Source organism: Colobus angolensis, unplaced genomic scaffold, assembly GCF_000951035.1.
Source record: "Colobus angolensis palliatus isolate OR3802 unplaced genomic scaffold, Cang.pa_1.0 Scaffold126, whole genome shotgun sequence".
NCBI classification, from domain to species: Eukaryota; Metazoa; Chordata; class Mammalia; order Primates; family Cercopithecidae; genus Colobus; species Colobus angolensis.
The window spans coordinates 1,592,896-1,649,110 of record NW_012113808.1 but is presented as its reverse complement, the minus strand read 5'-3'; the positions used below and the strand labels follow the sequence as shown (position 1 = coordinate 1,649,110).

Here is a 56,215-nt window from a genome sequence, read left to right as displayed (position 1 = left end):
TGGTGGGTGCCTGTAATCCCAGCTACTTGGGAGGCTGAGGCAGGAGAATCACTTGAACCTGGGAGGTGGAGGTTGCAGTGAGCCGATATCGTGCCATTGCACTCCACCCTGGGAGACAAGAGCGAAACTGTCTCCAAAAAACAAACAAAAAGATTTTGTGACCCTTTTTGTGTTTATGGTGCTCTCTCCTCCCACTGGAATGTAAGCTCCATGAAGGCAGGGGCCTCTGTGTTGGTGACTGTCCCCAGAAGTGCCTACCCCTAACAAGTCCTGGTAAACACTGGCTGGAAGCCGAAATGTGTTTCAGCAAGCCCCTTTTCCATTCCTGTCCCCATCGCTTTAGGTTCTATAGTCTTGATGACTTTGCTTTTTGTTTCCATCTCTTGCTCTGGACCAGCAGAGACCTCGTCTGTCTTATTTAGGGCAGTATCCACTGTGCCTGGAACACTGTCCACTCCTAACTCAAAAGGCATCATTTGTTGAAAGAATGCGCTATGGTGTGCAGGGGGTGGAGGTTCATAAGGTGTCCTCTGCTGCCCTCTGCTGGGAAGCCATGGGAAAGACTTCATCTCAAAGAAGGTGGACAGACTGAAAAGGGGAAGGGTGAAAATTTGGTTTGGGAGCCTGAAGAGCAGGTTGTTAATTACATATTTTTTGTTTTAACACTGTTAAAATCAGACAAAGCTACCTACACCTTCCCACTCTCCTGGGCCCTTCTTCATTCCATCCATGCCAGGACAACAATCCTGGATTTTTGTTTTTATTTTTTTCAGTAAGACAATTTTTAATTGATGCCTAATAGATGTACACACAGTTTCAGGGCATCATGGATTTTGAAGTATTCCATCCTGTTAACTCCATGAATACACTTATTCTCGCAGGTACTGGCTCCCTGTTTTGGGGTTGGACTCCCCTCTCCTGGTCTCTTGACGTTTTGCTTTGCTAGAGGGTGAGTGTGAACAGAGCCACTGCCAGCATTGGGCCTCACTCAGGCTGCATAAGGCCAGACTGCTGCTAAGGGCTGGGGCAACTCGGCGAAGGACAACTCTCCATCTTTTCCTAGTTCCTGGGCCTGGGGAGAGTATGAGAGGGGGACAGAGAAGTGAATCAGCCACAGCCTAACTGGGAAATGCTTGCCACAGAAAAATCCCGTGTCCGGTTACCTTTGGCTTCTTCAGGATCCAGAGCCTCCTCCCTCCAGACTGGTTACTGTTCCTTTAGGCAGATATCTTTTTCAATTTTTAATTTTTAGAGGCAGGGACTCACTGTATATTATCTAGGCTGGACTGCAGTGGCGTGACTATAGCTCACTGCAGCCTCAACTACCTCAGCTAAAGTGATCCTCTTGCTCCAGCCTCCCCAGTAATTGGAACCAGAAATTTTTAATGTGTATAGACTTCACATTCTCTTGCCTTGTACTGTCAGGTTGGTTTAACTAGGGCAGAATTTTCAGGCTCATATCTATTGGCCCAAGATCTTCCCAGTGACAAATCCTTGAGCTTTTGGGCCCTAAATCAGCTAGTGACACATGGGTTTGTTCCAAAAAATGAGTCTACTCATTTTGTAGAATAACATCCACACCTGACCTCTCTCTGGCCAGGTCAGTCTCCCATAACAATTACTTTTAAAATATTCTGCCCCAGAGATAGAACACAATTCATGTATCCTCATTTGTGGTTGAGAAAATATGGGCATCATTCCTTGATTAATTTTTACATACTATTATTATTCTGGCCACATGAGATAATGTGTTTGTGTCTCTCCCACTATTTGACAGCTCTTGATGGCAAAGACTGTCCTTGCTTATCCCCTTCGTGTTTAGCATAGTGCTTACTGATTTAGAAGAGCTCAATGAAAGTGTCTTAAATGAGTGACTCAGTCCACTTGCCCTGTACTATTCTTCTGTTCAAACTAGAAAACAGCTGCTTTTTTATTTGTTTATTCCTGTGCATGCCCCCAAAGGCCCACACCCCTGGGAGATGGTTCTGTTTTCTTGTTTGTGTGTATGTGTGTTTAAACAAACAGGGCCTTATTCTGTCACCCAACCTGAAGTGCAGTGGTGCAATCAACACTCACTGCAGACTTGAATTTCTGGGGTTGAGCGATCCTCTGCCTCAGCCTCCCAAGTAGCTGGGACTACAGGTGCATGCCACCATGCCAGCTTTTTTTTTTTTTTTCCAGACAAAGTTTTGCTCTATCACCCAGGCTGGAGTGCAATGGGTGCCATCTTGGATCACTGCAACCTTTGCCTCCCAGGTACAAGTGATTCTCCTGCCTCAGCCTCTTACTAGTAGCTGGGATTACAGGCATGCGCCACCATGCCCAGCTAATTTTTGTATTTTTAGTAGAGACACGGTTTTGTCATGTTTTCCAGGCTGGTCTTGAACTCCTGACCTAAGCGTTCCACCCACCTCAGACTCCCAAAGTGCTAGGATTACAGGTGTGAGCCACAGCACCCAGCCCAGCTAATTTTTTTATTCTTTTTTTTTTTTTTTTTTTTTTTTTGAGACGGAGTCTTGCTCTGTCGCCCGGGCTGGAGTGCAGTGGCCGGATCTCAGCTCACTGCAAGCTCCGCCTCCCGGGTTCACGCCATTCTCCTGCCTCAGCCTCCCCAGTAGCTGGGACTACAGGCGCCCACCACCTCGCCCGGCTAGTTTTTTGTATTTTTTAGTAGAGACGGGGTTTCACAGTGTTAGCCAGGATGGTCTCGATCTCCTTTTTTATTCTTTTTTTAAGAGACAGGGTCTCACTGTGTTTCCCAGGCTGGTCTGGAACTTCTGGCCCCAAGTGATCCTCTTTCCTTGTCTTCCCAAAGTGCTGGGATTACAGGCATGAGCTACTGCACCCCAGCACCACTGGAAGATGTGATCAGCATTCAGGCTGGGCCCTGGGGTCAGTAAACTAAATCCCATTGTCACATTCATCTATAAATGGGCTTTTGAATCCTCCTTGTTGAAGTTTTTCCTCATTCTGGATGTCTCTACCCTCAAAATGTCTTGGATACAAAAGGTTACATCCTCACCCTACTACTGTTGAGAGGGGAAGGTCCCTGTGCACTGTGGGAACACTGAGGCTCGAGAACCTGTATGCCAGGTGATGGGCTGGGGGATGGGCATCCAGAGGGGGACATGGAATATCCTGTGCTCAGCAAAGGAATGTGGGGGAGGGGAAGAGGGAAAGGGAAGAAGACAGGGAGGAAGAGGAGGGAGGAAGAGAAAGAATAGTTATTTGCAAAGGACAGAGTCAGAGGCCATGAAATGTGGAAAAGAAAATGAGGGGCAGACATATAAAAGATAGCAGAGAAGGGAAGGCACTGATTTCATAAAATAAATGATTATATCAGGGATAAACACAACAAAAGTGAAGGTAAATTTAATGCTTACTAAAGAGTCTGCAAAGATTTGAACTCACTAACATTTTAAGAGTGTTTGAGAATTATTTTTGGCTTATAGAAAAACAAGGAATAATGTTTGTTATACTGTGCTGTAAAAACACTTAAATTCCTATGTTAGATGGAGAAGCACAAGCTTCTCAAAATTTTTTCTGTTTTGTAGATATGGGGTCTCACTGTGTTGCCCAGGCTGGTCTCAAGCTCCTGGCCTCAAGTGGTCCTCCTGCCTTGGCCTCCTAAACTGCTGGGATTATAGCTGTGAGCCACTGTGCTCAGCCCTCAAAATCATTTGTTATTAAAAAAAACAAAACAGAAAAAACCCTGGTAAATGGGATCCATTATCTCACTTTATATAGAGATTTTCTATGATAAGAAAAACAATGCCCACTTTGTGACTGTCAGGATAACGCTGCTAAAGCCAACATCGTTCTGAACTGCAATAATGAAAGTATCTGACTGGGTGGCATTTGCTGGTGGAACCGGGGACATGGTGAACATCCAGTCACGAGCGGGCAGCTGCAGCTCTCCTGGAGTCCTTGGCATTCAGCATACACCAGTGCTCTTGAACCCTGCTTCCTCCTGTTCCTGCTTCTGACAACAGTGCTCACCCCAGATTCTGGAACCTTTTGAGGAGGGGGAGGAGAATAGCAGAGACCCATAGGGCCATGGTAATGACAGCAGCCAAAGGAGGTACAGGCTGCAGAATCCAGTCTGACGGTGGAGGGAAGATGGGAGGGGAGAGGAGGAAGACCCCTGTGGGGATCCCCTTGACTTTTCCCAGGATCGGGGGCAGGGTTGAGGAAGCTAAGGTGTTAGCATATGCTTGAGCCCCCTGCAGACCCCCCTGCCCTGTCATTCCCTCTTCATCATCCAGAGAGCCCCGGGGCGGGTTTCCCAGGCCTGGCCGACCTCCCTCGATATTCATTTCCAGCAACAGACCTCATCATGCTTTCATGAGCGTCCTGTCCTGTATCCTCCCCACCTCATCAGCCACCCACAAAGAAAGACTACCAGAGAGAAGAAAACAGAATGTATTTGACCGCATTTCAAAGGCAGTGACTGTAAACAAACTTGGTTGAAGAAATAAGTACCACATGACAAGATGCCTGAATTAAATCTTTTTTTTTTTTTTTGCCATATTTCACATTTGAGAACCCAGAATTCAGCTCCTGTTATACAAAATTTGTAAAACTTTATTGCCTTGGCGTAAAGTCAAAATCATGTCTTGGCGTAAAAAATCATGCCTTGGCGTAAAGTCAAAATCTTCACAGAAGGGTATGCTTCGTGTCACCAAATGGGGGTGCAGCTGTGTGCTATCTGTGCAGTTTTTGATAAAATTTTTCTGTGAAAGACTCTTAACTGGAAATTGGAAGGGAAAACAAGAAGAAACAATGTAATGTAGTGGTGGAAACAAAATTCTCACGATGAATAGCAGTCTTTCCAGATTCTTTGACACGGATTTCCTCATCGTGAATGGCGGTTCTCCTGAACTAAGAGGGAGTATGAATCTCCATTTGAGGAAGGGGAAGAAGAGCGTGGAGGGTGAGGGCCTCCCCCTGAGAGAGCCAGCTGTGTTCATGATTTTGGTTCCTTCTTCCTCCTCATTAAGTATCTGCCCAGGAGCCCAGGAGCCAGGGCTTAGCTTCCTGGCTATTTTCATCTCTTCTTAGTGAGGATCAGCACTGCCAGCCCACTGAGCCCAGTAGGGTCACCCCTACCCACTGAGAATTGCACCCCCACCCCCTTCCAGAGCTCCCTGCAGGAACCAGCTGCCTCTAGTGGGAGACACTGAGTAAAGGCAGAGGGGCCCCTCCTTTCTGGGGTGCCCTGTGCTAGTGTTGGGCAGCTCTAAGGTTGGAAACTGCTTTCCCTACTGAGCTGAAGGCTGCCTCCTGGGATATGCACCCAGTGGTCCCCATTCGGCCCTGGGAGCCACTCAGATCAAGTCTGGCTCTATCCCAAGGGTGACCAGGACAGCCCTGTGAGTGGCCTTTCCCCTCCTGGAACACTGCTTCACCAGCTCATCACCCCAGTCCTGTGGACTGCTCCTCCCTCACCTGGTTTCTATGCGGACCCACCATCCTTGCCCTCCTGGACCCCTAAACTGGCCCACGTGCTTTGTTGTAGAATGGTGGCCAGGACTGGATATGTGGTTTGATTGCTAAGGACCCAGCAGAGGCTCATTGTGTGGTAGACTCTGTATTTTATCGTGTGTGTGTGTATTATACACACACACATACAAGATATATACATAGTAAGTGGACACTGTGTGTATATATATATATATGCATACATATGTACATATACATACACTATGTATATACATACATATATGTATTATATATGTATTAAGTGGACACTGTACTTCTGATGTGGATAAGGTGATGAGCCTAAAAAGTCACACTATCCTATGGCATTATGTTTAGATGGAGCAAAGTGACTAAAAATTGCCTCAACAATCCTGAAACTCCAGATCTTCAATTTACCCTGAACACTGTACGCAATTGTTCTGGGCCCATCTTTATAATCTATTGAAATAACAGGGACTGCGTCCCCTGCTTCCATCCACTGTTCATCCCTTTTGTGTTCTACCCACTGGGAGGGAGTTCTCAAGGGGGAAGCTAGAAGTAGTTTTAAAAAGACAGGAAAGTCTAGAGAAAGAACCAACCAAAAAGTGAAAAATGCTCATCTGCCCAGTTAGGGTTTTTTCCCTACCACGACTCTTGCCAAAATTTGGCTGTTTCTTAGTGGAGGAAGGTGGACATGAGAATTGAGCTGGGAACAAGGAACCCTCACATGGATCGTCAGGCTGGAGGAGGACGTGGGCACCATACTTCCTTTGAGAAAACAGAAGCAAGTATAGGACACTGTGGAAGTGAAAGGAATAAACTTACTCGTGTTTAGGAGCTAGAGCCTTCCTTTTGGCTTGGGCATGACCTCTTGGATAGCTGGGAACACTGTCCCTGCTCATGTTTGGGGCGTGCTCCCCGATAAACACATGCATACCTGGCTCTCAGGGTGAGCTGCAGGTTGGCAAGTCCTGGTCAAACGCAGTGTGACTGCAGCCTCTCGAGGAGGCTCAGACTCTTGTGTTTGCAGAGATGTGCTAAGCCAGATGCATGTGATGGCTGCCAAGCAAGGTGGAGCATCTGGGGGCTGCTAGGTCCAGCAGCAATACCGACTGCCACCTCCCCCACACGGGGTCTCGGCCCCTGGCACAGCCTTCCTTTGGTGGAGAATCAGCCTGCTCTGTGCCCCCCATGGGCTTCAGTCATGGCACCCTCAAGGGCACACATCACGTTGGGGTAACGTGTGCCTAGTTCTTAGCACAACGCCTGGCCTGTAGCAGTTCAGAAGCAGTAGTGACTGAGAGCCAGGAAGCCCTGGAGCAGACGGAGTGAGGGTCAACCTGGCTGCACACTCTGTAGAGTCACCACACCTCTCAGAGCGTCACTTTCCCATCACAAAAGGGGGACCGATGGTTCTCAACTCCCAGGACAATGCTGAGCACTCAGCAAAGTAACCATACAGGGAGACATGACCTGCTGGAACAGAAACCCTCCTTGCGCACTAACCATCACCCTTTAGTCCAGCGAGGCTTGGTGAAGACGGCAGAAGAATGAATGAAAGACTAGCGAGATGCACCAAGAACAGAGGTGCGCTGCCCGGGGGGGACCCTTGGGGAGGGGAGGGCCGAGGCCGATTTCTCTGTTGGGCTCAGCCTCACCCTTCACTCCTTCACTCCTCACTGAACTTCCTTGGCCACAAAATGCCCCTCCCACCTGAGGGAGCCAGGAGGCTTGACATGCGAACGAAGCCGCACACACTCCTCCATTGCCTTCCTGGGTCTCTCACACAAGCCGAGGTTCTCCCCGCCCTTTCTGTTTTCATCTCCAAATACATGCACAAAAGGTCAAGCTTCCAAGCAACTAAGGAAAAAACCTGAAAAATGGTATCTGCTCATAGAGTAGCTCGTGAGATGGAGTGCACAATCAAACCTGCGGCGGGAGTCTCCTTGTTAAGACCTGAACGTGGGTATACACGGAAGGGTGCGGGTGCCCCACCCCCATGGAACATAGCTCACACACAGCCGCCACCAGCGCCAGCACCACCGTCCTACACTCAAGAGAGGCTGCCCGGCCACCACCAGACAGAGGTCAGAGCCAGGAGAATGTGCCTGGGCTGCTGGAGAACTGGGCTGTGGACTGGGCACCCCAGGGAGGGAGGGACACACAGATGGCTAAATGGCAGCGAGCTGCATGGCCAGACGGCTTGCTCACTCTCCGGTGCTATTTTATGGCAACAGCTCTGAGTGCTCTAAGTGTCATTTTGGTACCTGATACTCTTTAGTTCTTATTGGGAGAGAATGACATACCTGCAAAAAAGGCTGAGAAATACTCTCGAAGATGAGACACACAGAAGCCACAAAGAAAAAGGGATTAAGTGATGGAGTCAAAAGTGAGAAGCCTCAGTTATGTTCCTGATAAGGACGGAAGGTGTTTGGGTAGACAGCCAAGCCCGCATTGATTGACACAGGGCGGTAACAGGAGAGATTTCTTCACAGAACTGTTTTCCAAAGGGCTGCAGAGGCCACCGGTGAGGAGAGGGCGCTGGGGGCACTTTCCCTGGCCACTACCTTGTGCGCTTCTGGGGACTTCTTTCATTTGGTACTCCCACTACACAAGGCTAAGGCTTTCCACAGCCAAGGCTTGGCAAGCCCTTGCTTAAGGAAGAGAGATCAGAACCACAAAGCTGGCATGTGGGTGAAGACAGTGCCTCTGGCCTAGATCCCAGAGCACTCTGATGAGACCCATAGCTGACTCCACTCCCCACCCCATCCCACTCTCCCCATGCTGCGAGCTGGGGCCGTCTGGGTGAGGAAAGCGCTGTGGTTCTGGCTCAGGGTCTGGCGCAGCCAAGGACTCTCCCTGTCCAAATGCCCCCCAGGATGGTGGCTCCCTACCAGGCGAACTTTAGCTTTGGTTGTTGTTAAGCTCCAAAACACCGACCTCCATCTAGGATGAGAAAAGGACCCAGGTGGAGGGTGATGTCCCAGAGCTCATAATGCTTGTTTACAGTATTTGGATCAGCAGAGAGGATTGGATATGGAAAGGAGGAAAATCCCCTAGAAAGCTGTCAGGTAAGTCGGGGATAAAATACCCACCCCATCCTCGTGATGAATCGGGACAGGCAGTGCGCACAGCAGTTAGGACGCAGCCTCCTGCATCAGGCAAACTCGGGACTGCTTACCTAGGTGAGCCACTGCACCTCTCCGCCTGGGCGTGGTGAGAGTCCATGCCTAACCCACAGGGATCCCTATGAGGAGTAAGGCTCTGGGGCAGAGGGGCCACCCCAGGGGCCACGCCTGGAAGTGTGCCTGCTTGTTAGCCACCACTGTCACACCCTTCATTCCAACACAGCACCCTCGAGGGTGCAGGAGACAGATCTGGGAGGTACCACACCCAAGGTCACCTTTCTCCCTGATCAGTGTGTCGTTGACTTGTTCTCGCCCCAATCCCAGGCCAGTGGTGAAAAGTTTTTTTGCCATGAATGCAGACTGGAGGAGAATGTGGAGTGGGCTTGTGGAGTGCCAAGTCCCCATGACCCTCCTGGGCCTGCCCAGCTTCCTCTCAGCCTGATGCTTGGCGACCCCCCTCACTGTTGGGGGCTGAGCCTGGGTCCCTGGGGAGGATGGTGACACATGGGCCACACAGGAAGGATTCAGAACCTTCCAGGCTCTGTCCTGGGGGCCTGCGATCTTCTTGCCTCTTGCACGCAGCAGAGTTAACTCAATTTTGGTGACCAGGCCTGGACTGATTTAGTCAGTAAACTGGATGCATTTGCTCAGAATGACCCAGCCACCACGACTTTCCATATGACTTGCCTGACTTCTGAAAGATGACCTTAGTATAATGTCCCATGGACCACAGGAAGCCATTGTTCAAACTCGAGGCTCTTTTTTTTTTTTTTTTTTTTTTTTTTTTTTTGAGAGGGAGTCTTGCTCTGTCACCCAGGCTGGAGTGCAGTGGCACGATCTTGGCTCACTGCAATCTTCACCTCCCGGGTTCAAGCAATTCTCCTGCCTCAGCTTCCGGAATAGCTGGAATTACAGGCACGTACCAACACGCCTGGCTAATTTTTTGTTTTTTTAGTAGAGACAGAGTTTCACCATCTTGGCCAGGCTGGTCTCCATCCCCTGAGCTTGTGATCCGCCCGCCTTGGCCTCCCAAAGTGCTGGGATTACAGGTGTGAGCCACCGCACCCCACCTGTTTCCCGACCTGTTAAACAAATTCACGTATTAACAGAGAATCAACATCTAAATAGACTTTTATTTTTATTTTACTTGTTTGGACAGAAAAGAAAATTCATCGGCTTTCATTAGAGTCTCCTTAAGTGTTGGAAACACATTAAACTCAGAAATAGTGGACCTTGTAGAAAAGCATCACAAATTAAAAATATATTTCTCCATGTGGTAAAAGTGCTTTCAATCCAATTAAACGGCATGGCAAGGGTGTTTGGAAACACAATCTAAAATTTGGCCTGCAATCCGTGGCATCGAATTCCAACCACAGGGTCGGGGAGTCACCGTGATCTAGAGCACAGGAACCACGTGGGGCCCGGAGCATGCGAACAGCAACACTCGCAGTAACTGAGTGAGGACGAGGAACAGAGTCCCAAAGCCTGAGTAGAATAGATTCTGCATTTGTAAAAAATGAGGTGGTTACATAAACTGGGTTGAAAGGGGACCAGGTAATCCCAGAAATTCCTTGTTTCTGGTCTGTGGGGACAGTCAGATCCGCCCACCACTCTGGCACCGAGGCTTCCCCAGAGATGCATAAACCTGGGCTGGGAAAGAGCCCAGATCTGCCTGGGGACACACGAGCCTCGCTGCCAGCGTTGGGCATGCAGCCTCTCCACTCCTGCGGTCAGCAACCGCCTCCGGCCCTCGTGTCAAATCACACCTGACCAGGGTTGTCACCACAGTCCCGTTTTGGGGATTTTCAAAGGCCTGCCCTGTTGTTCTGAGGGGCCACTCTGAGAAGGCAAACACTGCCAGGGTCACTCACTACACACGGAGGAAAGACAATGAGCAAATGGCCATCGCAGAGAATTCGGTTGTGTGTTTCAGCAATGCTACATATTTTTCAAGACAAGTAATTCTGCCAATGATGACATCTGCGACAAAGCTTAGGGCCCGCGGGCTCCCCATGGGCCTCATGGAGAGCAACCGCGTCTGTTCGGAAGCCAGCGGCCCTTCCCGGCGCTGCCACAGGCCAGAACACAGAACTGTGATCATGCAAGGAGCCGTGACTGAGGCCGGGGTTGGCGAGGGGGGTGGAGAGGAGGGGACATCTGCCTTTTACATTAGATCTGAAGCAACAGTAAGAAAATAACCTGAAGATATATTTAAAAATAAAAAATAGCATCACCCTTCACTCCAATTTTTTGGCGTTTCCCTTTCTCCCCTGCCCACCAGCTAAGCAGAGGGAATGAGCAGGAATGCCTCATTTTTCAGAATGGGCACCCACTTCCCATTTCACTACTGCACACCCAGGATGTATGTCTTCTTCTAAGAGACCGGCTCAAAGGTGCTCACATGAGGCCAAGGCTGGAAAACCCCCCGGCCTCCCCCAACACCCAAGCCACTGTAACCATGCAGGGCGTCTTTGCTTCCTTCAAGTCATGAACTTGAACCACGTCCCAGACGACTGCAGATCTTTAGGAAGCAGACACCTCTCTTAGAGCATGCTCCAGCTCGTTCTATCACAGGGCCTTCCTTCGCAGTCACAGTCCACGTTGCCTCCCAAGCTCCACGGATATCATGAGAGAATCTGCCCTTGAGAACTTGGGTGTAGGTGCTCACCAGGCTGGCGGCACTGTTTCCCAAGGGAGGACGTGCTCTTCTTGGAATGCAAATAAGGACAGCAACCGTCCTCTGACCAGGTCCGTCCTGTCCCTCCAGAGGCCCTGTGCATCCCTCCCAGGTAGCAAACCACACACCAGGCCATCTCCGGGTCTCTGATGGGCAAGTTGGAACAGCAGGCTCTCCTCCCCCTCTCACCCCTCCCCTGACCGAGTCCTGCACCCCCAGCATCAGTGGGTCGGAGAGGCGTCCTCCAAGCCCAGCAGCTCTCTGACGAGTCTCTCCCCAAACTGCGCCCGGCTGTACCTCTTCACGTGGTAGGCGTCTGACATTTTGTACAGGATGTAGGCATTGTTGATGGCGATGCTGATGGCGAACCAGAACACCTGCTGCCAGGTCTTGTTTGGTTTATGAGAAATGAAATACCTGAAGAAAGAGGGAATAAGAACAGCTGACCTGATGGTGCATGGCACCCGGAGATGCATCCCAAACGCCCCCCTCACCACGGCCCGTGCGACGCTGCAGGCTCGCCCCCGACAGAAGCAGGAGGGCTGTGGGGGCAGGAGTCAGGCTTGGGATGTTAGGTGAGCTCTAGCTGGGGGCTTTGTCACAATAAACTTCATTTAAGACCAAGGAAGTGAAAACAACAAGGTTGCTGGAGGAGAACCCGAAAGCCAGGTGCCAGGTGTGGGGGGTGCTGCACAGCCCCGGAGTGGACAGGCACCTGCCAGCCCCTCCAGCTTCCCTGCTTGCTGAATGCTCCTTGCAAGGCTATGTTCTGTGTGTCCCGTGCAGCTGCCACTCCCTCGAGGCCAAGCTCTTCCTCAGCTCCAGGCCCCTGCAGGGTGTACCCTGTTCCCGAGTGTACCTTTGCCATCCCTGCAGATGAAAGTACAGAGGTCACCCCTCCGGGAAGCCCACTTGGACCCTGAGGACACTGGCCTTCTTGGGAGCACCAGCCTCAAGCCTCACTCACTGCTCTGTCTTCTCCATTTGTGAGTTTGCCTCAGCAAAGTATGGGAGGATAAGGTATGGGAGGATCAGTATCCTCAATATCTCACTATGACTGAAATGCCCAGCACACAGCAGGCACCACAGACATCTACTCCACAAATGTCAGCTGTTTTAGAACAACCTCATAGAACACAGGAAGGTGCCGGTACATAGTAGGTGCTCAGTGAACTAAATGCCAATGTCTTTGTAACAACCTCACGGAATTTAGCAAGGTGCCGAGCACATAGTAGGCGTTCAACAAAGGTTTGTTTGATGAATCACTAAGGAGTGGGGCTACCTTTCACACACAGGCTGAGTTTTCCAGAGAGAACCAGGTCCTTGTTTTTCCCTCTTTATCATGAAAAAGGCCAGGAAGTATAGGTTACCCTCAGAGAGGGTTCAGTCAATATCCGATTTTGAGTTAGTCCAACCCTGTTCTAAGTGGTCAGGCTCAATCCTAGTGATTTAATGCTTTTAATGTTCAACAGCTATCATTTTTTGAGTTCCCATCATGGTGGCTCTAATGGTACCAGGTCGGGGGTGGCATCATGGGTGTCTGGACGTCTGCACATTGTGGATCTTCTCTAGGCTGTGTGTAAACTATGCATACTATGTGTATACTGAACATGAGACCACATCTGGTGATCTAAACAGGCATCCATATTGGAGAAAATTAAGGCACCCATGCTAGATGTGTGACTTGGGGTAGAAGTGCCTGAGCTGATGCCCAGTGTGTTAGGCGTGTGGGGGAGAACAGCAATTCAGGACAGAGGACTGGGGCAAGTGACGCCAATGGCTGGGGTCTGAGCTCACTGCTGAGGGACAGCTCGGTTCAGGTAAGCAAAGGGAAGGGTGCCTCTGGGCACAGGGAATGTGAACCTGGCACTGGGAGAGCGGAGGACGCAGAGCACCTGGGCAGAGGACTCCCACGTAAGGCCAGGTGTGCACAGGTGAGGCCGGAAGCCCAGACTGACGGCAGGATCTTACCTCCCAGGGTCTTCGTCCTGCAGTTCTTACACTGCAGAAACTAGTGATCATCTGCCAAGACATCTATGCCGAGATGGCACAACTATGAGAGTCCTTCTGTGATGGAGGCACCCGGCCACTTACTTGCTGTATTTGTCATCATATCTGCAGATGTAGCTCAGGTGAGCGGCAAACGCCTCCACGGCCAAGGGGCAAGGGATCTCCCCACTCTTCCTTTTGATGATGACTCCTGAAGGCGAGAGACAAGATAAGCCCCTTCCTCAGCACCTCCTCCTTATGCCAATTTATAAACGTGCCTATCTTCATTCAGCTTAGCTGTCCCCGACTTAATAATGAGCAGAAAAGGAGGATGACAAGGAGGAGAAGGGGAGGGAGAGTTGAAGAAGAACAATCAGCACCAACCATCAGGTGCTTCAGAGGGGTTGAGGAAAGCATCAGAGTCAGGTGAGTGCCACGATATGTGCCAGCCCAGACACAGCAGCCCAAGTCATGGGGGTTCGCAGGCCTGCAGGACCCTGGCAGGCCTGAAGGGGCTCTAAGCAGCACGGGGAAGGGTGTTGCACCAGACTGGGCCTTGAAAGAGTGAAAGCGGCGACAGGACTCACTCTTCCCTCCCTCCCCCTTCTGCCAGGCTGGGTGAGGGGTGCTGGGAAGAAGAGGTGGTAGATGAGGTCAGAGACCACCACGGAGCCCTTTCCACCTGCCTTCATCAAAGCCAAAGGGTGTCGGCAACTCGTCACCCCACACAGAGCACTAGACCTCACTCCTCCTAAGCTGTGGTTTTGCATCCTTTGACAAATCTCCCAATAAGTGTGTGAGATGATGGATATGCTAATTACCCTGATCTGATCACCATACATTATACGTATCAAAACATCACTATGTGCCCCATGAAAATGTACAATTATTGTTTGTCAATTTAAAAAAGAAAAGGAGGCCGGGCACAGTGGCTTACGCCTGTAATCCCAGCACTTTGGGAGGCTGAAGCGGGAGGATCACGTGAGGCCAGAAGATTAGCCTGGTCAACATGGCAAAACCCCATCTCTACTAAAAATACAAAAATTAGCTGGGCATGGTGGCAGGTGCCTGTAATTCCAGCTACTCAGGAGGCTGAGGCAGGAGAATCGCTTGAACCTGGGAGGCGGAAGTTGCCATTTGCTGAGATTGCTGCCACTGTACTCCAGCCTGGGTGACAAGAGTGGAACTCTGTCTCAAAATGAAATAAAAAATAAAAAAGCAAAAGGGTGGAATTATTATCATTATTTTTTGAGATACGAGGTCTTGCTCTGTCACTTAGGCTGAAGTGCAGTGTCATGATCATAGCTCACTGCAGCCTCAAATTCCTGGGCTCAAGGGATACTCCCACCTCAGCCACCCAAAGAGCTGGGACCACAGGTACGTGCCACCAAGCCCAGCTAATTAAAACAATTTTTTAAATAGAGACTCCCCATGTTGCCTAGGCTGGTCTCAAACTCCTGGCCTTATGTGATCTTCTGCCTGGGCCTCCCAAAATTCTGGGATTACATGTGCGAGCCTCCATGCTCAGCCAAAAGGAATCAGAGGCTCAGAAGCAGGAGGCGGCCGCCCTTTCCAACCCTCCCATCCCCCAGCTCCATCCTTTCATGCCTCCTCAAACTTTGGGGGCCCTACACCCTCAAACACCTTTTCCTCTACTAAGTACAACTGGGAATGTATCCCAGGGGCACCGGGAAGGTCATGGCAAGATGAACAAATCCCATTGGCAGGGCCTGAGAAGCACATGGAGACCCATGAGCCCTCCCTGCCCTGCTGCCAAGCCACTACGGGCCATTCTGGGTCCCAAGGCCTGCCGTATGCGCAACCACCGCAGACAACATGGAAGATGGAAAGGACGCATTCTTCCACACAGCCGCGGCCATGCAAGTGTGGCTGGAGTTGACCTACCGTTTCCTTGAACTGGACTTCCCTCACAGCAGCAAGAGACTATGAGCACAGTGCCATTTTTCTGTATGTCTTTTTTAAGGGATTAGCTCACAAGATTGTGAAATTTCAGCAATACTTAAATGGACAAGGTCAAAGTAAAACGGGCATGTCCTCTGCAGGTCCACCGGAGCATCGTCTGGGTCCAGTCTCCTCCCGCCCCCACAACTCTCACTGAGGGACTGTGGCTGAGGAGACCAGGGTCGCGCAGATCTGCTGATATACACTGGGCCGGGCTCTTTCCTTCTTTCCTCAGAAACAGCAGCATTTCACATGGAAAAAACACTGGCCAGCTTGTGGGAAACTGAGCTATCCAGGCCCGCCCTAGAGATGCAGGACCGGGGTAGCGGCCCCGGCAACGCATTTCCTAAAGCTCTCCAAGGGCCAGAAAACCACGGCGGCCCCCACACTGGAGCTTTCTCCTGGCAGGAGGACGATGGCCTCCTTCGCTTGCTTATGGAGCCTCTCCTCTGGAGAGATGTTCTGCTGTCGGGGGCCTGCAGGGGGGGCGTTCTCCAGGGCTCAGCGCACCAGGCTCGAGGGAGGGCGTGTGAGCCTGCAGTGCCTGAGGACTGCCGTCTCTCTCTCTCATGCCCCTCCTGAGGGTTCCTGTTCCGGCCCCTTATTTCAGCTGCATCTGCCTCCAAGACCGAGTGGGAGGAACCCCTTCTCACACACGGGGCCCCAGCACGGGGCCCGTGCAGGTCTCCCATCTCCAGCTACGTTTTGATTTGCCTGACCTCCAGTGACAACCTTCTCTGGGTCTCAGGAGCTCTGGCCCCTTTAGGGTTCCACGTGGATGTGAGCAGGTGACCATCCCTATAAAGAAACGGAAATGCCCTCAGTTCCTTTCCCGGGACTCCGGATGCCCCGCTCTGAGTCATTAGCGTCTCTGGTGAGTCAGTCAGGGCTGCGCTCTGAAGATTCTCGGGGCTTCCCACAGCCCCATCCACATAGCCACCGACCTTGCAGCTTTTCACCTCCTGATTTCAGCCCAATAAGAGCTGAGACTCCTGGACTGCCACTGTCCCAATCTGCCTCACCACGGAACACGGGAGACCATCTTTAACTCTTCATTTCTTTCCCATCCTTTTTCATCATTTTAAATTGAACATGGGGGTTTCAGCTTGAAACTGAGCTGTTTCCACACCAGATCTGCATCCTCTCCTTGAGCATTTCCCCAGTTTATAAACCAGATCACCCTCCCCTCCCTATGATATTTTGGATTCTCAGATAGTACCCCAGCTGAAAAAGGCAAGGCAGCTGTCCTGTGACACTTTCTGATTGCTAACATTGGCAACATTAGCAAGGGGGAATCTGATAGTGACTGTCTTGACTGAGTGAATCACGGAGAATGGCGTGTACATCATGCACGACTTCGTGGTGGACACCGTTTTCAATGCTGTATGGGTCTGCACACATGTCTGTCTTCTCCATGCCTGTCTCTGTGATGCTCAAGATCCACATGGCCCTGCCTTCCCATTCGAACAGCTGTTCTGTCTTAACACCTTCCTCGGCTGTTAGTGGTTTGACTGACATTCCTGCTACCCTTCTGCAAATTTAAGTGAATGAATCAAGACCTGAATCATTCACATACAGACATTCTGCATTCCCATTAGTCTTAGTGAATCTGAATCCTAAATGGGCAGGCTCCAGGAGGAAGATGACAGACCCAAGGCGGATTTCGGAAGAAAAGCAAAAGGGTTTGGCTCACAATGGGAATACCCCTTGACATGTGACAGCATTTAACATTTTTTATTTTATTGAGACAGTCTCACTCCGTTGCTCAGACTGAAGTGCAGTGTCATGATCTCGGCTCACTGCAACCTCTACCTCCTGGGCTCAAGTGATCCTCCTGCCTCAGTGCCCCACCAACACTCTCCCCTGCTCATCGAGTAGCTGAGACTACTACAGCTATGCCATGCCCAGCTAATTTTTTTGGGGGGGGTATTTTTTGTAGAGATGGGGTTCCGCCATGTTGCCCAGACTGGTCTCAAACTCCTGGACTCAAGTGATCCTCCCAACTTGGCCTCCGAAAATTCTGGGATTACAGGTGTGAGCCATTGTGCCCAGCCTGCATTTAACTTTTTAAAAAGCCTGTGCAGGCCGGGCACGGTGGCTCACGCATGTAATCCCAGCACTTTGGGAGGCTGAGGCCGGCGGATCATGAGGTCAGGAGATGGAGACCATCCTGGCTAACACGATGAAACCCCATCTCTACTAAAAATAAAAAAAATTAGCCGGGCATGGTGGTGGGCGCCTGTAGTCTTGGCTACTTGGGAGGTTGAGGCAGGAGAATGGCTCGAACCTGGAGGGTGGAGCTTGCAGTGAGCCGAGATCGCACCACTGCACTCCAGCCTGGGCGACAGAGGGAGACTCCATCTCAAAAAAATAACATAACATAACATAACATAACATAACATAATAAAATAATAAAATAAAATAAAATAAAATAAAGGAATAAAAAGCCTGTGTATATGCTCACACTCTGTGACAAAAAGGTTCATGTTTTCTTAGAATCTGGAGTAAAAAATAATAAACCAGTTCCTAAAATGTTCATATCTAGTTACATATTTCCTAAAATTGGAAATTCTGCTCAACTTCAACCAGAGTATATATGGTCATAACAGAACAGAATATAACATAGAGCTGAGAAGCAGTCTTTAGAATATATGATGTTTCAGTTTATCATCTGAGATATATATATACATATTTGAGACAGAGTCTTGCTCTGTCGGCCAGGCTGGAGCGCAGTGGCGCAATCTTGGATCACCGCAACCTCCGTCTCCCGGGTTCAAGCGATTCTCCTGCCTCAGCCTCCCGAGTAGCTGGGATTATAGGCATGAGTCACTGCACCTGGCCCTGAGTGAGATTTAAAATAAATAGGAAAAGGATGAATTATTCAGTAAATGGTTTACGCACAGAGGTGCAGATGCTGGGTCAATCCACCCTGGCCACCTAACAGAAACAACGAAATAGTAGAGGCCCACTTGAGGTCATGCGTCAAAATAAATTTGAAGTGGATTGTGGTAAAGAGCACAAAATTATACCATAAAACAGCCAGGTGAACTTATACTTATCTGGCCTTGGGACAGAGGAGAGACCTAAAGCCTGAGAGCAGAGAAGATATCAACAGATCCGCCTATGGAGAAATGGAAACTTTTTTTATGTTAAATAATACTAATCATACATAAAAACCAAAGGAAATGAAATACAGAAAACAATGTTCAATAGGCAGAAAACTTCCTTTCAAGTGAATGAGAACATGACAAATATCTCAAAAGGAAAACTGTAAGGAACATAAAGAAACCACTCGAAATTCACCAATCAACACATGGAGAAATGTGTAACCTCTCCAGCAATAAGAGTGATTGATATTTAAAATCTGGGGGCATCTTCACCCATCAGAATGACAAATACAGAATAAAAAAGTAGTGCTGGTGAAGCTGGAGGCGCACCCTGTGCCCACTGCGATGGTACAGAAGTACAGCCTGTACTTCACCAGAAACCTTGAACACATCACCAGAAACCTTGACATCGGTCCCACCCTTTGACCCAGAACTTCCGCTTTTGGATTTACCCTGAGGAAGTGATCAAAGATGTGCCCAAATGTTTATGTATGAAGACATCACTGTATCATTATTAATACTGTGAAAAAGTGGATCACTGATAGGGACACTGGCTGAAGAAATTATGGCACACCCGAAGGGAAGGAATACTAGGTACAGAAGATGATCTCTCTTCATGAGAAAAAGAACTCTAAGATGTGAACCCCAAAACAGATTTCCTGGGGAGGAGCAGCTATGAACTTTACCTTCCCCCAGGCAATTTCCCGCGCATTTCAGCTACATCCAGGTCTGTGCTCACCTGAAGCACCCACCTGAAGTGCTCACTGAGCAAGTGTGAACTTCCCCGGAGTGCTTTCCAGAGGTACCAGGGGAGGGGACAAGGGCCCTCAGAGGTGGGGAGGCAGGCTACAGTGATGCTGTGGTCATACTCTTTGGGATTTTTAAGGGACGCTAGGATTCTGAACTTTATGATGTAAAATAGAATACTTTGGATCCAGAAATTCTAAGTAAATTAAACACAACACTAAATTTCAACAGATTTAAAAATCAATTCCCCCATCAATATCCTCCTTACATGTTCCTTTGGTGTCTGCTTTAAGAGCTCCAACCCTTAAAATTAGGCTTTTAACATTTGTCATCTTAATCCTGGACAGGATTTTGAACGTCTCCAGCTGCATTCTTTTCTCTTCATTATCTCCTTTCACTGAGCCCACATGAATGTGATGTCCTGCCTTGAGACACCTTTTCAGAGGCCATCACTTAAAATAATTTGGTGGGGCTGGATATGGTGGCTCATGCCTGTAAACCCAGCACTTTGGGAGGCTGCGGCTAGAGGATCGCTTGGGGCCAGGAGTTTGAAACCAGCCTGGGCAACATAGTGAGACCCTGTCTCTACAAAAAATATAAAAAAAATTAGCCGGGCACAGTGGTATGCACCTGTAGTCCAAGATACTCAGGAGGCTGAAGTGGGAGGTTTGTTTGTGCTCAGGAATTCGAGGCAGAAATGCGCTATGATAGCACCACTGCACTCCAGCCTGGGCGACAGAGCAACACCCTGTCCCCAAAATAAATAAATAAACAAAATAATTTGGTGGGAAGCAGTTCCTGCCCCTGACTCTCAAACTTGTTCCCTGGAAATTCCCTTGCCCAGAACCAAGACCCTAATCACTGGAGTCTGGAAGTTCAACCCAAACTCTAGCCTTCAGCTTGCAAGGCCAATTCCAAGCCTTTCTTTTTCTTCCTCATCTCTGTTCTTCTTCCTCTACTTCCTCTTCCTCTTTCTTCTTCTTTCTTCCTTCTCCTTTATTTTGTTTTTCTTGGTAGATGGGGGTCTTTCTATGTTGCCCAGGCAGGCTTTGAACTCCTTGGCTCAAGTAATGTCCTGCCACAGCCCCTTGAGTAGCTGGGACTCCAGGTGGGTGCCACCATGCCTGGCTCAAAACTTTCTTCAACTGACCCTATACACAGCACTCAAGAGCACAGCTCCCTGCAGCCCTCTACACCCAAATCGAGTACTGACGCCCATCTGCTGGGGTCCCTCGATTGCAATCTCCACTGAGGCATGATGCAACTTAAGCTGGCGGGAGGTGAAGGATGGGAATAAACTAGCAACATACATTAAACATAGATGCACAAACTGCACCGCAGAAACATACACACCATACACACCACACACACCACACACACACACACCATACCCATAACATAGATATGCACGTGAATATACACACCAAACATACAGACTACACATACCACACCATGCAAACATATACACACCACACCATACAGACCACACACACACACCATACCCATAACATAGACATGCACGTGTATACACACACCACACATACAGACTACACACACACCATGCAAACATATACACACCACACCATGCAGACCACACACACACACACCCCATGCCCATAACATAGACAAACACGTGTATACACACACCAACATAGACCACACACAGCATGCAAACTTACACAGCACACACCACACAAACAATACACACACTACACCCACCATACCACACATACCATACCACACACGCACTCCACACCACATTACACCACACCAATATATACACACACACCACACCCACCATACTACAAATACATATCACATACACACTCCACACCACACACACAAATATAAGCACACACACGTCACAGAAACATACATATCACATACTCCACACTGCATACAACACACCAATATATACACACACCACACCCACCATACCACACATACCATACCACATACACACTCCACACCACGGTACACACCAATATATACACACACACCACACCCACATCACAAATGTGTATCACATACACACTCCACACCACACACAACATGCCAGGCAAGCTTACACTCCACACACACGTACATGTGAGAGCACAAATCTGCACACAAACACCTCGGCTCCTTGGCAGTGTTCCTTTACTAGTGAAGGGGAAAGAGGCCTTTGTTTTCTACCTCACTTGCTGTCATTTGTCTTGAGGAAAGCCTCCGTGAAAGGCAGGGGAGGCTGCCCCCAGGCACTACGCGGCCGGGAACATTTCTGCCAAGGCCCCTTTATCCTTTCAGTGTTCTTTTCAGTGGTTTAGTGACGATTTCACTGTACCTTACTTTAAGCATAGGCTCCTTGCTAAGTAAGTCCCTTTGTTATGAATGGATTTTAAATCCCGAGTAAAATCAATGAAGAAATCAGGGAACAGCAGGCGGACCAGACAGCGCACATGCTTAACTTCTAAGGAAGGCCTTGAAAGATAAGAATGGATTTTTTCCCTCCCATCAGAACAGATTTTTCACAGAATCCCGGACGATAAAGTGAAATGCCATTCAAATGCAGCCCATTATCACACCCCGTGTACAACCTGGGGGCTTCCAGGGGCTGCTTGAGCCGCCTGCAAACCCCGTCAGCCTGGCACCGTTCAACAGCTTACAACGAACGGGGAGCTCTTCCCTCGCTGCTTACCCGCTGCTTCCACACAGCCGCCACACTTAGGAGCGTGGCCCCAGATGCTGGTGAATAACCGAGGGTAGTCTGGTCCCAGAGCAGCACAGCCCACAGCGGACGCCACATCCACCGCAGTGCTGGGCTCGGCCAAGCTCAACCAATCCCAGCGCGCCCTGCTGTGCCAATGGCGGGCCGGCACTCACCCTGCTGCACCGGGGAGTAGGCGTTGGTCAGGAAGCGGAAATGTCCTTTGTTGTACCAGCAGATCAAGGACATGTTCCCCTTCATCTTGATTTGGTACTGGCCCCGGGCCGGGGGCGTGGCTGGGTTGGTCAGCATGGACAGTGGGAGGCCGGTGCAGTCACTCTTCCGCACGCTGAGCAAGCCGCAGCAGTAAATCCCTGGGGGGAGAGGGATGAGGGATCACACACTCACCATGGTCGGAGATGCCAGTGGCTCCTCCGTCTTGTGCACCCTCAAGGAAACGACGGGACTGCCCGGTCCTGAGGCTGATGCTTGGGAGTCAGACCCTCTAGAGACCCCTCTAGAAGAGACTGCTGGAGTTTTGAGGTCTCGTATCCCTCTGTTGTCTCTCCCTGTGGCAATCTCCCCAGGTCCCTCCCTAAGAACATACAGTATGCTAAGACTGCGTGTAGGATCACAGCACAAGCAATACTGGCAGCAGCAGCAGGAGATGTCACCTAGACCCTCACTCAGTGTCCAGCACAGCACTACGCACATGCACTCATCATCCCCTCTACTTCTAGAAACTTCTGCACTTCATAGGTTATGGCACACACATTAGAGAAGAACTGAGGCTTGACAAGGGCGAGGCCCCCAGACTCACAGCTGGGAGGGTAAAGACAGGCATGAAGCCCAGGACTGTCCAGCATCCTGGCCATGGTTACATCATCCTAATGGTGTCACCAAGACATGGCTGGCTGCAAGCCCAGTGCTGAGCCAGTCCACACCGCACCCCAGGAAGCTGTCAGATGGAGCCCTCATCTCCTTGGGGAGGTATATTCAATGTGTAGGAAAGAACCATCAAAGAACGTGAACTAAACCAAGTGACCTTCCATGAGTGGGTGGAGAGCTTCCTGAGAGAGAAGGAGCTTGCGCTTGGTCTCTAAGGCCTGGAAGATTGGCAGGCAGTGGCTGGTGGGCAGTAGACACCGGTATGAACAAACGTCCACCGTGGACTTGCTCACTTCCATCCTGGACTCGAGGCTTTTCAGGGCCTTCCACATCATGGGCCCGCCCCACCCCGCTGGGCCAGAAGGCCACAGGGGCCACAAGCACTCAGCTGCTCCCCAGCAGCCTGGAGGGGATGCAGAGACCCTGGGAGCCGTCTCAGCCTTTACTCTCTGCTCAGCTCCTGGAGGACCGACAGTGCCACCCGTCATCTGAACATCCCATATCCCATGCATCTGCTTTCCTCATCCCCGCATCCCACACTGCACCAGAAGAAGGACAGTTGAATGAATCTTTCCCTCTTCCCAACTCCTTTCCTGGTTGCAGGTGGGAAGGAAGATGCAACCGGAGGTGCTTTCGAGTCTCACTGCTGAAAAGAGGAGGGGTCTGCTGCTCGCAGCTCCATTCCTAGCAACTGCACATGACCACTCAAGCTACTCTCATCTTGAGATGTAAAAAGGAGAATCTGTTCTTAAAAACAGGGAGGAGGAGGACATGAACAAGGGTAAGGGTGTCCGAAATCACCCATCTGGGGCTCAATCTGCACCACCAGCCAAAGAGAAGCTGCATGTTCGTAAGAGGGAAAGAAGAACATCCCAGCAGCACCCAAGTTTCCATGACTCCATCCCTTTATATACACAGAAATTATTCTAGGAATGTCCTTTCTGGCTTTTATTTTACAACGGTCTGTGTGACCCTAGGAGGGACAACCAGACTCTCAGCTCCGATTTTTCTCCTCAACCTTGGCTGCCTGTGAGAATCTCCCACGGTGGGGGGACACTGGCCCAGACCAATGCGATTTGTGTCCTGAGGAGGCAGGGTGCAGCCACTAGTGACCCTCCCTGCGGATACGCTGGAGGACACTGCCCTGAGTCACGGTGGAGGAGGTACATGATGATGCCCTGGTGAAGAGCTCAGTCAGTTTAGATGCTTCTAAAAATAGGCAAGGAGATCTTTTTTATCTCTTACCTAACCTTCTCTTGAAAAAAATCCAAATTCCATATCTAAATATTTTCTTCCAGCCAGAAGATTCTTTTCCCATCCTCCTCCTAATTCTCTGAGCCAAGACGCATCCCCTTCTCAGAACCACAGGAACAGCACACCCAGCTCTTTGGGAATCATATTGATGGCCCGGGATAGTCTTCCGGCATCCCCACTCCACCTTGTCTGCACAGCATCCACCCCACTCGACACAGACACACACACACAGCTACACACACAGACACACACGCGGACACAGATATGCACACACATAGAGACACAGACACACACACAGATACAGACACACACAGACACATACACACAGGTACATATACACACACCCAGACACAAACACACACACAGACACAGACTCACACAGACACACACAGATATACACACACACAGACACAGACACAGGTACACACACAGACACACAGATGCACACACATACAGACACAGACACACAAAGATACAGACACACAGACACATACACACAGGTACACAGACACACACCAAGACACAGACACACACAGACACAAACACAGACTCACACACAGATACACAGACACACACACACACACACACAGATACACACAAATACACAGATGCACACAGACACAGACACAGACACAAACACAGATGCACACACGGACACACAGACACACACATAGGTACACACACAGACATAGACACAGACAGACACAGACACAAATGCACACAGACGCACACACAGCCACAGACACAAACACACAGATGCACACATGGACACACACAGATGCACACACAGACATGCAGATGCACACAGACACGACACACACAGACACACACACACCAACATACACATACAGACACACACGGATACACAGATGCATACACAGACATACACAAAGACAGACACAAACACACACACACACACAGACATACACACAGACACACATATATCCCCTCTACTTTCAGTCCAGGTTGATGGTGTGAGGCAGGGAACAGGCCCTGGAACACACATAAACATCACACTCGCAGTACCTGCACTCAGCCTTGCACAAGTGGGCAGGAGAGATGGCAGTCCTGGTTCTCACTCTGAACTCGAACAGAGAACCCACCATTCTTCCAAAGCAGCTGGGCACTGTGCTTCAGGGCCAATTTTCTCTCGCTTTACTTTCACAGCCCCACTTCACATTGTCTCATCTCTCTACCCTTGATTCTTCCAACAAATAACTGTTGAGCCCTGGGCTTTGCAGATGAGTAAGATGCAGCTGAGGCCAGCAAAAAGTGAAGTCCAGGCTTGTGGCCTCACTGCAGCTGCCAGGGATCCAGGATGTCAGCTGTCTACATCTCATTACTTAAGAGGGTCTAGTTTTAAGGCCAGATGTCTGACTGCTGCTGAGCAAAAGGTCTGTAATTCTAGTCTAGTGGCTGCTGCAGGGGAGCTGGCACTTTTTGTGTTTCTCCTGAGTGTACCAGATCTAAATCCCCAAAGGCAGGACAAAGTGAAGGCCAAGGCAGCTTGCCACGGGGCTCCCTGAACTGGTCCAGATCTTCTTTTTCTATAGCCCCTATTTCCTCCAGAGCCATGGAAGGGTTGCCTAGTCTTTGCCACACATGCACCAAGCACCTGAGCACCCAGAGTACCTAAGACTTTTCTGAGGCCCACTGTACTGTTCCCTGTCTTAACACAATTCTTGTCTGTCTCCTGGGAAGGGGCCACATTATAGAGGATGGGTGAGTTCCAGAGACTTCCTAGAGCCTTACTAGGAGCTGTGCCCAGGGGACACAGGCTTTTGACGGCTGCAGATTTCCAACAGGGGACATACAAAGAAATGCCCCAAAGACCGGGCAGAGCTTGGCGCAAGGTCTAGACACGTCCTCTAGACCTTAAGCCCGTGGTTCACACACCTTGCAGTCTCTAGTGCCCAGCGGAGTCCAGCACACAGGGTGGCTGAGATGCATCTGTTCCCTCAAGGAAGGGCCTCATCACCTGGCATCCTGTGGTCTGTGCTGGCCACCACGCATCTGTACCCCCACCTGAACCTCTTCCACCACTTTCCTGGGGGAGGCAGGGTCACGTCCCCACTAGCTCCCCACTTGACTTACCTTGCTTCTCAAACTCCTCAAACAGGGTCAGGCTGGTGATGCTGGGCCCGGTGAAGATGATGTAGTTCTTGCCTGCCGCATTCCGGCATAGGCTCCTGGCCACCATGCTGTGGAGCTGGGGCTTATTCTTCAGTGTGTCCAGGCCATCTGGGCCCCCGCCTTCCTTCAGGTGGACGTAAATCTTTAATAGAAACAGACAGAGGTTAGCGTGCTCACAGCAGTGTCAGGCTGGGAGCCTGAGTATTCAGCAAGCATGGGTCTCACGGGTCTCAGTCATCAGGCTGGGAGCCCGTGGAAAAGCCCCCATCATCTTTTCAGCTCACAGGAGCTCTAGGTCACCCCCAAGCACACCCCATGGCCTTGGCGACTGGTGACTCAGCACCAGATGCTTCAGTTTGGAAAGGTCAAGGCAGAGGAGGAAAAGAACAAGCAGCTGCGGGTAATGGGACTGTGCAAACACATTCCCCAGCTTTCAAACACAGGAATGACTTAAATTGACTATAAATAAAATTAAAGGCAATCTCACCTGTTAGGAATACATGTATCTGTGTATTTTCCATTTGAATACAGCTTTTTTTGTTTTTTTTTTTGAGATGGAGTCTCGCTCTGTCACCCAGGCTCGAGTGCAGTGGCCGGATCTCAGCTCACTGCAAGCTCCGCCTCCCGGGTTTACGCCATTCTCCTGCCTCAGCCTCCCGAGCAGCTGGGACTACAGGCACCCGCCACCTCGCCCGGCTAGTTTTTTTTGTATTTTTTAGTAGAGACAGGGTTTCACTGTGTTAGCCAGGATGGTCTTGATCTTGTGACCTCATGGTCCGCCAGTCTTGGCCTCCCAAAGTGCTGGGATTACAGGCATGAGCCACTGCGCCCAGCCCTGAATACAGCTTTTTAATTGACAAGGTATGTTCATAATGACTGTTTAATTTGTTCTTTACAGTGACTCCCATCAGTCAGGCAGAAGAGGTTGATTCCCCTCATGGTGCAGAGGAGACAGGACTGAGGGCTAATCATTTGCCCAAGAGTCCAGGGCCAACAAAGAGGATGTGTGGGAGCAATTTTTAAACGTTGTTTCATGCTGCTTCCATGAACATCATCAAAGGGGTAGAGGCAGGAAAGTTAATGGACTGAAGAAGAGCATGTTCAAAAAATCCTCCAGTACGGGTGCAAGAAATGTGACTTAGCGAGAATGTCTTAAACAAACAAACAAACACAACATAAAATGTGGTGTTGGATGACAGTAAGTCACTGCAAACCAGAACTGCTTGAGAACTTCGATGGATCTGAGCCCACCACAGATTATTTATACATTAACACACGCAGCTACACGTTGCCTATGGTTTCTATACAGATATCTACACTCAAATTTTTAAATGCTGTGTATTGTTTTTTTAATTGCTGCATCACAAATGACCACAAACTCAGTGGCTTCAACAGCGTCCATTTATGAGCTCATAGTTCTGTAGGCTGGAGGTCTGAGCAGGGCATGGCTGGCTTTTCTGCTCAGGGCAGCACAAGGCTGCAATCAAAATGTTGACTGGTGGGTTCTCATCTGGTGCTTGGGATCTGCATTCAGGTTGTTTCCTTATGGCTGCAGGACTGAGGTCCTGTGTCCCTGCTGGCCGTCAGCTAGGGACTGCTCTCAGCTCCTGGGGGCAATAGGTAGTCCTTGCCACATGACCTTTTCCATTGTCAAAGCCAGCAATGATTGGCCAGGCACGGTGGCTCACACCTGTAATCCCAGCACTTTGGGAGGATGAGGCGGGTGATCACCTGAGGTCAGGAGTTCGAAGCCAGCCTGACCAACATGGTGAAACCCTGTCTCTATTAAAAATGGAAAAAATTAGCCAAGTGTGGTGGCAGGCACCTGTAATCCCAGTTATGCGGAAGGCTGAGGCAGGAGAATCACTTGAACCCAGGAGGCAAAGGTTGCAGTGAGCCAAGATCGTGCCATTGCACTCCAGCCTAGGTGACAAGAGTGAAACACCATCTCAAAAAAAAAAAAAAAAGCAAGCCAGCAATGGCGACTCTTCCTGAAGCTGCATCCCTCTTGTGCTTTCTGTCAGGAAGAGCCTGGTTCCTTTTCAGGGCTTACTTAGCTAGGTTGGGCCCATGCAGGATAATTTCTTGTTAACAGATTTAGGACCATAATACATTTGCAAAATCCAAATTCCTTCTCATCAACACCCACATTAGTGTTTGAGCAAATAATGGCGAAGTGTGTGCACACCAGGGGCAGGAAGCCTGTGAGTATCTTAGAGTTCTAACACGCACTGGGGCACACTGCTTCCACACCAGGCACTTCTATGCATCTGAAGAACTACAATGTGATAGCTGAGAAATGGACTGCTTCCCCACCTTACTGAAACCAGCAGAGTGGAGATGACGTCAGTTTTATTCCCTGGGAAACAGACTGATTCAATGTACTTTCATGAAGACCAACAGTGAACAACATATTCCCCGTCCAAACACTCAGCGTCAGTGAGGATGTGGGGGAAATGAGCACTGTGGTGACTTGGTATAAATACGTGTAAACTTTCTGGAGGGAAATTTTGCCCATGAATCAAAGACCTTGAAGTATGGCTGTTATGGAAAACAGTATGGAAGTTCCTCAAAAAATTAAAAATAGAAAAACCATAGGATCCAGTAATCTTACTTCTGGGTACACACCCAAAGGAACTGAAATCAGGATCCTCTAAGAGATACCTGCACTCCCACGTTCACTGCTGCGTTATTCACAATTGCCAAGATATGGAAACACAAGTGTCCATCAGTGGATAAGTGGATAAAGGAAACGTAGCATATACACAAGATGAAATACTATTCAGCCTTTAAAAAGGAGGAAATCTTGCCATTTGCAACGACATGGACCTGGAGGACATTAAGCTAAGTGAAATAAGCCAAGCACAGGAAGAGAAATACCGTATGATCCCACTTACATGTGAACTTCAAGTTGAACGAATAGGAGAGAGTGGAATGGTGGTTACCAGGGGCTGGGGGATGGAAGTGGGAGTGGGGAGGTATTGGTCAAAGAATTCAAAATCTGTTAGATAGAAGGAATACGTTCAAGAGATCTATGGCATCACATGGTGACTACAGTTAATAACAACATATTCTTGGAAATTGCCAAAACAGTTGATTTTAAGTGTTCTCACCACAAAAAATGATAACTATCTGATGTGATGTATATGTTAATTGGCTCGATTTGGTCATTTCAGTGTCTACATATTTCAAAGTATATTGTACACAATAAAGATATACCATTTTTATTTGTTAATTTAAAAATAAATCTTGTAAAGACCTTAAAAATATTCATGCTATTTTACTCATGAGTTTCACTTTCAGGAATTCAGTCCAAGGTAACAATCAGAAATGTGTTAAAAGGATTTATATATAAAATACTGTGTCCATTTCAGGGTTTTTTATAATGGTAAAAAAATTAACAATGACCTAATTATCTCACATGAAGAGGAGACTGGTTAAAATTATATATGTAGGTATAATGGAATGTGGTACACTTTAAAAAATTGTCATGTAGAAAAAGTATTTAATAACAAAGAAAATGTTCACAGTATCATTGCAAGTAAAGTAGCGAGATTATAAAACAGTGAAAGTGTGTGTGTGTGTGTGTGTGTGTGTGTTTATACAGATATGTTGACTATACACTCAAACAGCTCTTTCTGTATAAAAAGTATTTATTAGAATGACAGCTATGCTGGACTTTTAACGTTTTTGATGTTAAATATGTAAAATAAACCTAATCAGAAAATGACCCACTAAAAATAATTACACAATAATTTCCTTATCAGGATTACTCAAGCATAGGAGTATTTGGAATTTGCAGTGTCTGCAGGGTCTGAGTGAATGGTTATTCATCATTTCCAGACCTGGAGATGATGATGACTCTGAGAATCAGGGCAGCCTCTTGCTGTCTTGGAATTAACGTATTTTCCCAAATGCCAGTGATGTGCAGCTGAGATTTTACAACTCCTGGGTAGGATACGGAGGGCAGCACTGTTGCAGGACTATCTTGAAATTACTCAGCCTCGTGTCTACACATGCACCTCTGAAAACTGCCATTTTTCCAGACTCCAGCCAGTCTCTTCTGAAGAAGTAGACACTCAACTGGGACGTCACAGGAGAAAGGGACAGGCACTGAGCCAAAGGCACTGAGGCAAAGGAGACAGGCGCTGAGCCAAAGGTCAAAGATTTCTTATTAGGAAATCTGGAAGAAGGATACAGCCAAAAAGTGGCACCAATGAGAGTCCAAAGAGAGTCCCAAATGTGTGGCACTCATTGCTATAAAATAATGAGTTTCTAAAAGTGAATATAAAGTAGGACCTTCATTTAAATAAATACAAAAGATGGTAACCTTGAAAGTCTCAGTTGAGGGCATGATTTAGAAAAAAACTGTTGGCAAGGTAGTCAAAATCTGGCCAGGAAAAGGCTCAGTCCAAGAGGTCCTGCTGGGTCTGACGGTCAGGCAGGTCTGGTACTCGACCGGTCCTGGTTTGCTTTGACACAATAACGTCAGTGGTCAAAGGCAGTAACTTGTTTCCCTTAGTTGGATGAGCAACCTCCAACGAAGTCTTATCCCATCCATGCCCTGTTGCTACAAATGCTTAAGCTATACAAGCTATGCTAATGATTGCGTCCAGGTTTAAGAGACTATCCTAAGGAATCCTGCCAGTAATCTGAGAAACAGCAGAATCACTGGGAACCCACACATGTATTCAGACGCTGGGTTGGGTACTTTCTACAAGAGCTCCCCAGACACAACACGGAAGGAAATACCATTCACTTAGATGTGTGACTACTTCCTGGTCGGCTTTTCAAAAAGTCAGATACCTCCCTAGATATTTCTAGAGAAAGCATTACCGTATTAATATGGTTCCACCAAATGTGTAGACATAGGTGACTTCCTATCACTGGGCAAAATGCAGCCAGCCACAGACACTTCTGAGCTACAAGACTGTTTGACAAGTATCTCTAGGGCAGGAAAATGTACCATTTGGTGGTTGCCAAGCTTTTCGCTTTTCCTAAAAAGTTTTGTTTTGCTCCTATGGTTTATTAATTTTTAAATGCATATATTTGGGAAAGTAGGCATGAAAGTTTATTACTATATGGCATTATACTTTGCACCAGAGTAGTATTCCCAATGTTGCATACTTTATACCGACATTACAACAAAAAGGATCTTAGGAAATACGGATTATAGCAGTTAATACCCTGGGGGACACATACAGCACATGGCATTTATCTTAGCTCTCCTGAAATGTCCCCATGACCTCCAGATGCAGGATCCAGTTCATCTTTTCCCTCGACTTCTCAAAAGAACAGTAAGGCTAGTGGCAGTAGCTGCTGACTCACCAGCTGACAGTTCCACTAAGGTGTTGCTGGGATCGGGGCACCCTCCTGCCTCTCCAACACAAAGAACTGGAGAAAGCCTCGTTCAGCTATACCAGTCTTGACCAATGAATGACCCTACTTCTCTTTCAGCACAGAAGCGAATCAGTTTCCTCAGTGAAGAGCACATCTAGGGGAAGGGTATCACATTGTAGGGACTGGTGATCCCTTGCTTGAGTCTTTTATCGCTAGTGTGCAAGGAGCCATGAAGGTGTAAGTAATTCAGCTGTGGGGAAACAGCACAGCAGTGCATGATCTGCACTCACTGAAGATGCAGAATGAGATTGGGGGTGTGTGCGGCTGTCACCTGGGACATCTGCACGGGACAGCCACTTGAGAGAGCTGTGAATTGTAAATGACAGTCACTTGTCATGAGAGGAACTGAGGCAGGGAGGGTGAGTGCTGGGATACATGGGCACAGGCTGTCATTCACTGGCTTGTGGGTTTTGGGGCAAGTTACTTAATTGCTCTGAGCCTTGCTTTGCTTATCTGTAAGGACAACATTGCCATATGCACCTTGCAAGGCCATTGTCTTTAAGTGAAAACTGTGCACATAGAAGTGATTTTTTAATATAGCAAAGCTCTGTAACTGTGCTCCCAATGTGGTTGCCTTCAGCCACATATGGCTGTTTTCATTTACATTTAAATTAAACTAAAATGAAAAATTCAGTCCTGTGGCCACACCAGTCACAATGCAAATAGTCAACAGTCACATGAGGCTAGGAACTGCCATCATGGAGAACACAGATATGAAACAGTTCCATCATTGCAGAGAGTCCTGCTGGACAATGCTGCTTGTGCCATCTTCGTTTATTAGCTGGGGCTTCCACCAAAGTCTCTAAGTCATCACCATACTGATGACTTTCATCTCTCATTGCCCAGTCTCTCTCTCATGCCTCTCACCGTGACCATGCCTAGGAAGAGCTCATGTGCTGAGTCTGTTCACGGTCCTTCTCTCTGGCTGCACCTTCAGCACCGCTGACCCCTGTGGGAGCCTTGCCTTCATCTCATCCCAAAGCTCAAAGCCTGAGGTGGTTCTTTCAAAACGACAGGTTGGAGGAGGGACATGTATCAGTATGTGGGCTCTCTGTACACACTCATGTCCGTGCAGTTGAAGATTCTAAGTTCTTTAAGGAGAGGGCTGAATCTGATCCACTCAGTACCTGGTGCACTTACTTGGGCACTTAATAAATATTTCATTGTCATCTTTGAAGTCCTATACAGTAAAGACGTATGGGTGGCTTAACTTCATTCAAAAGATGGAGAAAGAAGGTAGTTCTCAGCTACTTGCTCAAGGACACAAAGAGGTCCACAGTGATGTCTTCTACCTCAGCCAATCCCATCCTCTACTTACTGCATCCAACCTGGAGAGGATCTCATGCCAGCATCCTCCTCGCTGCACAATTAAACAAATGGACACATGTCCTGCCCTGCCCAGCTTCTGAATCCACGAGCAAAATTCACTCTAACCAATTAATTCCATGGTGGCCCTCGCTTTTAGAGCCAATTCAATTAGTTATCGGTCAAGAGCAAAATATTTCACTTAGTATGTACAAAGATTGAGTCAAATAAGCAAAAAAACACTTTAGCGCACCTTCCTTAAATTCTTTCAACATAAATAGTATGTCTCAAAACAAGGGAAATCAGTGACATGGATGCTAGACCACTGTCCTACCAACAATTAAGCTGGATAAAAGATACTTTGCTTTTTGTCTAAATCAGGAAAAGTTCTCTCCTTGGGGGAGTCAACATAGCCTGCTGGTTAAGAAGGTGGGATCTAAGGTCAGAATGGCTGGGTTTAATCCCAGGTCTACTGCTTTACAGATGTAATGTTAGGCAAGGTAGCAAATTTCTCTGTGCCTCAGTTTCCTTACCGAGAAACAGTGGCAGTGACATTACTTGCCTCGTGAGGCCCTTGTGGAGAAAAATGAATACTGCATGTGAAGTGTTTAAGCACAGAGCCTGGCCCACAACACACACTGTAAATGTTCGTCATTCTTTCCTGAATGCCAGAAGCAGCTGCCAGAATCCACAGATGAGACTGAGGAAGGAAAGGGGCTTCCAGGTCAGCTAGCTTAGCAGCACGGGGCGCACGGACCTCATTCAGTGTCCCTCACAGATGTCATGAGGGCTCTGCCTGGACAGATGCCACGATGTGTGCAGGGGGTAGGAAGCAGGGGTCCTTTTGCTTGGGGGTTCCATCTTGAATTCTGGCTTCTAAAGCCCATGTACTTCCGGAGTATGTCAATACCCAGCGTGAACCGGAAGCCCTGCCTCCACTGAGCAGGGCTGTCATCCAGAATTGCCTCCTTGACATGACAGCCACCCAGCCCTCTGAAGATGGTCTGTCCTGTCTTCTTCAGATGACACCTCCCTATGTCCCTCCAAGCCCCACTCAGGACACTACTCAGGACACCTCCCAGGCATCTGCTCTTCAGCCCCTCCTCGGTGTTTGTCCATCTGTCAACATCCCAACAGGAACACTGGTCTCATGCTGCAGAGGCAGGTGCCTGGCCCAACATGTTCAAACAGGAGAAATCTGCTCTTTTAGATTATACCATTAAAAAAAAATAGTGGACCATTTTTTTTTCCTGCTCCAAAGAATCTTGGGGCTGCATTAATCACTAAAGGTCGACAGAACATTAACCTGTTGGCCAATTTTTCCTGCTGGATCCTCGATCTTTTTGACATTGTGAAGCCTGAACAGCAGTCTCTGCAGAGAACTGACGGAGAGTTTTCTTTCCACCCACAGACAGGGCACAGCCTTCCAGGATGAGCAGCCACAACATCTTGGATTGAGGAACTCCAATCGCCCAATTAGTAGGCTTTTCCCTACACTGGAAGATTCATCATCGTATAAACCTCTCCTTTCTCTCCGCCTTGGCTCACAGGGGAGCCTGCAGATGAAGGGAGAGGAAGGGAACCTTGGCTAGCTCCCATGCTTGCACCCCCTCTCTCTGCAAACAGGGTAGGGCTGGAGGGTGTTTTGGCGTCTAGGTCAGTCCTTAGGAGGCTTGTGACACAGAATAAATACAGACAGTCTCTAATTTACACTGGTTTGACTTAAGATTGTTTGACTTCATGATCATGTGAAAGCAATAAGCATTCAGTAGAAATTCCTTCAAATGTTGACCTTTTCCTCGGCTAGTGATATGCTGTGCAATGCTGGGTGGCGATCCTGGGTGGTGGCAGTAGCTGCAGCTCCCCGTCAGCCAGGTGATCATGAGGGTAAACAACCAGGAAATATTCAACACTTTATCATAAAAGAGGCTTTTGTGTTAATTTTGCCCAGCTGCAGGATAATGTAAGTGTTCTGGGCATGTTTAAGGTAGACGAGGCTAAACTATGCTGTTTGGTAGGTTAGTTATATTAAATGCATTTTTTTTTTTTTTTTTTTTTTTTTAGAAGTGGAGTCTCATTATGTTGTCCAGGCTGGTCTCAAACTCCAGGCCTCAAGCAGTCTTCTCCCTCAGCCTCCCACATTACTGGTACTACAGGAACTCGCCACTGCACCCAGCTTTAAATGCATTTTTGACTTAAGATATTTTCTTTTTTTTTGAGATAGGGTTTCGCTCTGACACCCAGGCTGGAGTGCACTGGTGCAATCATGGCTTATTGCAGCCTTGATCTCCCAGGCTCAAGGGATCCCTCCTCCTCAGCCACCCAAGTAGCTGGGTCTACAGGTGTGTGCCACCACACTCAGCTAATTTTTATATTTTTTGTGGAGACAAGGTTTTGCCATGTTGCCCAGGCTGGTCTTGAACTCCTGGGCTCAAGTTATCTGCCTACCTTGGCCTCCCAAAGTGCTGGGATTACAGGTGTGAGCCACTGTGCTTAACTGACAAGATATTTTCAGCTTACTAGGGGTTTATCATAGGGACGTAACCCCATTATAAGTCGAGGAGCTTCTGTATGCTGTCTTAAGTGCACCATGGTATCTAGCAGTGAGTAACCAGCAGTGGGAAAGCCAGCCTGGGTAAACAGCAGTGGGAAAGGCAAAAAAGAAGGCACTGGCTGTGGCCTCACATATACCCAGCATTCTGCACCCAGGGAGCAAGCATATCTCAAGATTTCCTGAGCCCCACCTTATAAATAATTCCCTGCCTGCTTATTCTTGTCTTAAGTGCTGCTATTAAAACGTTGGGTGTCTTGGTGCTTGGACTGTGGCAAGAGCTCATGGCCACTCTCTCCTTTGCCATACCACACAGCCTGCCGTATACACCTCTGGGGGTGTTTCTTACCCCTGCAGGTGCCTTCCTGTAGCCCTGCGATGTACAGACACACCTCCAGTACTGCACTTGTCACTCTATGTCAATGAGTATTTTTAACGTGTCCATCTCTCCTACTGGAGAGGCAGTGAGGGCTCCCTCTATCTCTAGTTCTGAGGGGCCAAGCACGAAGCTCAGTCTACGGTGGTGTAGTTAACCAAACAGTCCAGGCCTAGATTTGCATTGGTACAAGTCTTATCTTCCCATCTCCTTATTGTAGAACTTCTTGAAAACAGAGACCTGTCCAACTCTTACCAATAAATAAATAAATAAATAATAAAAATAAATAGAGATTATTAGCTTAAAAAAAGCAACACTGAAGAAAGCATTGCCCAGGCCCTCTAGTTCAGACTCCCAGGTGGTCAACAGCAGTGAGAATCAAAGAAGCAAACAGGCCTGAATAAACCAGGTGCGCCAGAGGAAGCCACCTGTAGTAGCCAGGATTCTCCCGAGACACAGAAGCAGTAGTGTGTATATAAACACAATTATGTATGGAAGATGGGAGGGTGGGAGAGTGGGAGGAAGAGGCAGAGGTATTTATTTTAAGGAACTGGCTCATGCAAATCAGAGGCTGGCAAGTCCAAAAATCAGGGAAGCCCAGCAGGCTGGGTACTCAGGGATAAGGTGCTGCTGAAGCCCGAAGGCCCTCTGCTGGCAGAATTCCCTTTTTCTCGGGGTACAGCAATCATTTTCATTTTCTTTTCTTTTTCTTTCCTTTTTTTTTTTTTTTTGAGATGGATTTTCACTCTTATTGCCCAGGCTGGAGTGCAGTGGTGCGATCTCGGCTCACTGCAACCGCCGCCTCCCAGGTTCAAGTGATTCTGCTATCTCAGCCTCCCAAGTAGCTGGGATTACAGGCATGCGCCACCACACACAGCTAATTTTTTTGTATTTTTAGTAGAGACTGAGTTTCACCATGTTGGTCAGGCTGGTCTTGAACTCTGACCTCGGGTGATCCACCCACCTTGGCCTCCCAAAGTACTGGGATTACAGGCGTGAGCCACCGCACCCGGCCAGCAATCATTTTCTTAAGGGCTTCAACTGATTGGCTGAGGCCCACCCACATTATGGAGGCTAATGTGTTTTCCTCAAAAGCCACCCATTTAAATTTTAATCTCATCTAAACAGCATACCTTCCCAGCAACATCTAGACTACTATTTGACCAAATAGCTGGGTACCATGGTCCAGCCAAGTTGAGACATCCAAATGACCATCACACCCCCAAGCCTGGCTGATATCAAGGGGTAAAGCTAGAAAGCTGACTCAGGCAGGAAGTAAAGAACAGGCACTCCCAGGCATCCCTGCACCCCACAGAGACTCTGGACGACCGACTGGCTCAACAATGCTACAAGTCAGTGACCGCAAGTACTGCCCCTGCATGGAATGCAGACAGACAGTGACAGGGCTGAGGGCCAGGAAGCACATGCGCTGTCCCAGCCATTCATCTGTCTCTCCCTGGGAGCCCCACACGCAGCCCTGGGAGAGCTGGAGATCGTGGCCAGTCCGACCCAGGGAAGTGAGACGAGCTTCACGGGAGACAGAGTAGAGCTTGCAACTAGACCACGGACCCTCCTCCGAGCTCTCAAAGCACTGACAGGGAATCTGGAAGGCACCTGGGCTCATGGGAGATCTACCACTTCTAGGTGTCACTGTGCTATGCAGCTAAGAGATGTGCCCTCATCTGCTGCAATGATGGGAAAGTTCTAGAGAGGATGATGGTGACAGCTGCACAACACTGAATGTACTTAGTGCCACTGAGTCACACACTTAACAATGGTGAAAATGGAAAATTTTATGTTATCTGCATTTTACTACCACAAAAACCTATGCTTGACAACAGAACCATGCCTCTCTTTTTATCCCTCACAACATATATTTCATTTCTTACCATTCCTCATATTAAAGTTGACTAAATTACCAAAGACCCGAAGATCCACGTGCGGTAAGCTACTTCGCAGAGCAACGTGAATGGCCTCATTTGACAGTTTCCATTGGCCTGGAGCACTGCAGGTTAGCATCTTCGCCTACTGACTCCTTTCCAAGTGCTGGGTGCTTGGTGAAACACTAAAACGCACATTTTGCATCCAAAGACTTTTGAGATAAGCAGTTCTGCAGGACAGCCCTACAAATGTCAAGTGGGAGATGAAGCCCGCCCATCTGAACCAGTACCTCTTTTCAGAGATTGCTGGAAGAAGACTAGGAAGAGGAATGTGAGGACAGATAAGCAAGACCAGGTTTCAGAGCGGGATGGCATTTGCGGGTGGTGTCACTCACACTCTGCAGTAAAGCTGTGTCTGTTTCTCATCTGATTACTTATTTCTCCTCAAAACTTCTTACTGTTTGCTTCCTGCATTCTCAGCAATGCAGGCTATTAGCACCCTACTTTTCAGAACTATAGTTAACTTAATCTCTTCCTCTCACTTCTATCCTACCACATGCCTCCCTATATTCTCTTAAATTATTTAAGATCTTTAACCACTTTCATAAAATACTTCCCTTCAAATGAGTTCAAGAGCATTACACCTATAAAAATATACTAATATATTAGAGCTCTTCTAAACACCATCACCATTATTATTATTTTTGCCCGACTGTTAGTTTCTTCCTTCTCATCCAAATGCCCTTGTGGGGATCAACTGACTATGCCTGAGGCCCTGAGGATCTGAGCTGGCTGTACTGAGTTCCCATTCAGCTTTCCCACGGACCTTTTCTGGGACCACTGGCCAGTCTGGAACTCCTTTTTCTCACTCACCCCTTCATCTAGAATCTTTGAAGTGGAGCTCATCCCACAGTGGCCCCGCCTGTCTGAAGAATGCAGTCGAGCCAGTCAAAGGCTCAGGGTCTTGGCAGGATGAAACTGCAAAGCTGGGGCAACAATGTCTATGCATAATTTGGGCTCTCCTGGAACACACCTGGACAGCCACCGCCCCTTCAACACTTCATCTTGGTCCACATTAGATGGTGGCTGGAAGAAAGTTATCTGGTCAGCTGTGCAGACCTAACTGATAAGGTTCCTGGGTCAATTACAGCGGGTCTCAAACCACCACAAAATCGATATGCCATGTAATAAACATTTACTAAGCTCCCAGGTTTTCAGGACCCAGGTGACCCATCCTGGTCATTTTCTCATAGCCAGGGCAGAGAAGCCAATAAAGGAGAGGTATGTACTTGCCCCTTCCAATCTTTTCACGTACCACAGCTGCCTGCATCCTATGGGCCAAAGCCAACCTCAGAAACAGGAGGGCGTGTGCAGCACAGCACAGCACAGCACAGCACAGTGGGAGATGACCCTTAATACGGCCAGCTGCAACTGAGCTTCTCCGCTAACTCAGGAGAGCTCAATGCATCTGAGGAACTACAATGAAGAAAATGGCCTGTGTATAGAACCTCACATATGACATTTACAAAGAAGAGAATCATAGAATGGCAATAGAAGGGACCTCACTGGTTACCTAATTCCATCCCTTTAGTTTCTAGATGACAACTCCATATTCCAGAGCAAAGACTGAGCAGCTAGTTCATGTGGGAGGTAAATGCAAGAGCAGGGGCTGTGGATGCCTTGGGGATGGATGAGGGAAGAGGCAGGTCGAGGCCCAGGGGAGAAGCCAGCTCTGCGCTGACCAGCTGCCTGGCAGGTAACCCCTGTGAGCCGAAGTCACTTCATGTAAGAAATGGGATCAATACTGCCTGCTCTCTATGTCTGACAAGGCTGTGGGGAGGATCAGGAACTGCGGGTGTGAAAGCTCTGACGGTGTAAGGTATTGTTTGGCCCCAGGGCTGTGCTTGCCCAGGCTGCTGACCTTCAAAAGCTGTCAAACCAAGATTAGCACCTGGAGAACCAAGAAAAGGGGCAGGACACTATAAAAACAACTGTCCCCAGGCCATGTGGCTCCTCCTCTGCCTCTCCTGGCTCCTCACAGGCAGAGATGTCCTTTCCCTGCTCTGTGCCTGCCACAGGCACCTTCAGCTGGACCCAGGAACAAAGAGATGGACTGCGGGGGCTGAGAAAGTTCTCACGCCAGTCCTGTCACAGCACAGCCTGAAACTGCTGGGTAATTAATTGCCTCCTTGGCTCTGCACTTCTGAGCACGTTTTGAGGGCTGCCCCTGGCAATGGTGGAAGCTACACTGCTTTTGACTGGGAGTTGTCAGCTTCAATTCTGGCTTCTAAAACAAACCTTGACATTGCTGCAAAACCTCCTAGAATCAAGAGTTTTAGAAATGAAAGGAAACTTCAAGGTACCAACCCAAACTTCTTACATTTTAGATGTGGGTTTTATAGATTTTATAGAATTGGGAACGAATCTGAACTGAGAGAGAGAGATCAGTGGCCTTTTCTGGTGACAGATGTGATTTCTAGCTCCTCACTAACTGTAGAAGGAGAAAGAAGTGGTGCCAGACGCACACAGGATCCACATGTAAACATTTGTTCCAAAGCCACACAGGGCCGACATGGTAGCTCTTGCCTGTAATCCCAGCACTGTGGGAGGCTGAGGCAGGATGACCACTTGAGCCCAGGAGTTTAAGATCAGCCTGGGCAACACAGTGAGACTCCATCTCTACCAAAATGAAAATAAAAATAAATCAGCCAGGAATGGTGTCACACGTCCATGGTCCCAGCTACCTGAGAGGCTGAGGTGACCGGATCACTTGAACCTGGGAGGTTGAGGGCAAAGTAAACTATGATCATGCTGCTTTACTTCAGTCTGGGTGACAGAGTAAGACCTGGTCTCAAACAAACAAACAAAAACACCAAACCAAACCAAACCAAACAAAAAAGCTACCTAGGCAGACCTCAAGGACGGCAGGACCATGTCTGCATATCCCAATGACTGGCACAACGTGTGCAGGTAGAGGTGCCCAATAAACATTTACTGAAAGAATGAATGAATGTCCCTTTGGAAAGTTTATATAAAATGAATCCGATGCACCTGTACCCTATGGGAGTATCATCACAAAAGGTGCTACAGAGATGGCAGAGGACTCTGGAGAATGTCAGGGGACAAGGAGCTGAGGCTGCACCTCCAGGAGTGAGGGAATTCTGCTCTGGGATAGGTCCAGTCTGGCGAGACCCCAAACAATGCCTATGCACAAGCAGAGCCCCAGAGTCTGGCTTGAGATCCTGGCCCCAACTCAAACTGAAGGTCCCTCAGACCTGCAGACGGAGCCAAGATGGTGCTTTGGAGGGAAGACGTTTTCCTGGAGCAAGTACACTTTCCCCACTGTGGTTCTGGAGTGGATGTGGGGAGGAGATGCTCGCTGGAATCTTCCTACGAATCCTGCTCTAGTTCAGGGAAAGATGGAAGTGCAAAAACCCTGTGCCTTGGGGCCTGGAGATGCAGTCAAGCGAGGGCAGCGAGTGAGCGTGCGGTCAGCTGTCACCACAGGGCTGGTCTGCCTGTCTGATGAGAGAAGGTGTCACTGCGCAGCACGGATGAACTAGGCAGGGAGATGTCACCTAGGCAACACATTCTGGTGTTTATCTGTCCCCACCATCTCCCTTTGTGTACCCTACTGCTCCTGGCAGCTCAACCTCGGATGCTTTTCCTGGGAGTATCATCACAAAAAGCAGAGCTCAGGCACCTCTTGTAAAACATGCACCCATGTTGGCCACGCTGGTTCCCAGGGCCGATGACTCGGGCATATGCTCCTGGGGAAGGTTATTCACAGTTTCGCCAGCAGGCTGTTGGTGGTGGTCTGTGAAGAAGGCATCCTGGAAACAGGAAGGTTGGGGCAGATACCTGGTGGGAGTGGGGAGGCCTCCTGGGACAGCCTTAAGTTTCAAAGCCACGAGTCCATAAGTCTTGAGGGACAGCCCCCAGGGAGATGGTAGTCACCTCATATGACCCACTGTTTGGGTGACACTTCTAGCCAACATTGCTAGGGACTGAGCCTTGATGAGTCATTTACCCAGATGGGCTTGAGTCTGGAGGAAGAAAGTGCAGGGAACCGGGCCAGGTGTGGCAGCAGCCTCTCCAAGGCTGGCTACCCACTGCCTCGGGGAGGAGGGAGCAGTCCAGCCCTGGCCTCTGCAGGAGCATCTGGGTGGACTTGGACACACAGTGAAAATGGTATGTGAGTAAGTTCTTGGGTACCAGACGAGCCAAAGTTCCCCCGATTTGCTTCCCCGACCCTCTTCGCCGACCCTCCTCGGACTCAGCCCAGGGCTCACCTGGATGATGAAGCCAGTGGAAGAACACTGTCTGACCCAGAGGCTGAATTTCCGCTTTTTCCTCTTTCGCAGCTCCCGCTCTGTGCACGTGGCAATGAATACAGGATCCTCATCGATCAGGGGTTCATGTAGCACCTGCCAGGAGGGAAAAAGCGGAGGCTGTCACGGAAGGCAGCACGAGCTTGAGGGCTCATCAGATTGGAGCTCAAAATCAGCCTCTGCCTTTGAGCAGCTCTGTGACCTTAACTAAGTTACTTTACCTCTCTGATCCTGACCCTTCTTATCTATAGGAGGGTAGTATCATTATCTACACTACTGTTTCTAGAAAGGATGCAGTAAGAAAGGATTCAGTAAGATTCATGCAAAATTGCACCAGCCCTGATACACAGAAGATATTTCATCAATGGAATTTATTATTATTGTTATTATTGGCCTAAGGTCCCTTGTCCCAACTCTTATTTGGTTGAGGGATCTCTGGCACAGGTCCTGTGTCCTCTGGCTGGACATGCCTGGTGATGGGCACCCACTTCTTTTCATGGAAGCCCCTTCCACTCACGGAAAGTTCCAACTGCTAAAAAAGTCTTTCACTGATCCACAATTTATCCATATTTAACTTAAACCTAAGGATGTGACTTCTGTCCAGTGGGAAACAAAGAAAAAAAATGTTATTTTTTTTTTTTTTGAATTTCAAGACAGCCCTCGTGTCAGCCCACAACCTCCTTCTTCCAGGCGGACCCTCCTCTTTTAATAAATCATTCATCAAATGACCCAGTTCCCTGTTGGCCTGTTGCAACGCACAGCCTCTGGCTCTCCTCGGGGTTGTCATGTCCTTTCTGACAAGATTCCCAAGGCAATTTTAAAACTTATTTCCTCTATTTCAACTTTTTGATAACATGATTATATGACTTTTCCCAATGATAAGACAATAAAGAAAAAAGAAATGGCATAATAAAAATAGGCTCCAAGGAGTGGCCATAGATCTGCTTCTTCAAGGTAAAGTTCTTTTGGGAGGCTTTAGGGTAAATTTCAGGGATGTGCTACACTTCCCTCCCTGATCCCAACTCAAGCTTAATTAAGAATTAGAGTGTGCATCTGTAGGGAACAGAAATGAAGAGAGCAGGCAATGATTCCCAGAACTCTACACGATGCCCTAGATCAGGGGTCAGACAAATTACTGCCTAGTCTGGCCCACGTCTGTTTTTGTAAACAAAGTTTTATTGGAATACTGCCATGTTCATTTGTTTACATATTGTCTGTCGCTGCTTTGGGGCCACAATAGCACAACTGACAACACGCAACATCAGTCACACAACCCACACAAAGTCTAAAATACTTACCGTCTGGCTATTTACAGAAAAAGTTTCAACAAACTAGTCACCTGAGCATCCTGCTAAAATGTGGACTGTGATTCATGAGGCCGGGCCTGAGACTGTGTGTTCCCAACAAGCTCCCAGGTGATGGCAGAAAAAGGTCTTCCAAGGACGGAACGGAGGATGATATTTACCACGTGTGATGTGGACAACATCCTTCCATTCTTCTAGGAATGGAAGACGGGCGGAGGTTGAATGCAAATTGAAAGCACAGGTACTTTGCACTCAATTTTTGAAAAGTGACAGCCCTGCATTGTTCAGTCTTAGCAGTGCATACCTGCCTCCTCAGTTTTTCTACAAAAGGACACATGGGGACATCACATGTGGTCTCCCCTGTCTTGTGAAGGGGAAGGCTGGGAGGCTGGCCTGGCTGCAACATCTCCCCTGGCCCTCACGCCTGGCTTCTTGCACTCGCTGGCTCTTTGTAGCTCATTAAACATTCAAAGCCCCATTTGGAATTATTCAAGTGCAATGGACAAGTCCTCCACACAGTAGGAGAATGGGAGCAGATGGAGAAGGGAAAAGATGGCATAAAAAAGCCCTCTGCCTGTCCTTTCCCTGCCCAATGATCCTTGCCGAAGACGTGCATCCTACTCTGTCCTCTGAGGCCACAGAAAATGAAAATTGCCCTCTCTCATTCTCTTCAGAAAGAAAGTGCACCTCTGTTCCACTTGCATTGAACATATGATCAGTTGCAAATTTATATTTAATCACATGCCTCATCAAAGCAAAAGGGCCAGCAAGAATTGCTGACCCTCAATGATCTTTTTCCTTTTCTACCATCATTAAGTGAATTCTGAACGTGTTATGACTAAATGCAGCACAGAACAGCATGCTCCCCAAAGCTCCAAAAACTTTGCCTGCCAGAAAAACCACTTGCTTCTCCTCCAGGCTACAGATTGGTCAGCATTTCTCTGTTACACAACTGTATCTCGTGAGCCTCCTCCTGTGCTTGACAAGCGTGGTTTAAGGTGTGGAGGGTGGTTATGTATGGTAGGGGAAAGACAAAACATCCATTTATTGATTTGCATAATCCCTCCCCGAAAATATTTCTCTAATTAATCTGGCTCCAGTTTTGAGGAGATGCAGTGTCTCCCCATTTTTATTTGTGTAGAAACACACACACACACATCAGCTGCTTTGGTTACTGCTAGATTCTGGGAATCCTCTGAAGACTCTAAGACCAAACTCATACCAAAGAGTCACAGCTGCTGGAATAAAAAGGCTCCCAAGACTGCAGGCTGGAGGGTGTGAGTGAGCTGAGTGTGTGAGGTGAGTGTGCTGTGTGTTTGGAGTGCAGCCCCGAGGGATGGTGTAAGGGACCGATGTAGAATGATTCCTGGGATTCTGATCCATACACATGCCTGATGAGGGCCATGGGAAGAGAACTGTTCCAACTGGTGTCTGCAGGCAGAGAGGAAGACCCTCCCAGAAAGCCCTGAGGCTTACAAGCAGATCATTGCCTCTCTGTGAGCTGAATGTTCCAGGGTCCAACAGGGATTTTCACAGAGCAGGAAAGCTAGGAATCCAAGGCTCCTTTAGAGTCTGCAGCTTCTCCAATCAAGGATCAGGACAAGAAGCCTCTTCCTTCTTTAAGTGGCAGACGTGTCTCTGAGAGGAGCATAAATGCAGGAGCCGAGCAGGGCAGGCCAATGCTGGCAGCCTGGGGAATGACAAGGCCTGCAAGCCCCTGGGACAGCCAGGCCCACCCAAACTGGAAAGCCCGGAGCATCCTCAGCAGATGGGGCAGGCTGCTGCTCCAGGGAATGGAGGGGACAGGTGATGTACAGGAAGCCCCAGGAAGCATGAGGTTCTGGTCGTAGTAAACACCCAACCGTACTCTGGTTATGACTTCATCTCCTTTGACTTACCCTGCTCCACACCTACTGACATGGAGCTGGTGCAACAGGCTGCATGGCACCAGTCAACCCTTTGACTCTCCCAGAGCCTCATGCCCCAGGCTGTACGATGGGGTGTGCTGGGTGTTCTCTGTTTGCTCCCCCAGGGTCACTTTCCATCCTGCAGACCCTGCGCTGAGGCCTGGAGGTCAGCCTCTTATAAACTATCCCACCCAGCTTCTTTGCCCCTAGTTTCTGGCTTGCTCAGCCAAGTGGGAGTCATCAGAAAGAGGCCGGATAGCAAGGGAGTAAGGGGAGGGACCTACGATCAGCCCCTTCAACTTATTTCAAACTTATTTCCTCTATTTCAACTTTTTTTTTTTTCTTTTTTGAGACAGAGTCTTGCTCTGTTGCCCAGGCTGGCGTGCAGTGGCCGGATCTCAGCTCACTGCAAGCTCCGCCTCCCGGGTTTACGCCATTCTCCTGCCTCAGCTTCCCGAGTAGCTGGGACTACAGGTGCCCGCCACCTCGCCCGGCTAGTTTTTTATATTTTTTAGTAGAGACGGGGTTTCACTGTGTTAGCCAGGATGGTCTCGATCTCCTGACCTCGTGACCCACCCGTCTCGGCCTCCCAAAGTGCTTGGATTACAGGCTTGAGCCACCGCGCCCGGCTATTTCAACTTTTTGATAACATGATTATATAACTTTTCCCAATGATAAGACAGTAAAGAAAAAAGAAATGGCATAATAAAAATAGGCTCCAAGGAGTGGCCGTAGATCTGCTTCTTCAAGGTAAAGCTCTGCCCACCTGCCCTGAGGCCTCTCCCTGGGCTACAGCCTTCTCTGCTCCCTTCGGGTCTCCCCTAATGCTAATTGCGCCCCAGCAACAGTCCCTGCATCAGCATCTCTTCGACTGAACTTCTAGATAGAGCTCAGCATCTGTGTCCTGCTGGGATCCTCACTGCCACACAGGAGTACTGAGGAGATAACGTAGCAAGAAGAAAATGTCATTTCCCATATATAGTAAAATAAAAACAAAATACAAAGTAATAGAAGGAGAGGAGAATGAGTCTGAGGAGAGGAAGGAGGAAGAGGTGGAAAAGTGAAAGCAAAAGTAAAGGGGAAAAAGCCCTAAACATGACCTGAGAGCCCTTCCCCAGATTAAGCCTCATCTCAGGCCCTGCTTCTGCAAGCCTCATCACCTGGAAGCAAATACAAGCAGTGAGCGCAGAATAACACGATCATCCTTCTAGGCTCTCCCTGTTCCTGGTAACCCAGCACTGCCCATCTGAGCCATGTGCTAAGGAGGGCAGAGCTGCTCCCTCGGACACCTGCCTACCTGCCCACCTGCAGTCCAGCCACTGCCCACCCAGCCGGGCTTAGCAACGCTGCTGGGCCTCCCCTCAGGGTACCTGTGCCTGGGAGCTGCAGAGAGGCGAGCCCACAAATCTCAGAATTCCTAGTGGGCGCTGCAGTGTGTCAGAGAGGCCGGGCGCTCACCCTGGACTTACATTACAGATACCTCTTGACAGATACTTAGGCACAGCGTGCACAGAGCCTTCTGCAGCACCTCTCCAAATGTTGGACCCCAGCATGGTCTGAATGTGTTATTTTTCTCTTGCATCCAGGCAACTGTCTCTCATTTGCTTCATTTTCAACCAAGCAAGTATTTAGTGAAAGAAAAGATAATGTGCTCAGGCCCGTCCTTGGGCCTATCACAGGGCCTGTTATAGGGCAGGGCTCATGTCCTCGCAAGTCTCCGCTTCTTGTTAGGAAGGTAAATGACACACTGGAGGATGAGGCGCAGAGGCATCTGGCTGCCCCGTCAATTACTGGGGGGAATTCAGATAACAGGGAATCCACGTGGGACTGTGGGCCTTACACGGGCCCTGGAGAGTGGATGCATTTGCAAAGCAGAGAGAAGGCAAGGCGTTCCAGGGGCCAGAAGACACGCTGCAAACACTCAGAAATCGTAACGAGCCTAACATGTTCACCAGACAGTGGGGAGAATGATCCAGAGAGAATGGAAGGCTTCAACAGACATGAAATAGGGCACTACCTTCCCCACAAAAACCCTGTGATTTTCAGCTGTGTGTGGGGAAGGCACGCTATAGAGAGAGAGAGGACCTACAAGAAAACGTCAACAAGAATTGGAGGTTTATTTAGAAGAGCCTTAGAAGCAGCACAGGAGAGAGATGTGCGATGGGTCTTTAAATATATACATAAAATTGAACTGAACTTCTGCTGCCACACAGACCAAGTCAAAGGGAATGGGGCCCAAATGGGCCAAGAACTTCCTGGTTCGGGTTACAGACATCTCTGGAAATTAGCCATCTCATCGGTTTGCTAGACCAGCAGGGCAATTTTTGAGGAAGATTCTGGAGTTCTGTCTCCCCAGGGCCAGGTGCTATTGTCCCAGGTGCAAGTGGGTACCAGCGGAAGGCAGGGAGGGGCTCGGGAGCTGAGAGTAGGCAGAACCTTTTCTTCTGGAATTGGTTTGGGAAAGTATTAGGGAATCAGACCAGTGATGCCCGGAGCTCTGCCAAACCCTCATCCAAGGACTCTGGCTCTGCTGTGTGTGGCCATAAGTAACCCCTGATAGTCTAAAGAATGGTTCTAATTCCAGGCTCACTCCCTCTGCCACCCAGGACACTTCTAGCCACTTTTCATCGCCAACAGGTGAGGTCATTCTCAGAGAATATGACAATAAAATTAATATTCACCTGAGCAAAACATCATTTGGAAAGTATAAGTAAATGAAGGATAGGGAGAAAAGAGGAGGAAGATTGCCTCTTAGAGCAAAACACTGAATTCCGACTTCTCTGAGGGCTGGAGCTATTATTACTACCCCTTCCGATCTCGTTTGGATTAATGGAATGGAAGAATAGCAGAGGTGACCTTGAAGTGAACTCAGAGGGCAGGCAGGGCAGGAAGGACACCCCAAAGCCCTGCCGACAGACAAGTCTAGGCCGAGAGAGCGAGGACACCTGGCCGAGCTCTTACCTCCTGCGCGGGCCTCACCTGGGTTTGGGAAGGCCTGAAGGCAGAGTCGAAGCTGTTCTGCAGTGAGTCCAGGAAGGGCTGGACCTTGTAGAGCCCGTGCGTGGTCTGGCTGGAGCGGAAGGCCACGACGTGGAAGTACTTGAGGATCTTCTCGAAGCGGGCCTGGCTCATGACGAGGGCGAGGCTGCGGTTGCTGTAGAAGCCGCCGCTCCAGATGCTGAGGACGGACTCGCAGTGAGAGATGCTGGTGGAGATCATGTAGCCCAGGAATGCCTTCATCTCCGTCAGCGTCACCTCCACCCAGGCTCCGTCGCTCCCAAACCGCTCCTGGAACTTCTTGGCATACATGTTTGTCTGCACCACCATGTTCTTGAGGACGTTGTCTGGGACAAAGAGCTGGAAGAAGTCCACGGCACTGGCGCTGGGGGGCATCTTTCGGGTGGGACCTGAAACCCAAAGCCAGGCAGAGCATTCCTTAGGACGGCCACTACACCGTGACTCAACACGAGAACGGCTGCATTTCCTATCCCTGGGTCCCTGCCCTAGTGCCCTCGCTGCCTCCAATGCTACCGTCTTCCCCTCCAACCTTCCAGAAGCTGCTGCAACCACCCGACAGTGCTGGCTCCCGCAGCTTTTGTATCCCCCTTTGCTCCAAAATAGCCGGCTCTCCTGCTCTGTGTGTGGGAGCGCAGCTCCTCCCAGACACCACGGGAACGAATGGGCCCGACATCCAGAGTGCAAGGTGCAGCCTGCATCTCCACACCAGACCCGAGAACAGCCCTCGGGGGGCGCAGTCGCGTCCCTGCTCTCCAGAACCCGTGTAGCACAGAACCCGTGTCGGTCTGGGGAGTTTCACACACTCGGGGCACAAGCCGAGTCTTAACTAGAGATGTACACACACACATAAATGTGTATGTTTAGAGATACATATCGTATAAATGTATACATCAACATATAAGTTTTAAAATTAAAATATGCATATTTATACATATAAATTAAAAGCACCGTCTGCCAGTCTGGGGTACTTCTCTGTACAAGGAAGGAAGCATGCATATGCATACATATATGTATACATACATACATGTACACACACATACACATACATACAGACACACACACATATACACATATATGCATTTAAAAATACAGATACTACAAATACATCGATGTATAAATATGTTTATATATATAACAATTAAAAACAAAAGGCACTCCCAACACTCCCCCTAGACAGCAGAGAACAGCCCCTCCTGTTCCCACCACACCATCACACGGGGCTCCTCCCTCCCCAGCAGACGCCATGCTTTCCCTGGGAATGGGGGGCACAATACAAGTTCTTACAAATCTGGCACATTCGGTAAATACTGATCTGAAGAGAAAGGGACACATAAGGGCAGGGAGAAGATGCAAAGACAGGTGGAGTTTCTAATACAGGGGCGTGGCTACGGCTTTCTGGCTTTCATTTTCTGGTAAGTTGAAGCGGTTTTGTAAGTAAAACGCTTTCACCACTTGGGGCCTGAAAAATTCCACCTAGGAAGTTTTCATTAAGCATTCCCTATGCAGTAACTCTGTGGTGACTACAGACTAAATAAAAAAGGGCTTATTTAGATAATTTCACATATAGGATAAAACCTCACAATTTTTGACGAATGCAGCCCTTTGAATATACGTACACACACACACACACACCAGGATGTTTCAGTCAACAATGAACTGCATATAGGATGGTGGTTCCATATAATGATAATACGGTATTTTTCCCACACCTTTTCTATGTTTAGATATGTTTGGATACAGAAATACTTACCATTATGTTACACTTGCCTATTGTACTGTATTCACTAGTCACATGCTGCACAGGTTTGTAGTCTAGGAGCCACAGGCTATGCCATATAGTGTAGGTATGTAGGAGGCTGTGCCATGTAGGTTTGTAAAATAAATTCCATGATGTCTGCACAACAAAATTACCTAATGATGCATTTCTCAGAATGTATCCCTGTCATTAAGTGAAGCATGACTCTGCGTGTGTGTACAGACATACATTTTTAAAGAGCTACGGCTTACAATTCTATGTAGTAACCTAAGGCATGCTAACTATATGTAGAGATTTGTAGGACACAAAATTTGCTTCTATTGCATCTGTATATCGATTTTTCTTTTCTTCTTTTTTTTTTTTTTGAGATGGAGTCTCTTGTTGCCCAGGCTGGAGGGCAGTGGTGCAATCTCAGCTCACTGAAACCTCTGCCTCCCGGGTTCAAGCAATTCTCCTGCCTCAGCCTCCTGAGTAGTGGGATTACAGATGCCCAACACCACGCCCGGCTAATTGTTGTATTTTAGAGAGAGACAGGGTTTTAGTAGAGACAGGGTTTTGCCTATCTGCTAATTAGTAGAGACAGGGTTTTGCCTATCTCTGGCCAGGCTGGTCTTGAACTTCTGACCTCAAGACACTGGCCTGCCTCGGCCTCCCAAAGTGCTGGGATTATAGGTGTGAGCCATTGCACCCCACCTGTATATCGATTTCTAACAAAAGTTGTTCTCAGTCTTCAGATTTTAATCATCACTCTCTCCAACCTTCCTTTATTACTGATTTAGTTTCTGAAAAACAAGTTTCTGCAGAAAAATAAAGGAGATAATGTGCATGAGACAGCCCAAGTTTTAGAATCAGATTGATGGATCTGGGGCTCCGACACCTTAAATTTACTTCTAGCTAACTGCACAGTCTTAGAGGAATTGCTTAATCCTTCCTAGCTCTAGTTTTCCTGTAGAAATGGACACAGAAATACCTACTTTGAAAGGCTGTCATGCAGCGTGAAATAAATGAGAGCATGTGAATAATGCACCTCGCCTGGTGCCTGGCCCTAAGGGAGGTTCCCGAGGCTTGGTAACTTTTATCGAGATATCATCAACAGAAATTCATTGACAGCCAGGCCGAGGGTTTTCCAAGGAAGATTCTGTCTGCATTTTACAGAAGCAACAGAGGCCTGAAGGATAAAGTGGCACCACATACATCACTTTCACCAACTGTTTTTTGGGCACCAAACAGGTCTTGGAGGAAGAGGCCTTGGCTGGCATGACGATGAGGCAAGAATGAGGGCCGATTCCGCAGGTGTAGCCTGAAGCTCCACACCTACTCCTAATGAAAATCATTTTAATTCAGCACAGCCTTGCAGCCTCTGGTGGGTGCAGCCGTCAATTATTCAAGGATAGTGCTCAAAGAGGAGGAAAACCAGCATTTTAATTGCTACATCATGCTGACGAAGCAGAATGGAATTTTCTCTGCTTAAAGTTATGTTGAAAGTAATTTTGCCTCCCAGGTCATTTCAAAATGAATTCACATGCAACCCCTGGCCTGGGCCAGCTGCTTCATGAAGATACTGGGAAGCGGCAGGCTCCCTCTTAACTGTTTGGTTTTGATTTACAAGCATTCTCTCCAGCCTCTTTGAGTTGCTCTGATTACTGGGATTTGAAAAGCCCTAGCACAGGTGAATCATTGTGACCTGTGGAGGGAAGGAGGGAGGGAAGGCAGGAAAGAAATGCTATTCAGGAGTCAGTGATATGGTCTGGTTCTATGTTCCCACCCAAATCTCATCTTGAATTGTAATCCTCACGTGTTGGGGAGGGACCTCATGGGAGGTGACGGGATCACGGGGGCGGGTCCCCCATGTTGTTCTTGTGACAGTGAGTCTCACCAGATCTGATGGTTTTATAAACGTCTGGCATTTCTCCTGCTTGCACTTCTCCTTCCTGCTGCTCTGTGAAGAAGGTGCCTTTCTTCCCCTTCCACCATGATTGTTAGTTTCCTGAGGTCTTCCCAGCCATGCGGAACTGTGAGTTCATTACACCTCTTTTCTTTACAAAGTATTCAGTCTCAGGTATTTCTTCATAGCAGTGTGAGAATGGACTAATACAGCCACTCCTTTTCAACAAGTTAATAACAAGGACCATTTAACAATACGGCCCTGGCATGGGCAGCACCCCCAGCCAAGATAAGACTCGGATTTGTTTATGGAGAGCTTTCCCAGATATTACCCATGTAATCCTCACAACATCTACGTGAGGCATCCTCCCATTTGGTAACTGAGGGAACGGGACTTCAGAATTGGAAGGATGCAGCCCAAGGGCATCCACTCTAAGTGACTCACGGTTGGGGAGGCCTTCCTCCCAGGCCAGCCTGAGCGCACCTACTGCGGTTATTAGCAGCAGCCCTTCTGTCCCATCTACGTGGCTCTCCTACACATGGTACCCACATACAACTGAAGTCATGGGATGGTCTTCCCATCCTCCTCCCTCTTCCAAACACAAAACTTCCCTCCACCTCCACAGTGCGCATGTGTTGCTGGGGATAACTCAGGATGAAAATGCATAGCTACAGTAACTCTGAAGCAGAATGGAGAACCCATGTGAGTTTAAAAAAAAAAAAAAAAAAGCAAAGGCAGAGTGGAATTGGGAAGGGGGGGAGACCTAGAGGAGGAAGAGGAGGTGCTGCTTCGGTGTACCTCGGTGTCTGGGCTAGGGTGAAGGGTTCTGCGTGCTGATGGTGCCTTTCCAGACAAAACTCATTCTGCCATGTCCTTTCCTTCCCCCGCCCCACCAGGCAATTCATGTCAAGGCACCCATCACACCACCTACCTTGGTTCCCCATTCCCTCAGACCCAGGGCAGCATGTATAGTGGCTTGGTAATGCCCAATCCCCCAAAGGGATCCCCTCTCTCCCTCTGTCCCCAAGAGAGGAAACACATTCCCTCTCCTCAGCAGTGACTAGAAAAGGAGATGTTCCATTTATAAAGGGGATTGTAACGCAGGGGCAATTAGGGAAACCACTCATTCAATGGGCATTTGAGCACCATATGGATCCTGAAAGTAGAAAGAAGTTAAGACTCGCTATTCCCTCGCCAGGAGCTGACCAGGTAGTAAGAGGAGCAGGCAGCAGACAAGGATCCAGGCTTGGAGGAGAGCTGTGCCCACAAGAGGGGCCCCCAAACCCAGGCCTCAGGGGAGGCAGGATCCTAAAGGCTTCCTGTAGGCACTCCCTGAGATGGGCTTAAAAGGGTGAATGGTGAAAAGCCATCAGCCCCAGTGGGGAGTTTTGGGGTATTTCCAGCAGCGAGAACATCTTATGCAGAGGTCCTGTGGCCAGTGAGAATGCCTTGAATTTAGTGCAACTGAGCAGGAAGGGGAGTGGGTGGGGCTGGAAGCATCAGTGGGGCGTGAGGGCCTGGTCCCTGTCACAGGGCTCAGACTTGCCCAAGGGTGCGGGAAGCCAGTGAAGGGCTGTGAGAACCACGTGACCATGCTCTTGCAACTTCAGCAGGCTCACTCTGCTGCACAAGGGGTCGGGGGAGGATCTGGTGGCTGTTCCCGCAGTCAGGTGAGACCTGGCTGGGATTTAACTTCCTCTACCGGCTCTGAACTGAGCTTCCCTACAGGTGTGCAGGGCATGGGGAATGGATTATAGGGCGGCCAAGGCAGGCCCGTTGCCTCCATCCACAGCAGTCGCTGCCTCTGGCCTGGATGACAGGCCTTTGTGGAGGCTCACCGGGGAAGTCCGTGTCAGACCTGGACCGTGGCAAGCTCTTTTCCACCTCAGGGCCTGATCCTCCTGGAAGGAAGCCCTCTTGGGGCTCCAGCTTCATGAAGCATCACCCTCTGGGGGACCCTCCTGACCCCCAGGCTGGCTTCTTCATCTCAGCCCTGACTCAGTGCCTCTCCTTGGGTTTAGCACAGTTCACAGCTGTTCCATTGGCCACTCATGCTCGTTTTTGGTCTGCTTGTGTGGCCGTCCCCTGACCCCGGCTAAAGTGTGAAGGCTGAGGTCAAGGCTGGTGTGTTCCGTGTCCTTGGAGCCTCGTATACAGCATGTCTACCTCTTAACACCTGTTGACCATTGGATGACAAAGGGGAGGGGAGAGGCCTTGGCCCACCCAAGGGGAGGAGCATCTTTTCTAAGTTCAGTGGGAAGCATTGGGTCTCTATGGCAACAGTCCCCGTGCTAATGCCTGGTGACAAGGTTACATCAGCCAGGGACACCTGTGCGTCTGGGGAGGCCTGAGTGGGTGGCTGGGACAAGGAGTGAAAGACAGCACGGTGGGCACACCTCTCGGTCACGTCCCTGAGGATGCCCACACCATCCAGGAAACCAAGTGGGGGTGGGCCTGCAGAGTCCCAGGTAAGAGATGGCCTGAGAATTCGGGACACACAACCTCTCTGCATTTCGGTTTCTTTATGATCAAGTGGGAACCGCCCCACAGTGGGTAAGAGGGTCACGTGACCTCACGCACACAGGCAAGATGGCAGCTCTGGGCCTTGGCAGTGCAGGTCCTGGGAGCTGCTCCTGCTCTCTCCCTTCATTCAGATCTGGAGGCCAGCTGAGCACCCCACAGGTGGGACTAATCCCCATCCTCACCCCATCAGGAAGAAAATGGTGGCTCTGGCCAGGCATGGTGGCTTATGCCTGTAATCCCAACACTTTAGGAGGCCGAGGCAGGCGGATTACCTGAGGTCAGGAGTTCACAACCAGCCTGGCCAACATGGTGAAACCCCGTCTTTACTAAAAATACAAAAACTAGCCTGGTGTGGTGGTGCACGCCTGTAGTCCCAGCTACTTGGGAGGCCCAGGGAGAACTGCTTGAATCTGGGAGGTGGAGGTTTCAGTGAGCCAAGATGGCACCACTGCACACCAGCCTGGGCAACAGAGCAAGACTCCATCTCAACAAAAAAAAAAAAAAAAAGGTGGCTTTATGTGCCTTCTAAACTGCAGCCTTTTAGAGCCTCAAGCACTGGTTTTGCGGGGATTGGTGAAAAGGGCATTTTGCATACGCTAGTATTTTTTGGTTCAAACTGTCAGCCGTTTTGCGATACAGATAGAATCAATATTTTAAATGAAGGGCTTAAGAGGATGGAATCATTTATCTCCAGGCTAAATCAAACAGGTACAAAAATATAACAGGAATGTTCTACAACACCACAAAAATACTCCTATCATTTCAGACACAAAGTTACACTCTATAAAAGGGCAATGCAGGAAACAGCCAATCTCATTGTTTGCTCAATGCCAGCTGCAGCTGGTCCTTATCTTCAGCTAAAGTAATCACCATTTCTCTCCCATCCCTTTTTCCTTCCCCCATGTGGCTGAGATGAAGGACAAGCCTATTGTCTACTTAGTAAACACCTGGGGTTCAAGTCTCAACTGTAGAATTCAGCCACTCAGTCACTGAGTGCTTCAAAGACTTTTTCCCTTGTTCAACCTCTTTGTTCACGGCTAAGTGACCCAAGGAAACACTTGATTCTCAGCTCTATCGGGGTACTCCCACAGCGGTAGGTGCCCTCAGGGTTGAGTCCTGGCTCACTTCCGGACGCCACTGGGTTTGGCACCTTCCATCTGGGTAGAAAGGTGAAATAACTCACACCTAATTCACTGGATGGCTGTGAGGAGTGTGAAGGCTTCCCCTTTCTGCATAGGTCTGACCTACATGCCTACGAATATTCCAAAACTATGTTCAGATTAGTGTTAACCTCCTAAATGGTATCTTCCAACCAAGGACATTTGAAGTGGCTAACCATTCCATAGAGCCATTAGAAAAAATGCAGAAACTGCCAGAAAACCCCAAGTACAGCTTCAGTTGCATAAATGTATCAAGCAGCAGGGGCTTTCTTGTTAGGAATAGAGAAGATAAACTCTGCATGCATGTGCACGCGTGTGTCTGTGCACTTGGAAGGTATTCCTCATGCTAACACAATACAGTGGTTGGCAAAGAAGTTAGCAATAAAAAGAAAATAGCTTTAGAATCAGCATCTGAGCTGAAGTTGTTCACAGGAAATATGAACCACAGAATAGTTCTATGGAGTCCCTAAAGGTTTAAATAAAAGCTAGTCAGGCATGGTGGCTCACACCTGTAATCCCAGCACTTTGGGAGGCCAAGGTGGGTGGATCACCTGAGGTCAAGAGTTCAAGACCAGCCTGGCCAACATGGTGAAACCCTGTAATAAAAATACAAAAATTAGCTGGACATGGTGGTACGTGCCTGTAGTCCCAGCTACTCAGGAGGTGGAGGCTGGAGAATTGCTTGCACCCGGGAGGCAGAAGTTGCAGTGAGCTGAGATCATGCCACTGTACTCCAGCCTGCAGCCCGGGTGACAGAAAGAGACTCCATCTACAACAACAACAAAAAA

General features: G+C 48.8%; 1 protein-coding gene across 1 annotated transcript; it reads right to left on the bottom strand.

Annotated features, from left to right (window-relative positions):
• Positions 1–9,701: 9,701 nt before the first annotated feature.
• PGBD5 (piggyBac transposable element derived 5) lies at positions 9,702–48,679 on the bottom strand. Its single transcript, XM_011933324.1, has 6 exons — positions 48,065–48,679; positions 41,836–41,970; positions 25,993–26,173; positions 21,933–22,130; positions 13,360–13,465; positions 9,702–11,682 (listed from the first exon to the last, which is right to left on the bottom strand). Exons 1-6 carry the CDS (start codon positions 48,476–48,478, stop codon positions 11,487–11,489), a joined length of 1,230 nt encoding a protein of 409 aa, XP_011788714.1. The 5' UTR covers positions 48,479–48,679; the 3' UTR covers positions 9,702–11,486.
• Between the last annotated feature and the right edge of the window lie 7,536 nt (positions 48,680–56,215).

Excerpts from the sequence above, each read along its gene's own strand:
- PGBD5 (XM_011933324.1), bottom strand. The coding sequence starts at position 48,478 with ATGCCCCCCAGCGCCAGTGCCGTGGACTTCTTCCAGCTCTTTGTCCCA. Across the intron at positions 41,971-48,064 it reads TCAGGCCTTCCCAAACCCAG|GTGCTACATGAACCCCTGAT; the intron begins GTGAGGCCCGCG and ends CCCTCCTGGCAG. Across the intron at positions 22,131-25,992 it reads TGAGGAGTTTGAGAAGCAAG|GGATTTACTGCTGCGGCTTG; the intron begins GTAAGTCAAGTG and ends CTCTCCCCCCAG.